Source organism: Oncorhynchus gorbuscha, linkage group LG03, assembly GCF_021184085.1.
Source record: "Oncorhynchus gorbuscha isolate QuinsamMale2020 ecotype Even-year linkage group LG03, OgorEven_v1.0, whole genome shotgun sequence".
Lineage (NCBI taxonomy): Eukaryota > Metazoa > Chordata > Actinopteri > Salmoniformes > Salmonidae > Oncorhynchus > Oncorhynchus gorbuscha.
Genome location: NC_060175.1, coordinates 58651770 through 58723353, shown reverse-complemented (window position 1 = coordinate 58723353; position 71584 = coordinate 58651770). Strand labels below are relative to the sequence as shown.

Below are 71584 nucleotides of genomic sequence, written 5' to 3'. Positions count from 1 at the left end.
CTAAGGATCAGCAGGGTAGATGCTCATTAAATTTCATACCTATTATTGATTTGTCCTTGAAAGGTTGGGTATTGCTTTCTAAAGCTGAAGGTATCTCCAGACTTATGCAGCCCAGTCAATCTTGACAACAAAATAGGTAAAGTGGTTGACCAGATATTTTTCAACTTCATTTGGAGAAATCGTACACATTATATTAGGAAATCTGTCATTATGAACACATGAATATGGTTGTCTCAATTTTGGGGATTTTCCTACTTTGAATAATACTTTAAAGATACATTGGCCTGAACATTTCTCAAAGAATCGCGCTTCAATTTGGAATTTTATCCCTCATTATGTCTTCTCTTTTTTTGGTGGCTTCAATTTTACGTTACTTTGTAACTATAACATTGATAAGATTCCTACAAAATGATCTGCTTTTCAAAGACAAGTATTCTTTGCGTGGTTGTTAATACTGTATATAAACATAATTTTTTCCCCGTATAGGTATTTCATTTGGAACAATAAGGATATTTTGTAATAATCATATCCTGCTGGTGAGCCAACCTGTTAATGCAGTAGGATTGTTACTCAATTATGAGGAATTTTTATCTCATTACAATATCCCTGTTACACCTAGAGAGTTCGCCATAGTCTTTGATGCTATTTCATCTGGAACTCTCATGTTGTTTAGAGGTATAACCAGACCTCACCTTCTTGGCCTACCCTCCTTAATCCAGTTGACTCTCCAATAGGAAAACATTGTTTATCCTTGCTCCCTCAGAACAACAGATCTATACATGCTTTATTTCAAAGGGATATTGTATCCATTCCTTATGTCACAACTTACTGGAATACATTTGTCAGTAATGTCTGTTGGGAAAAAAAGTCTGGTTATTACCACACAAATACCTGCTTGTTAACAACATTTACATTACATTTAAGTCATTTAGCAGACGCTCTTATCCAGAGCGACTTACAAATTGGTGCATTCACCTTATGACATCCAGTGGAACAACCACTTTACAATAGTGCATCTAAATATTTTAAGGGGGGAAGGGGGGTGAGAAGGATTACTTTATCCTATCCTAGGTATTCCTTAAAGAGGTGGGGTTTCAGGTGTCTCCGGAAGGTGGTGATTGACTCCGCTGTCCTGGCGTCAAAGAAACAAGAAACAAACAAGGTCAAAGAGGTCTCCTTCAGAATGATCCACAAGTATTACCCTGAGAATCATTACCTGAAGAAACTCAAAAAAGACATTAACATTAACTGTACTTTTTGTGTTGACCATCCCGAAACAGTTGAGCATTTATTTTGGCATTGTTTACATGTAAAGAAATTATGGAAAGTTATTCATAGTTTTATAATTGTTAATATTCTTGATGACATTTGTTTTTTTTAAATGGGAGAATGTGCTGCTCGGTTTCCTTAACTATAATAAGGAAAAAAAATTACCTCATAAATCTAATTGTGCTAATGGGAATATGTCATATTCATAAATGTAAATTCACTAATAAAAAAACACTCATCGGTGTTTCCTATAAGGAATTCGAGCAGCACATTAAGACCATTCTACATTCTTCTAATAAGAAAGCTGTTAAAACAATCAATGTGTGTTTCTTTTAAGGTCTTTGTATAATCAGTCATTTGTTGTACCCCTGTCACGCCCTAGGGTAAGTATTTTGTGTTTTTCTTCATGTATTGGGTCAGGCCAGGGTGTGGCATGGAGTTTTTGTATTGTGGTGTGTTTTGTCTTGTGGTTTTGGTGTGTATATGTATTTGGATTGTAGCTAGTGGGGTTATCTAGCAAAGTCTATGGCTGTCTGGAGTGGTTCTCAATCAGAGGCAGGTGCTTATCGTTGTCTCTGATTGGTAACCATATTTAGGCAGCCATATTCTTTGGTTGTATTGTGGGTGATTGTCCTGAGTGTCTTGACGTCCTTAGTCTGTGTTAGTTTGCATCAGTTTAGGCTGTTTCGGTTTTCATTACGTTTATTGTTTTGTTGAGTTCGGAGTCAATCACCACCTTCCGGAGACACCTGAAACCCCACCTCTTTAAGGAATACCTAGGATAGGATAAAGTAATCCTTCTCACCCCCCCCCCCCCCTTAAAATATGTAGATGCACTATTGTAAAGTGGCTGTTCCACTGGATGTCATAAGGTGAATGCACCAATTTGTAAGTCGCTCTGGATAAGAGCGTCTGCTAAATGACTTAAATGTAATGTAAATGTTTTATTAAACATGGATCACAATATACACGCTGCAGTTTGGTCCGACTCTCCTTCACCTTATGAAAACCGTGACAGAATCACCCACCGTAAACGGACCAAGCAGTGTGTCAACAGGCAGGAGCAGCCCAAAGAGGAGCTGCGTATTAAGGATTTCTGGACATGGGAGGAAATCCTTGACGGGAGAGGACCCTGGGCTAAAACAGGGGAGTGTAGCCGCCCAAAGGTGCAGCAGGAGAAGAGGAAACAGGAGCAGCCCAAAGAGGAGTATAGTATGGACTATACTTCTTGGGAGGAGATAGACAGGTGGGCGGTTGACCCAGGGAGAGTGCCGGAGCCCGCCTGGTATTCGATGGAGCAGTGCGCGGAAGGTTACAGGAGAATGAGGTTGGCGAAGCAAGCACGACGGCGCGGACGGAAGACCGGGAATCAGCCCCAAAAATGTATTGGGGGGTGCTTACAGGGAGTATGGCAACGCCAGGTAGGAGACCTGCGCAAACTCCCTGTGCTTACCGGGGAGCTAGAGAGACCGGGCAGGCACCGTGTTATGCAGTGGTGTGCACGGTGTCCCCAGTGCGGGTGCATAGCCCGGTGCAGTATATTCCAGCTCCGCGTATCGGCCGGGCTGGATTGAGCGTCGAGCCAAATGCCATGAAGCCGGCTCTACGCATCTGGTCCCCAGTGCGTCTCCTTGGGCCGGCTTACATGGCACCAGCCTTGCGCTCGGTGTCTCCGGTTCACCTACATAGCCCAGTACGGGCTATTCCACCTCGCCGCACTGGCAGGGCGACCGAGAGTATTCAACCAAGTAAGGTTGGGCAGGCTCGGTGCTCAAGAGCTCCAGTGCGCCTGCACGGTCCAGTCTATCCAGTACCACCTCCACACCCCAGCCCTCCGGTAGCAGCTCCCCGCACCAGGCTTCCTGTGCGTGTCCTCAGCCCAGTACCACCAGTGCCTGCACCACGCATCAGGCCTACAGTGCGCCTCGCCTCTCCTGCGCTGTCGGAGCCTTTCTCCTCTCCTGCGCTGCCGGAGTCTCCCGCCTGTCCGGCGCCGCTGTCGGAGCCCTTGTCCTCTCCTGCGCTGCCGGAGTCTCCCGCCTGTCCGGCGCCGCTGCCGGAGTCTCTCGCCTGTCCGGCGCCAGAGCCCCTCTGCCCAGCGCCGCCAGTCTGCCCAGCGTCGCCAGTCTGCCCAGCGTCGCCAGTCTGTCAGGATCAGTTAGATCCACCAGTCAGCCAGGATCCACCAGTCTGCCAGGATCCGCCAGAAGTGCCCGTCGGCCAGGATCTGCCAGTCGGCCAGGATCTGCCAGTCGGCCAGGATCTGCCAGTCGGCCAGGATCTACCAGTTAGCCAGGATCCGCCAGTCGGCCAGGATCTGCCAGATCTGCTAGTCAGCCAGGATCCGCCAGTCAGCCAGGATCTGCCGGAACCACCAGCAAGCCAGGATCTGGTAGATCCATCAACCTGCCTGAGCTTTCTCTCACTCCCGAGCTTTCTCTCACTCCCGAGCTTTCGAGCTTTCTCTCACTCCCGAGCTTCCCCTCAGTCCCGAGCTGCCTCAGTCCCGAGCTGTCCTTCAGTCCCGATCTGCTCCTCAGTCCAGTGGGGTTCTGGGTGAGGACTACTAGGCCATGGTCGGCGGTCGATGGTGGTCTATCCAGGGACGCGAGGAGAGGGGACTAAGACATTGACTGAGTGGGTTCCACGTCCCGCGCCGGAGCCGCCACCATGGACAGACGCCCACCCGGACCCTCCCTATTGTTTTGAGATGCGTTCGGGAGTCCGCACCTTAGGGGGGGGGGGGTTCTGTCACGCCCTGGTCTAAGTATTTTGTGTTTTTCTTCATGTATTGGGTCAGGCCAGGGTGTGGCATGGAGTTTTTGTATTGTGGTGTGTTTTGTCTTGGTTTTGGAGTGTATGAATTTGGGATTGTAGCTAGTGGGGTTATCTAGCAAAGTCTATGGCTGTCTGGAGTGGTTCTCATTCAGAGGCAGGTGCTTATCGTTGTCTCTGATTGGGAACCATGTTTAGGCAGCCATATTCTTTGGTTGTATTGTGGGTGATTGTCCTGAGTGTCTTGACGTCCTTATTCTGTGTTAGTTTGCATCAGTTTAGGCTGTTTCGGTTTTCATTACGTTTATTGTTTTGTTAAGTTTTTGTATTGATTCGTGTTACGTTTGTTTTATTAAACATGGATCACAATATACACGCTGCAGTTTGGTCCGACTCTCCTTCACCTTATGAAAACCGTGACAACCCCCTAGCATATGTTATCATTGTCTGTTTGTATACTTCTTGTATGTATACTGTTTTTTCTGCAATAAATAAAAACAAATATATAACCATTATACGTTGATACAAAATGGTAAAAGGGAAGAATAAAACATAATTATAAAAAATATACACCCTTTCTATTAAACCTACTCTGATTAAAAACCCACTACCCCATTCCACTACTTTGACCCTATCTACTCCTGCACAAAGCCAATGGCCTGGAAGGACAGCACACCACCACTCAACACAACCTGAAGTCAAATCTTGTATACCCAAATACACTGCTCAAAAAAATAAAGGGAACACTGAAAGAACACAATGTAACTCCAAGTCAATCACACTTCTGCAACACTGATTGACAAATTCCACATGCTGTTGTGCAAATGGAATAGACAACAGTTGGAAATTATAGGCAATTAGCAAGACACCCCCAATAAAGGACGGGTTCTGCAGGTGACAACCACAGACCACTTCTCAGTTCCTATGCTTCCTAGCTGATGTTTTGGTCACTTTTGAATGCTGGCGGTGCTTTCACTCTAGTGGTAGCATGAGACAGAGTCTACAACCCACACAAGTGGCCCAGGTAGTGCAGCACATCCAGGATGGCACAATGCGAGCTGTGGCAAGAAGGTTTGCTGTGTCTGTCAGCGTAGTGTCCAGAGCATGGAGGCGCTACCAGGAGACAGGCCAGTACATCAGGAGACGTGGAGGAGGAGGCCGTAGGAGGGCAAAAACCCAGCAGCAGGACCGCTACCTCCGTGTGCATGTGTCTGCTCAAACGGTCAGAAACAGACTCCATGAGGGTGGTATGAGGGCCCGAGGTGGGGGTTGTGCTTACAGCCCAACACCGTGCAGGACGTTTGGCATTTGGCAGAGAACACCAAGATTGGCAAATTCACCACTGGCGCCCTGTGCTCTTCACAGATGAAAGCAGGTTCACACTGAGCACATGTGACAGAGTCTGGAGACGCCGTGGAGAACGTTCTGCTGCCTGCAACATCCTCCAGCATGACCGGTTTGGCAGTGGGTCAGTCATGGTGTGGGGTGGCATTTCTTTGGGGGGCCGCACAGCCCTTCATGTGCTCACCAGAGGTATCCTGACTGCCATTAGGTACCGAGATGAGATCCTCAGACCCCTTGTGAGACCATATGCTGGTGCGGTTGGCCCTGGGTTCCTCCTAATGCAAGACAATGCTAGACACGCAGTCGTGTTCACCCACGACTGCGTGGCCACGCACGCCTCCAACTCAATCATCAAGTTTGCGGACGACACAACAGTGGTAGGCTTGATTACCAACAACGACGAGACGGCCTACAGGGAGGAGGTGAGGGCCCTCGGAGTGTGGTGTCAGGAAAATAACCTCACACTCAACGTCAACAAAACTAAGGAGATGATTGTGGACTTCAGGAAACAGCAGAGGGAACACCCCCCTATCCACATCGATGGAACAGTAGTGGAGAGGGTAGCTAGTTTTAAGTTCCTCGGCATACACATCACAGACAAACTGAATTGGTCCACTCACACTGACAGCGTCGTGAAGAAGGCGCAGCAGCGCCTATTCAACCTCAGGAGGCTGAAGAAATTCGGCTTGTCACCAAAAGCACTCACAAACTTCTACAGATGCACAATCGAGAGCATCCTGGCGGGCTGTATCACCGCCTGGTACGGCAACTGCTCCGCCCTCAACCGTAAGGCTCTCCAGAGGGTAGTGAGGACTGCACAACGCATCACCGGGGGCAAACTACCTGCCCTCCAGGACACCTACACCACCCGTTGTTACAGGAAGGCCATAAAGATCATCAAGGCCATCAACCACCCGAACCACTGCCTGTTCACCCCGCTATCATCCAGAAGGCGAGGTCAGTACAGGTGCATCAAAGCTGGGACCGAGAGACTGAAAAACAGCTTCTATCTCAAGGCCATCAGACTGTTAAACAGCCACCACTAACATTGAGTGGCTGCTGCCAACACACTGTCATTGACACTGACCCAACTCCAGCCATTTTAATAATGGGAATTGATGGGTAATGATGTAAATATATCACTAGCCACTTTAAACAATGCTACCTTATATAATGTTACTTACCCTACATTATTCATCTCATATGCATATGTATATACTGTACTCTACATCATCGACTGCATCCTTATGTAACACATGTATCACTAGCCACTTTAACTATGCCACTTTGTTTACTTTGTCTACACACTCATCTCATATGTATATACTGTACTCGATACCATCTACTGTATGCTGCTCTGTACCATCACTCATTCATATATCCTTATGTACATGTTCCTTATCCCCTTACATTGTGTATAAGACAGTAGTTTTGGAATTGTTAGTTAGATTACTTGTTGGTTATCACTGCATTGTCGGAACTAGAAGCACAAGCATTTCGCTACACTCGCATTAACATCTGCTAACCATGTGTATGTGACAAATAAAATTTGATTTGATTTGATTTGACCTCATGTGGCTGGAGTGTGTCAGCAGTTCCTGCAAGAGGAAGGCATTGATGCTGTGGACTGGCCCGCCCGTTCCCCGGACCTGAATCCAATTGAGCACATCTGGGACATCATGTCTCGCTCCATCCACCACATGGCACCAGACTGTCCAGGAGTTGGCGGATGCTTTAGTCCAGGTCTGGGAGGAGATCCCTCAGGAGACCATCCACCACCTCATCAGCATGCCCAGGCGTTGTAGGGAGGTCATACAGGCACGTGGAGGCCACACACAATACTGAGCCTCATTTTGACTTGTTTTAAGGACATTACATCAAAGTTGGATCAGACTGTAGTGTGATTTTCCACTTTAATTCTGAGTGTGACTCCAAATCCAGACCTCCATGGGTTGATAAATTTGATTTCCATTGATCATTTTTGTGTTATTTTGTTGTCAGCACATTCAACTATGTAAAGAAAAAAGTATTTAATAAGAATATGTCATTCATTCAGATCTAGGATGTGTTATTTTAGTGTTCCCTTTATTGTTTTGAGCAGTGTACTTCTCTGCAGCTGCCACCACAACATCTATTTTTTTTTCAATTTTTGCAGTACAGTTGATAACCTTACTGAAGCATTTCCTTTGGAAAGTATTAATACCCTTTGACTTTTTCCACATTTCCTTACATTTCAGCCTTATTCTAAAATTTATGAAAAAATACAATTCCTTATCAATCTAGACAAAATACCCCAAAATGACAAAGCAAAGACAAGTTTAGAATTGTTTTGCTAACTTATAAAAAATATCACATTTACATAAGTATTCAGACCCTTTACTCAGTACTTTGTTGAAGCACCTTTGGCAACGATTACAGCCTCAAGTTTTCTTGGGTATAACGCTACAAGCTTGGCACACCTGTATATGGGGAGTTTCTTCCACTCTTCTATGCAGATCCTCTCAAGCTCTGTCAAGTTGGATGGGGACGTCTCTGCACAGCTATTTTCAGGTCTCTCCAGAGATATTAGATCGGGTTCAAGTCCGGGCTCTGGCTGGGCCACTCAAGGACATTCATAGACTTGTCCCGAAGCCACTCCTGCATTGTCTTGGCTGTGCTTAGCATCGTTGTCCTGTTGGAAGGTGAACCTTCGCCCAAGTCTGTGGTCCTGAGCACTCTGGAGCAGGTTTTCATCAAGGATTTCTCTGTAATTTGTTCCCTTCATCTTTCCCCTCGATCCGGACTTGTCTCCTAGTCCCTGCCGCTGAAAAACATCCCCACAGCATGATGCTGCCACCATGCTTCACCGTAGGGATGGTGCAAGGTTTCCTCAGGATGTGATGCTTGGCATTCAGGCCAAAGAGTTCAATCTTGGTTTCATCAGACCAGATAATCTTGTTTCTCATGGTCTGAGAGTCCTTTAGGTGCCTTTTGGCAAACTCCAAGTATGCTGTCATGTGTCTTTTACTGAGGAGAGGCTTTCGTCTGGCCACTCTACCATAAAGGCCTGATTGGTGGAGTGCTGCAGAGATGGTTGTCCTTCTGGAAGGGTCTCCCATCTCCACAGAGGAACTCTGGAGCTCTGTCAGAGTGACTTTCGGGTTCTTGGTCAACCCCCTGACCAAGGCCCTTCTCCCCTGATTGCTCAGTTTGGCCGGGTGGCCAGCTCTAGGAAGAGTCTTGGTGGTTCTAAACTTCTTCCATTTTGAGAATGATGGATGCCGCTGTGTTCTTTGGGAGCTTCAATGCTGCAGACATTTTTTTGGTACACTTCCCCAGATCTGTGCCTTGACACAATCATGTCTGGGAGCTCTACGGACAATACCTTTGACCTCATGGCTTGGTTTTTGCTCTGATATGCCCTGTCAACTGTGGGACCTTATATAGACAGGTGTGTGCCTTTCCAAATCATGTCCAAACAATATAATTTACCACAGGTGGACTCCAATCAAGTTGTAGAAACATCAAGGATTATCATTGGAAACAGGATAAACCTAAGCTCGATTTCGAGTCTCATAGCAAAGGGTCTGAATACTTATGTAAATAAGGCATTTTTTTTTTTTTTTTACAAATAATTAAACCTGTTTTCGCTTTTTCATTATGGTGTATTGTGTGTAGATTGATGATGAAAAAAATATAGAACTGTAACAGAACAAAATGTGGAAAAAGGGAAGGGGTCTGAATTCTATCTGAATGCAATGTATGATTGTCTCTCCCTTCTCATGTAAAGCTGAACTTTATGAGATACCCCTCCTCCAGCTCTTGTGTACAAGCCCCTCCAGTGTTATGAATTCACAAAATATTTGGGCATGTATCAAGTGTATGCAGATGGGAAGACTATCGTATACCAGCTGAGGTTATATGCTCCAACACTCAACACTCAACACCACAGTTTAAGGACTGTCCAACATGTCTCCTATTTGGAGGTGGTGAGAAGAGTGGAAGGAGCGAGTGGCTTTGAAGACACAATGGTATTTGGGACTGCACAAGTGAATGTTTCTCGGTAATCAAGGGATTCTGATATGTTACAGGTGAAAAAGGTGGACTTTGTAGCATTTATTTTAATGGTCACAAACTGCACAGCACAAACAAGAAATCAAAGAACATTTGAATTACTGGTCAGCAGTACGCTTTTTGGGACTCAGTGAGTTTACAGCCGGGGCATTGCAAGAAATCCTGTCAAAGGACGTTCTGCACTCACAATCCCCTGAGTCTGTGTAGGGATGTGATTTGAATGGCAATGTGACTGAAGGAGTGTCTATTTTTATATTTCGTATGATGTCGGTTTTTCCTACAATGGTTCTCAACTGTACCGCAGAACTGGAGCGTAAAAATCAGAAAAAAATGATTTGTTGTGGTGTCAGCTGTAGATAAGTACTTGGGTGTACGGGATTTTACTGCAGGATAGTTACAGGGTGTGCTGAACGATCGTGTCCTGTCCTCCCAGGCCGCCGGACTGGTGTAGGATCAGATAGGACCAGTGGAATAGTGGTGACATTTTTAATGGTTATTTTGTCTTCCCTTTTCTCCATCCCTTCCCTTTTTATGTTACAAAGTGTAATGAATTCACATTCCAGAACAGTAGGCAGAAACACAGGGCTAGATAACAGAAATAGATTAATACGATGGCCAACCGTTTTGACATATATATATATATATTTTTTTTTACAGTAATGATTGACGAGTGTCGAGGAGAAAGAGAGAAGGGAGAGGTCGTGCCTCTGCTCATGTTCTCAAAATGTCGGCGCCTGGAGAAGACATGTTTCCAAGGTGAGCAGGACGATTATGAGATGAAAGCAAAGTCGGGAGAAGATGAATATTGGGACAGGGATACAGAAAGGTGGGTTTCTGAGGATCTAAAATCCTCACACCCTCACTCCGACTATAAACAAAATCTTTCCATCACCACTTTGCTACTTTTGATTCCTTTCTTTTTTCACGACTGTAGCCCAATCATTCTCAATCTAATCTTCACCCGACCCAGTATCAGTTTCGAACAGAACAGCCGTTACCGCCACCTTCCCAAATCCTTCTTTAACCTTTAACGTTTTGGATTGAAATATTCATACTTAACTACGATCTTCAATATGCTCCACCCGTTTGCAAACAGTTTTACAGTTTTTGCATTGTAGTGTTTAGTGGACAAATGCTCTTGCTATAAGTACTTTACATAAGCTAGCTTTACATGCATAGGGATGCGCTCTAGGAATGTGCTCTTAATCAAAAAACAAAAAGAACTGACAGACTTTCTTCCTTTTTTCTATTCACTATTCAGTTTAGGCGAAGGCCACCAACCACACCTTGGATTCTCTTGAAGTATTCAATCTCAACATCCATCGACACCCCGACGATGACTGCTTTAACAGGTGCTCTATTCTGCAGTTCAAAGCATGACACTTTGGAATTTGCAATTATTGTGCTTCCCAATGCTTTCTTCTGCTCTTCAGAAACACAATTAACTAGAACAAGCCCACTCCTGGTCACTCTTTTCCCAACGCATGCTTCACCTTCTTTTATACCTCAAATGCGTTTAAGGATTGGGCCCTTTTTCTCCAATTTGCGCCTAAAATGACATACCCAAATCTAACTGCCTGTAGTTCAGGCCCTGAAGCAAGGATAAACATTTCCTTGGTACCATTTGAAAGGAAACATTTTGAAGTTTGTGGAAATGTGAAAGGAATGTAGGAGAATATAACATTAGATCTGGTAAAAGATAATACAAAGACAAAAACAACAGTTTTTTTGTATTGTTTTTGTACCATCATCTTTGAAATGCAAGAGGAAGGCCGAAATATATTATTTTGGGAAATGTTCTTGTTTCTTACAACCTAATCGTATTAGCTCACATTAGCTCAACCGTCCCGCAGGGGACCCACCAATCCTGAAGAAGTTTTTAAAGTAATGATGGACTGTCATTTCGCTTTTCTTATTTGAGCTGTTCTTGCCATAATATGGATTTGGTCTTTTACCAAATAGGGCTATCTTCTGTATACCACCCTTACCTTGTCACAACACAACTGATTGGCTGAAACGCATTAAGAAGGAAAGAAATTCAACAAATTAACTTTTAACAAGGTACACCTGTTAATTGAAATGCATTCCAGGCGGCTACCTCATGAAGCAGGTTAAGAGAATGCCAAGAGTGTGCAAAGAGGAGGAAACCGGCACAAAAGTATCTATATCCACAGTAAAACGAATCCTATATTGACATAACCTTAAAGGCCACTCAGCAAGGAAGAAGCCACTTCACAAAATAGATGGCATCATGAGGGAGGACAATTATGTGGATATATTGAAGCAACATCTTAAGACATCAGTCAGGAAGTTAAAGCTTGGTCGCAAATGCGTCTTCCAAATGGACAATGACCCAAAGCATACTCCAAAGTTGTGGCAAATGGCTTAAGGACAACAATAACAAGGTATTGGAGTGGCCATCACAAAGCCCTGACCTCAATCCCTTAGACAATGGGCAGAACTGAAATTGCGTGTGCGAGTAAGGAGGCCAACAAACCCGACTCAGTTACACCAGCTCTGTTAGAAGGAATGGGCCAAAATTCACCCAACTTATTGTGGGAAGCTTGTGGAAAGCTACCCGAAATGATTGCCCAAGTTAAACAATTTAAATGCAATGCTACCAAATACTAATTGAGTGTATGTACACTTCTGACCCACTGGGAATGTGATGAAAGAAATTAAAGCTGAAATAAAATCACTCTCTACTATTATTCTGACATTTCACATTCTTACCATAAAGTGGTGATCCTAATTGACCTAAGACAGGGAATTTCTTTGCTAGGATTAAATGTCAGGAATTGTGAAAAACTGAGTTTAAATGTACAGTATTTGTCTAAAGTGTATGTAAACTTCCAACTTCAACTGTATATATTGTTTTTGACCAAGCGTGCATGCACCAAATCCACCTCTTCGGCACCATAGAATTAAAAATGTTAATACTATAATGGACATGAACATGATAGGGTAATGGTCAGCCATTTTGGTCAGGGAGTTGGTCAACCATAGTTTGCCAGTGCTGTGATAAGATATTGTGTAAAATAATGAATTTTAAAAATTCATCTGCACTGTATGTTTTTTAGCAACCAATCAGACAGTTTTATATTCCATATTATTTTTTATTAACTGCCAATACATCAACATTCCATTCAAACAATGCAGTCAATCCACAGCCATACACTGGTTGAAATCAGTTCATGATTGTTCATGATAGGATAAGTAAATGCAACAAGCAGGGTAACGTGGGGTAACTAACCCCCCCCCCCTAAAAACAATGTCCAATTACTGACACAAGATGAAGGAACAAGGAAACCACACACTGCTCTTGATAGTATCACTGATCTTTAATAAGCTTACGTATCACCCTCACGGCCTTCGTCAGAGCTTTTGTGAGTTTTTTTCAAATTAACACCTTTATGTAGACCTAGCCCCACCCACATCCGCAGGGGGTTAGACCTAGCCCCACTCACATCCGCAGGGGGTTAGACCTCGCCCCACCCACATCCGTTCCATGCATCGAAGGGGGTTGGAGGCAAAGTAAAAATAAGTGCTACCAAATAGAACAATATGCATTTAATAAATATTAAAATAAAGTGTGTAAATAAGACGTTTTAAACACGTCTGTAAAACCACAACGAGGACATAGACCTACCGAGCATGTTTTTAGAAAATCATTGGGTACATCGTATGAAAAGCATCAACGTAATCTTAAATATGGGCATAATTCATATTCAAATTCACAACATAACATACATCGGCATTTCATCATTAAGACCTTGAGGAAATAATGTCTGGAGGGTGAAAATCCCAAAACATTATCTTTTACTCAGAGTATTATTAATGTCACCTCCCCTGTCTGATATCTTAACTTTCTCTATTCCACAAAATCTAAAAAAGTAGAAATGTCATGCTTTATGTCATTAAAATGTACTGCGACTGGATAATCCCTGTCGTTTCTCTTGATTGAACTTTTATGTTCACTGATTCTCTGTTTGAGAGAGCGGGTGGTTTTACCAACATAGCACAGCCCACATGGACATTTAATAATGTAAATAACATGGGTGGTGGAACCCATAATAATGTCATTTATTTGGAACCATTTTCAAATATGTGGGTGTCAGAAATATTCACACTTCATCATATTGTTACACTGTGCGCATCCTCTGCATCTATAGCTACCATTTGGAAAAGGGCGTAAAAGAGCCTGGCTGATTTTCTTTTGTGACTGGCAGTTGGCATGAACCAATTTATCGCGTAAATTGCGACCTCTCCTTTACACAAATATGGGGTGGATTTTTAAATTCAGCCGGCAAAGCTGGGTCCGATGATAAAATATGCCAGTGTTTCTTCACCACATCTCCCACTTCTCGCGAGTTCAAAGTAAGTATATGTGGTTGTGAACATTACAGAATGTTTAGGTTCATTTCCCAGACCGCCCTCCATACACACACACACACACAGGCTGTGCTGGCTCACAGAAAGAGTGGGTCATTGTCATTTTGGTCAAGGCTCTCTAGAGCAGGTTCAGCAACTGAGGGAGCTGACTTAAATGAGTACGCAGCTGAATTGCCAAAAAGCTGCAAAACATTATCAGGCAGCTGGTGCTCATAGCAAGCCTCACGAGACAGCTTCAGTCCATATTGAATGTACAGGATGGAGTTATGGGTCTTGCAAGGACATTTGGCTTGTCACCTAAAACCCTCACATACTTTTACAGATGCACAATTGAGAGCATCCTTTCAGGCTGTATCACTGCCTGGTACCGTTACGGCACCGCCCACAACTGCAGCGCTCTCCAGAGGGTAGTGAGGTCTTCACAACGCATCACTGGGGGCAAACTGCCTGTCCTCCAGGACACCTACATCACCCAATGTCACAGGAAGGCCAAAAAGAACATCAAGGACAACAACCACCCGAGCCACTGCCTGTTCACCCCGCTACCATCCAGAAGGCGAGGTCAGTACAGGTGCATCAAAGCAGGGACCGAGACTGAAAAACAGCTTCTATCTCAAGGCCATCAGACTGTTAAACAGCCACCACTAACATTGAGTAGCTGCTGCCAACATACTGACTCAACTCCAGCCACTTTAATAATGGAAATTACTATAAAAATGTAACACTAGCACTTTAAACAATGCCACTTAATATAATATGTTTACATACCCTACATTACTCATCTCATATGTATATGTATATACTGTACTCTATATCATCTACTGCATCTTTATGTAATGCATGCATCACTAGCCACTTTAAACTATGCCACCTTGTTTACATACCCTACATTACTCATCTCTTATGTATATACTGTACTCTATACCATCCACTGCATCTTGCCTATGCCGTTCTGTACCATCACTCATTCATATATCTTTATGTACATATTCTTTATCCCCTTAAACTTGTGTGTATAAGGTAGTAGTTGTGGAATTGTTAGGTTAGATTACTCGTTGGTTATTACTGCATTGTCGGAACTAGAAGCACAAGCATTTCGCTACACTCGCATTAACATCTGCTAACCATGTGTATGTGACAAATAAAATTGGATTTGATTTAACAAATATCCTTTTGTGACAGTGACATAATATCTCTCCCCTCGCTTCTAATAGACGACACACAGAACAGAGGACAGGACAGCGTAACAAGCGTTCGAGGAGGCAATGATACAAAGACGGAGTGAAAAAGAAACAGATGGGTAGAAAAAAAAGAGATGAAATAAGTTGAAAGGGGCAGGATAAGCAAATACAAAACTCCCCAGCCCTCTACCCCCTCTCTCTTTCTGCGTGATTGAATTAGAGTGAAAATATGGACATCAAACGGTTGTATCGCCATTCTCATAAGGGACACACCATTCTAAGAAAAATCCACCTGATTGGGCATTGAACCTGCCAGTCATTCCTAAACAGTTCCTGTCACTAGGGGCAGTGTTCTAATCAGTGAGAGAAGGGTGGGTAGGGCTATGTGCTCGATTATAATAGCGACTTCTCGGCAGTATTACTGTGTGCATAGTACCATTTATTTACAAGAGTGAAGCCTTATTTACATATGTAAAACACTGGCAGGCATAACAACAGAGTACAGTTTGACTGTGGAGACAGAACTTTTGTCAGAGAAGGGCAGAGGTGATTTACACTGTTGGGATTCCTACTGAATTTGATCCAAAAGGAGGTAAAATAACATCTGGCTGTACACTACCAACCTAAAATCATAAATAAATGTTTGAAGGTACCAGTGGTTTGTTAAATTAAATAATGTGGTTGATTGTTTTTGCCATATTGAACTGAGCACCATTTCCAGGAATTTATTAAATAAGATACTTTTTAGCAAATCATGTGAAAATCTGAAGCTAACTTAACAGATATTCTAAACACACAAACAGTAGATACAATATTACAAAGTAATTTCCCCAGTTCGGCCCAGAGACCAAAACATAGACAATGTAATATAATACAGCAAGCGGGAGGGTGGGGTCGGTCACCTTTAACCCTTGATCTCTAAACCGAGAATGACCCCAGAAATGAACGACGACAGACACTTGAATGTCGTGGTTTCCCATTTGTTTGTTTGTTAAATAGTCCGGAGAGTTGATAGTCCTCACACAAGGTTGTGTACTCTGGGAGGAAGTTGCCTCTAAATTCTGATCTAAGATAAGCTCAACCTACTCCCAGATCCTAACCTAAACCATTAGGGGAGGAAACGCATAACTGGTCCGAGTTCAATGTCTACATGCCACTTCCTCTTCAACACAATTCCATAAGAGAAGGAGAAGGCAGAAGCAAGATTATCAATGACTTCACCCTAGTTCCCTCAGGACTCCATCTCGTCTCCGTCGAATGGCAGGGGTTCGAAGCTGCAAACCTCCTCATAGGTCAACCCTGAGAGAAAGAGAGAGATCAGAAGTGGCCGGAGTAGACATCTACCTCGTTTAGTGTGAGAACCATGTTATGTTAAACCTAAATGGTTTTATCATCCTCCCTCCACACACGGAGCCATTTCCCTCTCTCCCCCATCACATACTTTTCCACTCCTCTATCTCCAGCTCACGGCTCTCAAAGCTCTGGTCGTATGGCTCAGACTCTGGTTCATCGTCTGGGTCGTGGTACTGGGAGAAGTAGGGGTGGGCCAGGGCCTCTGACGCTGTGATCCGCTGATCAGTGTCCAGAACCAACATCTTCTCTAACAGATCCACCGCTGGAATGGGGAGAGAGAGAGAGAGATTGTAAACGGAGTGTCTGTTAAGACAGTGTGAATGTGTGTGTGTTTGTGAGACACTAGACAGACTACCCCATTATTACCTAGTAGACTAGCCATTATTACCTAGTGGGTTAGCGCCAATGAACACATCAGCAAAGTTCCTCTTGGGCATCTGGGGAAGGGAGTTAATGTAGTTTCTGGCCTGTTCGAGAGATACACAGAACGGTTCAACACACATTGGACAGGGAACACACAGGTGACTACAACACTTGAACTGCTTCTGAAATCAAGCGATACCCCATTTCGGCAGTGAAGACAGATTATTTCTGTACACTTAGGGCTCGAATCCTAACTTGAGATCAGAATGTGTAAATCCTGCATTGATGCCAATAGGAGACTCAGTTACGTGCTCTGTGGACTTATGTATCAAGCGGCTCAGTGTAGGAGTGCCAATTTATGATCAGTTTAGCCTTTTACATCACATTGAATAGGATTACATGGTCAGGGGGAACCTGATCCTAGATCAGCACGCCTACTCTGAGACGCTTGAGAAATGGCCCTAATCTCAAGATAGGAATCCCATAGAGCACATCTAAAGGGTTATGAAGAATGCAGCAGTCTGTAGTTTGGAAGAGAACCACTGTACACAACGACCAAACACATCATATACCATGAGAACACTCCAGATCAGAGGGGCAAGGCCATAAAAAGCAGTCAGGAATTAGGGATTGCAAGGCACTCTGGGAAGTGGTTAGATTACATCAGAGATGCATGTCAGACAAAAAGCAAATCGGGTGCAGAGAGTAGGGGAGGGTTGGAAGAGCTCTGTAGGGCCTAACAAAAGACTGGGGGCATCATAGAGATCCTATTAAATTACTAGAGGGGCTATGTCATAAACCCTCAAAATTCCAGGATGGGGTAGCCATAATGGTCAGGGAGAAATCCAAACCAATCTAATCGGAAAGGATGGCAGTAGAGGCATAATCCTGATTTTACTTATGCAGGAAAATAAAGTAAGACATGTGATATCAGAAACTGTGTAATAGAATTTGAACTAAAATATTGTCATACAATCATAAATACAGTTCATACGGTTTTATATGCATTTTCTGTATAAATAGTATCTAAAATATGAGTCAATGACCATAAATGTATACATTTGTTTTCTTGGAAAACTGTGAGTGCTATTATATAATACAATATCAGTACTTGTTGCATTTATAATTTGGGCGACCCTGGGAAGGACATTTCATAGTGTCTCACCTCGTGGCTGGGCATCCGGCTAATGACAGAGGCCGGGGGTGTACCTGTAAGCCTCATGATCTGCTGCAGCTGGTTAATATCTACAGCAGCCCGGGGTCAAGGGTCATAGGTCATACTGTCACACGTGAGAGGGTCACAGGGATGTCAAAGTGTCCCTAAACTAAATACTGAATAATTTTGTTTCGTGGGGAGAAGATAAGGTGGATGAGAGGAAAGGGTAAAAGTTGACATGCTGTATGAGGTATTATTGAATAGACACACAACAACATGCTTTTAGAACAAAGCCAGCAGAGGAACGAGTGACAGGAGAACAGAGCAACTCAAGACGAGAGGGCTCAAGGGGGCAGCTCTACTCAATGACAACTAGGTCAAGGTTCTCTTGGCTTCTGAAACAGCAGCCCATGTAGCTGTAAGTACACAGGAAGTGGTGTTGAGTTACAGTGGCTATATAAATGGCAGGACAGGAAGAGAGTATAGTAGTAGTAGCGTCTCACTAAGGAGGTTGTTATAGAAACGCAGAAGCACAACCCAAACGCAGGCAGGCAGACGGGCGAGGGCAGATTGGAACAGAACATGGTGGAACACGACGGAACACTCACAGATTCAGGAGAGTTTTCATCAAGAGCTCAGGTTCCGGGGTTCCCATGAGGAGCATTATAAGCTTCAACTGACCAATGTCTATACCATACCATACCAACATCAAGGGAAAACTAAGGGATGGGATGGAAGGAGGGTGAGAAAGAAGGGATGGGAGGGTAGGGAAAAGTAGGAGGGAAAGATAGAGGGAGAAGTAGGAGGAGGGATACTTCTATGAGAACCTCAGACATATACTACCTGGTTTGCCCATGCATGTAGTTAGTTACATTTACATTTACATTTAAGTCATTTAGCAGACTCTCTTATCTAGAGCGACTTACAAATTGGTGCATTCACCTTATGACATCCAGTGGAACAACCACTTTACAATAGTGCATCTAAATATTTTAAGGGGGGTGAGAAGGATTACTTTATCCTATCCTAGGTATTCCTTAAAGAGGTGGGGTTTCAGGTGTCTCCGGAAGGTGGTGATTGACTCCGCTGTCCTGGCGTCGTGAGGGAGTTTGTTCCACCATTGGGGAGCCAGAGCAGCGAACAGTTTTGACTGAGCTGAGCGGGAACTGTACTTCCTCAGTGGTAGGGAGGCGAGCAGGCCAGAGGTGGATGAACGCAGTGCCCTTATTTGGGTGTAGGGCCTGATCAGAGCCTGGAGGTACTGAGGTGCCGTTCCCCTCACAGCTCCGTAGGCAAGCACCATGGTCTTGTAGCGGATGCGAGCTTCAACTGGAAGCCAGTGGAGAGAGCGGAGGAGCGGGGTGACGTGAGAGAACTTGGGAAGGTTGAACAGTAGACGGGCTGCGGCGTTCTGGATGAGTTGTAGGGGTTTAATGGCACAGGCAGGGAGCCCAGCCAACAGCGAGTTGCAGTAATCCAGACGGGAGATGACAAGTGCCTGGATTAGGACCTGCGCCGCTTCCTGTGTGAGGCAGGGTCGTACTCTGCGGATGTTGTAGAGCATGAACCTACAGGAACGGGCCACCGCCTTGATGTTAGTTGAGAACGTTATTTAGCTAAGTGCACACTTCAACTGGGTGTAGGGGATAGGGGTGAATATGGAATTGGGCCATGACAACAAGTGCTACACTTTTCTATGTCACCGTGATAACAGTGAAAGGATACGATCGGTGCCGGGGAATAACGTCCTTCCGGTTAGCAGCTCCGCCATTATGCAGCCCACCGACCAGATGTCAACTACAACAACAAAAACAACACTGTTAGTGTTCAACTACATTACATTACATTTAAGTAATTTAGCAGACGCTCTTATCCAGAGCAACTTACAAATTGGTAGAAACACATATCCGTAAAATAATTTGGTATAACCATTTACACCTGCAAAATTATTTTTGGGGGTGTAAAAAAATACAATTAAACCTGGCCTATAGGATATACCGTATATTACTTATAGGTCATACCTGTCATATTGCAGAGATAGTGTAATATACAGTGGATTCGGAAAGTATTCAGACCGCTTCACTTTTTCAACATTTTGTTACATTACAGCCTTATTCTAAAATGGAGTTTAAAAAGTTCTCATTTCTAAAACACTACCCCATAATGACAAAGCAATAACAGTTTTTTAGAAATGTTGGCAAATTTATTAAAAACTGAGATATCACATTTACATAAGTTTTCAGACACTTTACTCTACTTAGTTGAAGCACTTTTGGCAGCGAGTACAGCCTTGAGTCTTCTTGGGTATGACGCTACAAGCTTGGCACACCTGTATTTGAGGAGTTTCTCCCATTCTTCGCTGCAGATCCTCTCAAAATCCACTTCTGCATGGTCTTGGTTGTGTGCTTAGGGTTGTTGTCCTTGTGGAAGGTGATCCTTCGCCCCAGTCAAAGATCCAGAGCACTCTGGAGCAGGTTTTAATCAAGGATCTCTCTGTACTTTGCTCTGTTCATCTTTCCCCTGATCCTCACTAGTCTCCCAGTCCCTACCGTTGAAAAACATCCCCAAAGCATGATGCTGCCACCACCATGCTTCACCGTAGGGAAGGTGCTAGGTTTCCTCTAGACGTGACGCTTGGCATTAGGGCCAAATAGTTCAATCAATCGCCATTGATAAAAAACAGTACTGTGTGGCAGTCTTCATCGACCTGGCCAAGGCTTTCGACTCTGTCAATCACTGTATTCTTATCGGCAGACTCAATAGCCTTGGTTTCTCAAATGACTGCCTCGCCTGGTTCACCAACTACTTCTCAGACAGAGTTCAGTGTGTCAAATCGGAGAGCCTGTTGTCTGGACCTCTGGCCGTCTCTATGGGGGGTACCACAGGGTTCAATTCTTGGGACTTTTCTCTGTATATATTAACAACGTCACTCTTGATGCGGGTGATTCCTTGATCCACCTCTATGCAGGCGACACCATTCTGTTGTATACACCTGGCCCTTCTTTGGACACCGTGTTAACAAACCTCCAATCGAGCTTCAATGCCATACAACACTCCTTCTGTGGCCTCCAACTGCTCTTAAACGCTAGTAAAACTAAATGCAGGCTCTTCAACCGATCGCTGCCCGCACCCGCATCACTACTCTGGACGGTTCTGGCTTAGAACATGTGGACAACTACAAATACCTAGGTGTCTGGCTAGACTGTAAACTCTCCTTCCAGACTCATATTGAACATCATATTGAACATCTTCAATCCAAAATTAAATCTAGAATAGGCTTCCTACTTTGCAACCAAGACTCCTTCACTCACCCTGCCAAACATACCCTCATAAAACCTACTACCCTACCCATCCTCGACTTTGGCATGTCATTTACAAAATAGCCTCCAACACTCTACTCAGGCAAATTGGATGCAGTCGATCACAGTGCCACCCGTTTTGTCACCAAAGCCCCATATACCACCCACAACTGCGACCTGTATGCTCTAGTTGGCTGGCGCTCGCAGCATATTCGCCAGACCCCCTGGCTCCAGGTCATCTATAAGACTTTTCTAGGTAAAGCTCCGCCTCATCTCAGCTCACTGGTCACCATAACAACACTCAACCGTAGCACACGCTCCAGCAGGTATATCTCACTGGTCATCCCCAAAGCCAACACCTCCTTTGGACGCCTTTCCTTCCAGTTCTCTGCTGCCAATGACTGGAACAAATTGCAAGAATCGCAGTAGGTGGAGACATATCTCCCTCACTGACTTTAAGCATCAGCTATCTGAGCAGCGAACCGATCGCTGCTGCTGTACACAGCCCATCTGTAAATAGCCCATCCAACTACCTCATCCCCATATTGTACTTTTTTTGCTCTTTTGCACACCAGTATTTCTACTTTCACATCATCATCTGCACATCTATCACTCCAGTGATAATTTGCTAAGTTGTAATTACTTCGCTACTATGGTCTATTTATTGCCTTATCTCCTTACGCAATTTGCACACACTGTATATAGACTTTCTATTGTGTTATTGACTGTACATTTGTTTATTCCCTGTTGTTTGTGTCAAACTGCTTTGTTTTATCTTGGTCAGGTCACAGTTGTAAATGAGAACTTGTTCTCAACTTGCCTACCTGGTTAAATAAAAGGTGAAATAAAATAAAAACTTCCATAAGGACAACAGTCTCCACAGGGGAACTCTGGAGCTCTGGTCAGAGTGACCATTGGGTTCTTGGTCACCTCCCTGACCTTGGCCCTTCTCGCCCAATTTCTCAGTTTGGCCGGATGGCCAGCTCTAGAAAGATTCTTGGTGGTTCCAAACTTAAGAATGATGGAGGTGACGGTGTTCTTGGAAACCTTTTGGTACCCTTACCAAATCAAATCAACTTTTATTGGTCACATACAAATGGTTAGCAGATGTTAATGCGAGTATAGTGAAATGCTTGTGCTTTTAGTTCCGACAGTGCAGTAATATCTAACAAGTAAGCTAACAATTCCCCAACAACTACCTAATATACACAAATCTAAAAAGGAGTGAATGAGAATATGTACAGATAAATTACTAGATGAGCTATGCCGAGCGGCATAGGCAAGTTGCAATAGATGGTATAAAATACAGTATATACCTATGATATGAGTGATGTAAGATATGTAAACATTATTAAAGTGGTATTATTTAAAGTGGCATTGTTTAAAGTGACTAGTGAACCATTTATTAAAGTGGCGAGTGACTGGGTCTCAATGTAGGCTACAGCCTCTCTGAGTAAGTGATGGCTGTTTAGCAGTCTGATGGTCTTGAGATTGAAAAACAGCTTCTTTCTCTCAATCCCAGCTTCGGTGCACCCGTCCTGACCTCACCTTCTGGATGGTAGCGGTGTGAACAGGTAGTGGCTCGGGTGGTTGATGTCCTTGATGATCTTTTTGGCCTTCCTGTGACATTGGGTGCTGTAGGAGTCATGGAGGGCAGGTAGTTTTCCCCCGGTGATGCGTTGTGCAGACCGCACCACCCTCTGGAAAGCCTTGCGGTTGAGGGCGGCGCAGTTGCCGTACCAGGCTGTGATACAGTCAGACAGGATGCTCTCGATTGTGCATCTGTAAGTGTTTGTAAGGGTTTTGGGTAACAAGCCAAATTTCTTCAGCCTCCTGAGGTTGGCGCTGTTACACCTTCTTCGCCACACTGTCTGTATGGGTGGACCATTTCAGTTTGTCTGTGATGTGTACGCCGAAAAACTTAACTTTCCACCTTCTCAACTGCTGACCCTTCGATGTGGATAGGGGGGTGCTCACTCTGCGGTTTCCTGAAGTCCACAATCATCTCCTTTTCACTGTCATTATGGGGTATTGTGTGTAGATTGATGAGGATTTTTGTTTTGTTTTATCTATTTTAGAATAAGGCTGTAATGTAACAAAATGTAGGGAAAAATGAAGGGGTCTGAATACATTCTGAATGCACTCTATTACAGTATAATATTACCTGTCATGTTGTAGTGCATCCAGTTAAGCATGATCTCTGGGGCGCGGTACCACCTGGTTGCTACGTAACCCGTCATCTCATCATCAGTGTGTCTCGCCAAACCAAAGTCCAGGATCTGACGAGTAGAAAGAGAGAGAGGGCAAAAGTGAGTGTGTGTGTATGCATGTGATGTGTGTGCAAGAGAGAGAAAGAGAGATGGTTGTGTGTATCAAAAGGTGTGGACTCAAGTCACAGACTTTTTGTAATTCAGAATTTGTAACTCAAGTCAGACTCGAGTGACCTGGACCTGGAATTTGAGTTACAAATTTCATAACTTCAAGACTTAACTTGATAGAAAATAAAAATGACTTGACTTGAACTTGGAGCCTAAATACTCGGGACTCGACTTGAATTGGCAACAGACAAACAGAGAACACAGGTATAAATACACAGGGAACAACACATTGCATGTATAGATAACTTTTATTACTTGACTTGAAAAAAAAACGTATGACTCAACTTGCTCTTAGAATGCATGGTTTGGCCTTGACTTGAGACTCAACCAGTTCTACTTGGGACTCGGACCTTGCTTGTGACTCGAATAATAGTGACTTCGTCCCACCTCTGGTATTTACAGTGCCTTTAGAAAAAGTGTTCATAACAGTTGGCTTATTCCACATTTTGTTGTGTTAGAGTCTGAATCTTCACACAATACCCCATAATGACATAGTGAAAACATGTATTTATTGTTGTTGTTTGTTTTGTATTCACACCCCTGAGTCAATACTTTGTAGAAGCACCTTTGGTAGAGATTATAGCTGTGAGTCTTTCTGGGTAAGTCTCATGAGCTTTCCACACCTGGATTATGCAACATTTGCTTCAAGCTCTGTCAAATTGGTTGGTGATAATGGCTAGACAACCATTTTCAGGTCTTGACATAGATTTTCAAGCTGATTTAAGTCAAAACTGTAACAGCCACTCAGGAATATTCAATGTCTTATTGGTAAGAAACTACAGTGTAGATTTGGCCTTGGGTTTTAGGTTACTGCTGAAAGGTGAATTCATCTCCCAGTGTCTGGTCGAATGCAGACAACCAGGTGTCCTCTGGATTTCGCATGTGCTTAGCTCCATTGTGTTTCTTTCCTATCCTGAAAACGCCCCTGTCCTTAATGATTACAAGCATCACATGATGCAGCCATGTGCCCCTAACAGTTTGCATTCAGGACAAAATTGTAATTTCTTTACCATATTTCTTTTGGTATTACTTCAGTACCTTGTTGCAAAACAGGATGCATGTTGTTTAATATTTGTATTCTGTACAGGGTTCCTTTTCACTCGGCCAATTAGGTTAATATTGTGGAGTAACTGTATTCTCCTATCATAGCCATTAAACTCTTAACTGTTTTAAAGTCACCATTGGCCTCATGGTGAAATCCCTGAGCGGTTTCCTTCCTCTCTGGCAACTGAGTTAGGAAGGGCTACTGTACTTTGTGGTGGCTGGGTATATTGATACACCACCCAAAGTGTAATTAATGACTTCACCATGCTCAAAAGGGTACTCAATGTTTGCATTTATTTTTATCCATCAACCAATAGGTGCTCTTCTTTGAAAACCTCCCTGGTCTTTGTGGTTGAATCTGTGTTGGAAATTCACTGCTCGACATAGGGACGTTACAGATAATGGTATGTGTGGTATAGAGTAGAGGTCGACCGATTAATCGGCATGGCAATCGGCATTTTTGAACGCTGATTAAGGCCGATTACAATGCATTCCACGAGGAAACTGCATGGCAGGCTGACCACCTGTTACGTGAGCGCAGAAAGGAGTCAAGGTAAGTTGCTAGCTAGCATATAAAAAAAAACAATCAAACTACACATGGCTGATGATATTACTAGGTTAACTAGCTTGTCCCGCGTTGCATATAATCAATTTAATTTATCATCGAATCACAGCCTACATCGCCCGGGGATGATTAACAAAAGCGCATTTGTGAAAAAAGCACAATCGTTGCACGAATGTACTTAACTATAAACATCAATGCCTTTCTTAAAATCAATACACAGAAGTATATATTTTTAAACCTGTATATTTAGTAAAAATAAATTGTTAGCAGGCAATAATAATTAGGGAAATTTTGTCACTTCTCTTGCGTTCATTGCACGCAGTCAGGGTATATGCAACAGTTTGGGTCTTCTGGCTCGTTGCGAACTCATTTGCCAGAATTTTACATAATTATGACATAACATTGAAGGTTGTGCAATGTAACAGCAATGTTTAGACTGACGGTTATCACCCGTTAGATAAAATACGGAACGCTTCCGTATTTCACGGAAAGAATAAACTTTTGTTTTCGAAATGATAGTTTCTGGATTTGACCATATTAATGACCAACGGCTCGTATTTCTGTTTATTATATTAAGTCTATGATTTGATAGAGCAGTCTGACTGAGCTGTGGTAGGCAGCTGCAGGCTCGTAAGCATTCATTCAAACTTTACTGCGTTTGCCAACAGCTCTTAGCAATGCTTACTTCACAGCACTGTTTATGACTTCAAGCCAACTCCCGAGATTAGGCTGGCAATACTAAAGTGCCTATTAGAACATCCAATAGTAAAAGGTATATGAAATAAAATGGTAGAGAGAAATAGTCCTATAATTCCTATAATAACTACAACCTAAAACCTCTTAACTGGGAATATTGACGAACCGGTAATATTGAACCACCAGCTTTCATATGTTCTCATGTTCTGAGCAAGGAACTTAAACGTTAGCTTTTATACATGGCACAAAAATTGCACTTTTACTTTCTTCTCCAACACTGCGTTTTTGCATTATTTAAACCAAATTGAGCATGTTTCATTATTTATTTGAGACAAAATATATGTTATTTATGTATTATATTAAGTTAAAACATAAGTTTCATTGTTCATTCAGTATAGTTGTAATTGTCATTATTACAAATATATGTATAAATAAAAATGGCTGATTAATCAGTATCAGCTTTTTCTGGTCAAGTGGGACACAATCATGAAGTGGAATGACATTTATTGGATATTTGAAACTTTTTTAACAAATCAAAAACTGAAAAATTGGGCGTGCAAAATCATTCAGCCCCTTTACTTTCAGTGCAGCAAACTCTCTCCAGAAGTTCAGTGAGGATCTCTGAATGATCCAATGTTGATCTAAATGACTAATGATGATAAATACAATCCACCTGTGTGTAATCAAGTCTCCGTATAAATGCACCTGCACTGTGATAGTCTCAGAGGTCCATTAAAAGCGCAGAGAGCATCATGAAGAACAAGGAACACACCAGGCAGGTCCGAGATACTGTTGTGAAGAAGTTTAAAGCCGGATTTTGATACAAAAAGATTTCCCAAGGGGCTGAATAATTTTGCACGCCCAATTTTTCAGTTTTTGATTTGTTAAAAAAGTTTGAAATATCCAATAAATGTCGTTCCACTTCATGATTGTGTCCCACTTGTTGTTGATTCTTCACAAAAACATACAGTTTTATATCTTTATGTTTGAAGCCTGAAATGTGGCAAAAGTTCGCAAAGTTCAAGGGGGCCGAATACTTTTGCAAGGCACTGTATATAAAAATAACCAGTCAAAAGTTGACACACCTACTCATTCAAGGGTTTTTCTTATTTTTTTTACTATTTTCTACATAGTAGAGTAATAGTGAAGATATCAAAACTATGGAACACAAAAAGTGTTAAACGAATCAAAATATATTTATATTTGAGAATCTTCAAAGTAGTCACCCTTTGCCTTGATGACAGCTTTGCACACTCTTGGCATTCTCTAAACCAGCTTCACCTTGAATGCTTTGACAACAGTCTTGAAGGAGTTCCCACATTCCTTAACTCTGCAGTCCGACTCATCCCAAACCATCTCAATTTGGTTGTGGTCGGGGGATTGCGGAGACCAGGTCATCTGATGCAGCACTCCATCACTCTCTTTCTTGGTCAAAAAGCCCTTACACAGCCTGCAGGTGTGTTGAGTCATTGCGCCCAAGTTTAATTCTCCTGGTATAGCTAACTAGGTTTTTGGCTAAAATGTACACTGATACTTGGTAAAGTTCATGATGCAATTGTCCTTAACAAGGGCCCCAGGACCAGTGGGCACAAAATAACCCCATAACAGCAAAGATCCACCACCATATTTTACAGTACGGATGAGTATTTTCTGCATATGCATTGTTCCTTCGAAGGCCAAACCCACCACCGGTGTACGTGGCCAAATACGTATATTTTCATGTCATATGACCATAACACTGGATCCAATCCATGTGCCAATGCCGTTTAGCAAACTCCAAGCGGTGCTATGCTTAGATAACATGTAAATAAAGCCCTTTGGCCACGCACACAAATGGTTGGTTTGGCCTTCGAAAGAACAATGCAAATGCAGAAAATAACTCAATTGCAGTGGGCAGACTGTAGCATTCTGCACGTTGAAACTTCATGAACAGCCCACCACTTCAGACGTGCATTTTTCACCAGTCTGAATGAAATATCTAACAGCTGTAAATGACTGAGCTTTACTGTATGTTTCATGTTGGTGACCGTCTGGTTGAAAATACTGTATAAAATCAAAACTCTTACTAGCTGGAGAGGAGAAGCAGTTCAGGGTAGTTGAACTATGCCTTTTAGTTAGGCAGACTGGTTTAATAAATCGAAAAACTTTCTCACCTTGAGCTCACAGTCCTCATTCACTGCCAAGTTACTGGGCTTCAGATCCTGCAGAGGGGAAGGAGAGAAGGGAGAATAAGGCAGGTATTGAGTATACATTAACACTGTCAGGTATTACAATTTCCACCCTCCACCAAATGCAAGCATCTTGACGTAAAGAATGATGTAAAGTACCAGTCAAAAGTTTGGACACACCTACTCATTCAAGGGTTTTAAAAAATATATATATTTTTTCTATATTTTTTAAATATATATATTTTCTACAATGTAGAATAATAGTGAAAGACATCAAAACTATGACATAACACAGATGGAATCATGTAGTAACCAACAAAGTGTTAAACAAATCAAAATATATTTGAGATTTGAGATTCTTCAAAGTAGCCACCCTTTGCCTTGATGACATCTTTGCACACTATTGGCATTATTATTCTACAATGTAGAAAATAGTAAATAAAAAAATAAAAAAACTTGAATGAGTAGGTGTGTCCAAACTTTTGACTGGTACTGTAAGTTTGATGTAACTTACTCTGTGGATGATGTCTGCTGAATGGATATACTGCAAAACAAAAACAGACAACTATTTACAACTGCAGAGCTATGGAAACCTATAGCTGCACCTATGAAAACACACACACACACACACACACACACACACACACACACACACACACACACACACACACACACACACACACACACACACACACACACACACACACACACACACACACACACACACACACACACACACCTTGAGACCCCGGAGGATCTGGTATATGAGGAACTGAACGTGGTCGTCCGTCAGTTTCTGACACTTGACGATATTGTTGAGGTCCGCCCCCATCAGGTGGGTCACCAGGTACCTGCCAATCACAACCCAAAAAAGGTCATGGGAAAATTTGTATCATTGCAGGAAATGTGCTTTAAAACAGTGGTGCAGTCAGAGACCCACAAACCCACACCGCTGCTGATAAAAATCCTAGGGGAAACACAATAGGTGTAGAGAGAGAGGTCTCAAATTAAACTTCAAATTACAAGCAGTAAACAACGCTAAGTGCTTTACAGCTCATTTAGGGTGAACCAGGGATAGAGAAGGCAAGTCTAAAGAAGGTTGGTTCTTTAAATCAGAATAACAGTTTTCAGCTGCCTTTTAAAATGATAAACTTGGAATAGCTAACAACATGGCATTGGAACACAATAGTGATGGTTGCTGATAATGGGCCTCTGTAGATATTCCATTAAAAATCTGACATTTCCAGCTACAATAGTCATTTACAACATTAACAATGTCTACACTGTATTTTTTATCAATTATTATCTTTTATAAACAAGGGCATTTTTTTAAGTGACCCCAAACTTTTCGATGGTAGGTAGTGAGTGAGAGTGTGAGAGAGAGAGAGTGTGTGAGAGTGTGAGAGAGATCCTATCCTAGCCCAATGAGAAATGAAGGTTAGTACTTCAGTATTCTACACACATTTATACTGGAAGCCACAGAGACAGTGGAATGCTTGTTACCATGGAAATAAGGAATAATGTGCAGCATGTGTGCATTGGTAAACCTGCATGTGTCTCAGTGAGATAAATCACACGACCAAAACACATTAAATAGAGACCAGCAGAAACAGGTGTGTTTAAATATAATATTTACATTTACATTTAAGTCATTTAGCAGACGCTCTTATCCAGAGCGACTTACAAATATGGCTGGGATTTGCCAGGGACCTCACAATACGATATTATCACGATACTTATGCATAGATATGATATTGCGTTTCTATATTATCACGAATCTATATGTATTGTGAGTCGATACGGCATTTGATTGTGATTTGATGTTCCAAACATATTGGAACATCCTATAGAACAAGGTATAGGATGAAAAATAACAGAGTGTTGGAGCAGGTACAGCAGACTCGCGCTAGCTAACAAAGAAAAGTAGAAAATACAATGTTTTACAAATCGACACTTAAGAGTCACAGGGCTCTATAAATAGGTGCAAGTGTTGAATGCACCTTAGTTTGCAAATTTGTGACGTAAAATCTGGCGCACTGGCATTTTCACCCCTTACACTAGGTTCTGCAATTTACCTGTCCAATATCAGCTCACTTGCACAGAGGTGGGAGGGGTGGCAAGATTTGATGTGTGTCCTTAAAAAAAAAAGTGCAAAAGTGGCAATTTCATTCAGCGCAAAATGAAAGTTTGAAGACCATCAAAAGCAGGTAACGTATTTGGTAATGGCATGGATTTTAAGAGCGGAAGTGCAACCTATCCAGCCGTGACATACAGTGCCCATGGAATCTCGTATTTAAAAACATGTTAAAAAACGATTGCTGCCCCCCCCCCCCATTTTGTTTAATTTGATTAAAACCATGCATATGATTAAAACCAAGCATATCCTCCTTTGATCAAGGCAGGTTTAGCAGCTTTGCATGGGTGCGTCATTTTATCCTGGCCATGCATTAGTAGCCTACGAGTTAACAGGGTTTTCAAAAATGGCTTAGTGAGAGTGCCCTGAAATATTTGAGGTTTCATGATTCACAATTCACATACCTGCATACTTTATTTCGCTTGTTCAAGTAAGCAATCCCATCCCCATTTTCAAAGAGCGCCCCTCGTCCGATTACCAAAGATGCACTCCTCCAAACTATTCAGTCTCCCTATAATGCCATATCAATAGCCAATGTTTTTTGAGAATGTGCCTCGGAATGACACAAATTACGACTCTCCTGTCAATTGTATAGACGTGCAAATGTTGTACGTAAAGACATTTAGGACTGTGCGCACACAGTGCCATGGAACAAGAGAGGTTATTTAAGATATCATGCTTCTGACTCCATCCGATTTTGGAATATTGTCATTTTATCAAATGAAACGAAAAACAAGAAATCATGGCCTCCCCTCAATGAAGGCTGTTTTTTGGTCATGCTCAATAAAGGGTTTGGCTCGTGAGAGTGCTGTGAAATAACGATCAATCACCAAAGCTTTAGTGAAAGATCAAGTTTGGGAGCAGCAAAACAGTGAGTGGATCTCCCCTTTTTATCATTATTTTAGTCAGCTCCAATTATTATTGATTTTTGATGTGCGTAAAAGCCTCAATAGTCTTCATTTTTATATGCCCACAGGGAGCAATTATTGTGCCTGTAAACTGTATTTAAACATAGACCATTTAAAAGAAGTTGTTTTATTTTGATTAGGATTTCATTCAAATTATTAACTCTCATTTTAAGCCTCATCAATTGTGCATTTAATCTGGCTTATTCACAACGTTTGGCATATCCATGGCTCAGATATGAAAGACACAATGCACAACAACCCATAATGACAAAAGCGAAAACAGGTTAAGACTTTCTCGCAAATGTATTCAAAATAAAAAAACATACCTTATTTACATTAGTATTCAGACCTTTTGCTATGAAACTTGAGCTCAGGTAGATCCTGTTCCAGTTGATCATCCTTGAGATGTTTCTACAACTTGATTGGAGTCCACCTAAATTTAATTGATTGGACATGATCTATATAAAAGGTCCCACAGTTGACAGTGCATGTCAGAGCAAAAACCATGAGGTGGAAGGAAGTTTTTCGGAGCTCTACGGACATGATTGTGTCGAGGCATAGATCTGGTGAAGGACATCAAAATAGCATTGAAGGTTCCCAAGAAACTCCATCATTCTTAAACAGAAGACGTTTGGAACCACAATGACTCTTCCTGTAGCTAGCCGCCCAGCCAAAACTGAGCAATCGGGGGAGAAGGGCCTTGGCGTCGGGGAGCTGACCAAGATCCCAATGGTCTCTCTCAAAGAGCTCCAGTGTTCCTCCGTGGAGATGGGAGAACATTCCAGAAGGACAACCATCTCTGCAGAACTCCACAAATCAGGCCTTTATGGTAGAGTGGCCAGACAGAAGACACTCCTCAGTAAAAGGCACATGACAGCCAGCTTGGACTTTCGCCAAAAGTCCCCTAAAGACTCCCAGACCATGAGAAACAAGATTGTCTGGTCTGATGAAACAAATATTGAACTCTCTGGCCTGAATGCCAAGCGTCACACCTGGAGGAAACCTGGCACCATCCCTATGGTGCTGTGGGGATGTTTTTCAGCGGCAGGGATTGGGAGACTAGTCAGGATTGAGAGAAATGGATGGACCAAAGATCCTTGACGAAAACCTGCTCCATAGTGCTCAGACTGGGGAAGGTTTACCTTCCAAGAGGACAAGGACCCTAAACACACAGCCAAGACCATGCAGGAATGGCTTTGGGACAAGTCTCTGAATGTCCTTGAGTGGCCCAGCCAGAGCCTGGAATTTAATCCAATCAAACATTTCTGGAGTGACCTGAAAATACCTGTACAGTGACGCTCCACATCCAACCTGACAGAGATTGAGAGAATCTGCAGAGAAGAATGGGAGAAACTCCCCAAATACAGGTGTGCCAAGCTTGTAGAGTCATAATCAAGAAGACTATGCTGTATTTGCTGCCAAAGATGCTCCAACAAAGTACTGAGTAAAGGGTCTAAATACTTATGTAAATGTGCCATTTCAGCTTTTTATTTTAAATAACTTGCAAAATTTCCAAAAAACTGTTTTTGCTTTGTCATTATGGGGTATTGTGTGTAGATTGCTGAGGATTGTTTATTTAATCAATTTTAGAACAAGGCTGTAACAAAATGTGGAAAAAGTCAAGGGGTCTGAATACTTTCCGAATGCACTGTACAGTAGGCCTAGCCTCTAGATCACAGCGAATGCTATGTTTAACAATATATTTCCATATTGAAGTCATGCAATTAGACATCTTACAATGTGGATTTAGCAAAGATGGGATAGGCTTACAAACATGTTGTTATTTTTGTTTCTGTAGGTTATTTAACAAATTAGGCTACAATGGACTAACATTCAAATTGGAGTTGACAACGCAATTCATAAAATACTGTAAATACACAACTTGAAGCAACCAAATATTTAGCCACGGAGCACGTTCTGATTGGCCAGTGAGGGGGTCAAGCCTCGACACATCTACAACTTTATATTCATCAAAAACCCAGCACTTGCACACCGCCAGCACACCGCCAGCATCTGTTCCCATAATTCCAGTTGTAAAAATAGCAAAAGTATTTGACACCCCCCCCCGAACCTATGGCACTACCACCCGCGCATACATGTACCATTGCGTTAAGTTTGTTAAAAGGCAATACTCTGTTAGCTTGGGTGGTATACTGTATAAACCGTATACAGGGGTATTTGGGAAAAGCCACGGAATGGTTTTTCAATTACAGTCCAAAGTTTTCCAATATATTTGAATATTTGTAGCTACTTAAGTTATTACCTTGCAGTCAACTTGTGCAATACCTTAAGGAGATAAAAAACAGATTGCGTACTTCATTTCACCAGTCACATTATTTTAAATGATTAAGCTTACTGTGGATCCCCAAAACAGTTGAGCCAGTCACTGTGTTTGTTTGTAAATAGCACAACGGGAGAAAGCGAGCTACTGAGTCCATAGCGTTCTATATATATATATATATATATTGGAGAGTCTCTCTGTGTGGCGCACACGAGGTGATAAAGTTACACTTGTACTGAATTCACAACTAAATGTTTGCCATCAGATATCTTATAACGGCTTCCTGCCAGAAGACAAAGAGTTCTGGATGAGTTATTTTTCCCCTGTGTGTTTCCTACTAGCGTTTCCCCCCCCCGCCTCAGTTCTTCTCCATGTACACATGCTGCACTTCCTTCAGAAAAAGCGTGCGTCACAACTTTGTTCATTTGCACAATTTATCTCGTTCACTTTCGCGTGTAGCTATGCTTGTATAACTTTATGGAGCTGGATTTGCGCGTCTTTGCAATTTGTTTGTTAATTTTCGCTCGTTAGCATTTAGCTAACAGCGTCTATGTGATTTCGTTATTAGTTTGTGCCAAGTTTGTTAGCAATCTGGTAACGGAGGCCCAATGGGCTTTTACTGTGTTTTTAGTGCCCACTTGTGTGCTATTCTAGTAATACCACAAATTCCGGTATGAGAGAAGGACAGTACAACAATATTAAAATCTGGAACCGCCCAAGCCTACAGTATCGATCCCACCCCACATCCCTATAACATATACATTTGCATGTGTTCTGCTAAGCAACTTAAACTCCTATACAACAGCTATTTGAAATGCCAGAGTGAGGGGTTTAGAAATGGCGAGCAAGAGAGAGAACAAGAAAGATGTTACTCACACATCGTTGAACTCCTCTAGGCTGGTAGCGGGCGTAAACACATCCAACAGGCCGATCACCTGACAGAAAGAGGAAGTCAAAGGTTAGACAACATTCTAAATACAACAGACAACTCACATTGCAAACATAACTCATACTACAGAAAAAGCTCACACTACAGACAAAACAATAACAAACACCACAACATGTGGTCTTCTTCCAACTGCTAAAATCCCTCAGGGGGATTGAGGCAATGTGCAGAGTGCACAAACAGAGGAGAATGGTTTATGCATTTGTCTTTGTGCAAAGAAAAGTAGAGCCTTCTTAGTGTGAGACTGTGCTACCGCCCGTCGTCCTTGACATGGTCTTTCACTGTTTTAATAACCATCAGATAAAGGTCGCTTTGACAACAAACATCACGTTTCATCAAACAAAGTTTAGGGATTTTTGGATGCAGTCATGGCAGGTCGTTCTACAGCTTTGGAACAGAGCCTAAACCACTGTTCTGCTCTCAACACAGGACAGACAGTACACAGTGACAGTCAGGGCTCTGTGACACAGGCTAATGCACGCATAGTGTGTGTGTGTGTGTGTGTGTGTGTGTGTGTGTGTGTGTGTGTGTGTGTGTGTGTGTGTGTGTGTGTGTGTGTGTGTGTGTGTGTGTGTGTGTGTGTGTGTGTGTGTGTGTGTGTGTGTGTGTGTGTGTGTGTGTGTGTGTGTGTGTGTGTGTGTGTTGCAGGAGAAAGTGATGGCTGAACTCCTTACAGGAAATCATGCAGAATACAATAAACAGAAAGAGAGAGCCAGAGGGAGAGAGAACAAGGGAATGAGAGGGAAAAGGAGAGAGAAAGAAGAGCTAGCATGCAGGCACTGTGTGGGTGGCTAGAGAGGAGTTGAGGAGAGCGGACCGAGGGAGGAAGCGGACATCGGTGCCAGACCCAGTGTGCCCCCCTCTAGAGAAACTGACTGATGTGGGTGGGTGTCATAACAACACGAATCGACACCGTCCACGCAGGGCAGAGCCCTCTGCGATTGGTGGACTCGAGCCAAAACAAAAAGTGATTGGCTGACTCAGGCTTTCCAAAAAAACATAGCCTGCAGTGTAACCAGGCAACAGCGGGGAAATTCACTCAGAGAATAAGTGGGTCAAGACTCAAGAGCTGTGATCAAACTGACACGTGTATCTACTCTACTGTTCCCTTACCTGCTGCTAAGCGCTAATTGTTACCTGAACTCAAAAGAGAAGTTTAAACTCAAACCCACACACTCCCTGTGGCAGGTGGATCCTGCTGTTGCCTGAGCGTTACCTAAAGTCACAGAGGGATAACATTTCGTTTTCGAAAAAAGACCTTGTGCACAATCACCACAGTCAGCCTTGTCCGATAAATATGAATTTATTGCCATTTGCCACACACAACCACAGTTTTGGTGGTATTTGCTTATGGTGCAGCAGCATGGTGACTCTTAAGTTGGACTCTGGGTCAAACCCCCTATCAGCTTCAACTTGACGATGAAACACAGCAGTTGACCTAGTGTGTTCAGCTTCACCACCACTGAAACATTCAGTGAAACCCCACACCCCTGAAGGAAGAAATTTGCTCCAGTGTTGTTTACACCACTGGTTTATGCAGAGTTAACCTCCCTTCACACCACAAGCATAACAGGCATAATATTGGATGTAAGCAGGAGTTGTAAAGGTGAAGTGTTGGAGTTTGCAGCACCATACCACCGTGAGAGTGAAATCAGTGAGCAGGACTGATGTTTGAATAAGCGCTGAGGGGCCTCTTCACGTCCTACAACTTAGCTCTCCTATGGTGACTCAATGTTAGAGAGGGGATGTGAATTAGAACGACTAGAATATTCTAACATTTCCACTTAAGTCAAGGTACTCCGTAGCACTCACTGCTGTCATCATGAAGCGCTTTGAGAGGCTAGTTAAAGATCATATCACCTCTACCTTACCCGACACCCACTTCAATTTGCTTTCCGCCCCAATAGATCCACAAACGATACAATAGCCATCGCACTGCACATTGCCCTATACCATCTGGACAAGAGGAATACCTACATCAGAATGCTGTTCATTGACTAAAGCTCAACATTCAACACCCTAGTACCCTACAAGCTTATCATTAAGCTCAGGGCCCTGGGTCTGAACCTCACCCTGTGCAACTGGGTCCTGGACTTCCTGACGGGCCTCCCCCAGGTGGTGAAGGTAGGAAACAACCCTTCCACTTCGCTGATCCTTAACACAGGGGCCCCACAAGGGTGCGTGCTCAGCCCCCTTCTGTTCACCCATGACTGGGTGGCCACGCATGCCTCCAACTCAATCATCAAGTTTGCAGACGACAACAGTAGTAGGCCTGATTACCAATAATGACGAGACAGCCTACAGGGGAGGAAGTGAGGGCCCTGGCAGAGTGGGGCCAGGAAAATAAACTCTCTCTCAACGTCAACAAAACTAAGGAGCTGATCATGGACTTCAGGAAACAGCAGAGGGAGAACGCTCCTGTCCACATCGACGGGTCCGCAGTAGAGAAGGTGGAAAGCTTCAAGTTCCTCGGCGTACACGTCACTGACAATCTGAAACTGTCCACCCACACAGACAATGTGGCGAAGGCAGCGCAAAAGTACCTCTTCAACCTCAGAAGGCTGCAGAAATTCAGCTTGGCCCCTATGACCCTCAGAAACTTACACCAATGCCAAATTGAGAGCATCCTGCCAGGCAATATCACCGCCTGTACGGCAACTGCACCGGCCGCAACCGCAGGGCTCTCCAGAGGGGGGTACGGTCTGCCCAATGCATCACCGGGGACACACTGCCTGCCCTTCAGGTCATCCAGCACCCGATGTCACAGGAAGGCCGATCAACAAGGTCCTAAACCACCGCCTGTTCACCCCGCTATCATCCAGAAGGCAAGGTCAGTACAGGTGCATCAAAGCAGGGACCGAGAGACTGAAAAACAGCTTCTATCTCAGGGACATAATGTTAAATAGCCATACTAGCCGGCTACCACCTGGCTACACAACCCTGCACCTTAGAGGCTGTTGCACTATATACATAAACTGGCCATTTTAAATAATGGAACACTAGGCACTTTAATACTTTTTACATACATATGAGATGAGTAAAGTAGTATCTACTATAATCTACTGTATTTAGTCAATGCCACACCGACATTGTTCGTCCTAGTATTTATATATTTCTTAATTCCATTCTTTTACTTTTAGATTTGTGTGTATTGTTGTGACTTGTTAGATACTACTGCACTGTTGGAGCTAGGAACACAAGCATTTCGCTACACCCGCAATAAAATCTGCTAAATACGTGTATGTGACCAATACAATTTGACTTGACATTGAATGTCATGGTCCAAAGGGCCAGAGTCCTTTTGCCTGTTCAAGTGAATGTCGTTCTATGGATGTGACACTGACCTGTTGATCCCTTCAGAGAGAAGCTCCAGTACACTTACCACAGAAGCCGGAGGATCATATGAAAACACATACTTCGTCCACTCGACTCCCTTCACACGCACTCGTGTGCACACACAAAAACAGACACGTCTACTCCATCTGCTCTTTAGATTAAGAGATGGCAATCAATAGCCTTTCATAGCACACAGATACAGTACCACAGTCCGTAACTCTCACTCTTGAGGTCAGGTCAGCTTTCCCCAGAGTGGAGGCAGATGGCGGAAACACACACATGCATGGGCGCGTGCACACACACACACACACACACACACAAGATTTTTCAGAAATCGGAGTTGGAGGATTATTGGACCTTGAATAAGCAGCGAGGGAATCCTCTAGGCTCAAACTGGGACTCATGAAAAATCCGGTAACTTCTGCAAAGTTGGACTGATCGATCAGTAAAAAGGTCAAGGAAAGGTTAACTCACATGCTCCGGGAGGTGTGTGTGGGGACGGGGTTAACTCACGTTCTCGTGTTTCATGTGTTTGAGGAGTCGTAGTTCTCTGTAGGTCCTCTTAGCGTGGATGACGGACTGGAACGGCCTCGACAGCTTCTTCACCGCTATCTTCAGCCCCGACTTCACGTCATACGACGAGCTGCTCAGTGTCAAAGAGCGCACACACACACACCTTGGTAATTATAACATTCATATCACATAATATTACTGATATAACATAACATTCCTGTTATCACAGTAATGACGTTACATCAATAATTCAACACTACATTCCTCTTATTTCGATTGCATGCTACTTTCAACCAGACATTTAAATAAACAATTATTAAATGTAATATTGTGTGAAGTGGTCCTTGGGACCGGGAGAGGCGCTGTACACAAAGGTGTTTTATTAAAACACCATGATTGTTGTAGCCTCGGTAATTTTGCAGTACTCCGTATCAATGCAGTAGCCCTCCCTTCCTGCCGCATGTAACACAGCATAGTTAGGGCAAATCTACAGCAAGGCAACAGTACACGTCGTCCCCCACGAATTATGCAGCGCATCATTTCACTTCGATACCAGTCTTAGTGTCACGATACTCGGTTACCACAGCAAAAAAAAGGCGTATTAGCCAAAGTCACAGTCAAAATGGCACTTGATCCAGACAGATCCTTTGAGATCAATATCATTCCATTTTAAATGTTTGATGTCAATTTTTCGGAGATACAACCAATTTGTTTTTGTTCTAACCAATCTACATAAAAACATAACGGTTATAATTTACTTTAAATGTTAAGTCTCTATTGATAAACTGGGTAAATCAAGGCCAATTCACAATAGAGGTGAATGCGTATTCAATAGGAATGTATGCATGCATCGAGGTATATGGAGCTTGTTTTGGCTGATTTCATGGTGCTACAGATGAAATACAAATCTGTTTCCCTTCCATTTGAGACTTATTTTATTGTACTGATCAGAAACATTTGAATAGAAGAAGCCATCTCTTTTAGAAAAGCGCACGCTGTCTCAGCCCTAATGATGCCATTCACACACACGGACAGAGAGATGTGACTGATGCGAGGGAGACTAAGTGAATTAATCAAGTTTTGGCAATGACTATTGTTTTTGGTGACACTCAGCTTTGAAATAAGGATATTTCGCATTATTGTTTGCATTTTATGACAAAGTACTAGGGTAGTGAATTGATGTTAGCTTCAGCTGTGAGCTAGCCAGGAAAGTTATCCTACAAAGCTGGAAGCTACCTGTATTTCTTGCATTGTAAAGTGGTCTAGCCTGTAATGGACATTGTTTTGAGAACAGTAATTAACAGTTGCAACATTTCTACATGATGTGTCGCATGTGTCGAAGTGAGTGCAGCGGTTCCTCAGGACAGGCTAGAGCTAGCATTGAGTAAGTGTAGCAGGCACGGTGCGCTCGCTCTATAAAGGGGACATCCGCTGCGCTGATAGACAGACTTGATCCTCTCAAATAAGTAGAAGATGTCAGACACATTTGATAGAATTACTGAAAGTAACAAATTCTGTTACCGAACCGTTTCAAGTTCTGGTATTGGAAAAAGTACAAAAGTTTCAGTATACTGTGCAACACTATTCATTTCTTATGGGAAACGTTTTACTCATGAGGGGCTGTATATATAGCCCTTTCAAAGTATTCACACCCCTTTACTTTTCACATTTTGTTGTGTTACAAAGTATTTTTTTTGTCAACGATCTACACAAAATACTTTAATGTTAAAGTGGAAGAACAACTGGTCATCCATGAAAGCAAACACCCCGTTTGGCTGCCTTTCCTTCCAGTTCTCTACTGCCAATGACAAGAACGATTTGGAAATATCCCTGAAGCCTTTAAACAGTGGGGCAAAAAAGTATATAGTCAGCCACCAATTGTGCAAGTTCTCCCACTTAAAAAGAGGAGGCCTGTAAATTTTCATCATAGGTAGTACACTTTAACTATGACAGACAAAATGAGAAGAAAAAAAAATCCAGACAATCACATTGTAGGATTTTTAATGAATTTATTTGCAAATTATGGTGGAAAATAAGTATTATAAAAACTTGTTTGCTTGCCATAACAAACAGGTTGAATACTTATTGACTCTTGACATTTCAGTTTTATATGTTTTATTCATTTGCAAACATTTCTAAAAACAATTTCCACTTTGACATTCCAGGGTATTGTATGTAGATCAGTGAGACAAAATCTCAATTCTCTCACACACACACAGAGACAGAGACAGAGACAGAGAGAGACAGAGAGAGACAGAGAGAGAGAGAGAGACAGAGCGAGAGAGAGAGAGGGAGAGAAGAGACAGAGAGCGAGACAGAGACAGAGAAGAGACAGACAGAAGGAGAGAGAGAGACAGACAGAAGGAGAGAGAGAGACAGAGACAGAAGGATAGGAGAGGAGACAAAATACAGAAAAGTCAAGGGGTCTGAAAGCAATGACTGTAGGGACAGGAGATATGCATGTTCAAAGTTTTCGAATTTCAGCTGATTACTACAGCGACCCCTTGGGACAACCAGTCATTTTGTAAATGTCGGATTTCCATGGCAAGACGCATTTTCAAACCCAAGTTTCATTGTACATACGGAGACAGATCCGCAGTCCCACGGGGACAATAAAAGTGATTATGAAAATCAAATTTAAGTGTGTCACACATATGAAAACCAACATTATTGTCAACTGTATCTGTATGGAATTACACTGCTTATAGGTAGTCACCCTTTCAAAATGTTCACCTTTTGTGAATGAACGGAGCTTATAGATCCTTATGGGAAACTTGTAAAAATATTGAAAAACATCATTTCACTCTGACATTATGTAGGCCAATGACAAAACAATCTTTAATCCATTTTAAATTCAAGCTGTAACAACAAAATGTGGAAAAGGTTGAGGGGTGTGAATACTTTCTGACGGCACTGTGTGTGTGTACTTTTTCCCTTTGCTACGTTACAACCGTATTCTAAAATGGGTTACATAAAAATTCCCGGAAATCTACACACAATACCCCATAATGACGAAGCAAAAACAGGTTTAGAAATTTTTGGAAGCAGAAACAAAGGAAACAGAAATACATACATAAGTATTCAGACTAGAGGTCGACCAAATAATCGGAATGACCGATTAATTAGGGCCGATTTCAAGTTTTCATAACAATCGGAAATTGGTATTTTTTTTAACACTTATTTAACTAGGCAAGTCAGTTAAGGACACATTCTTATTTTCAATGACAGCCTAGGAACGAGGCAGAACGACAGATTTTTACCTTGTCAGCTCAGGGGATCCAATCTTGCAACCTTACAGTTAACTAGTCCGACGCTCTAACCACCTGCCTCACAAGGAGCCTGCCTGTTACGCGAATGCAGTAGGCCAAGGTAAGTTGCTAGCTAGCATTAATCTTATAAAAAACAATCAACGACTGTCGTTGCTCCAATGTGTACTTTACCATAAACATCAATGCCTTTCTTAAAATCAATATACAAGTATATATTTTTAAACCTGTATATTTAGCTAAAAGAAATCCAGGTTAGCAGGCAATATTAACCAGGTGAAATTGTGTAATTTCTCGTGTTCATTGCACGTTGAGTCAGGGTATATGCAACAGTTTGGGCTGCCTGGCTCATTGCGAACTAATTTGCCAGATTTTACCTAATTATGACATAACATTGAAGGTTGTGTAATGTAACAGGAATATTTAGATTCATGGATGCCACCCGTTAGATGAAATACGGAACGGAATAAACGTTTTGTTTGAGGTGATAGTTTCTGGATTTGACCTAAGGCTCGTATTTCTGTGTGTTTATTAAAGTTAAATATATGATTTGATAGAGCAGTCTGACAGAGGGGTGGTAGGCAGCAGCAGGCTCGTAATAGTCAAAGGTATGTGGTTTAGAGAGAAATAGTCAACGCGTTATAATTCCTGTAATAACTTGCGGCTGAACTTGAAAGGGGTTCCTTCGTTATTTTACTGTTCATGTCTTCCATAGAGGATGTCTTGATCTACTTCAAATAAGGTCTGTTTCGTGCAGGCTTAAACCGCCTCGGCGTTTTGATACCCGTGTAAATCTCACTAGGATAACGTAACGTTTGTCAACATATTTTCATAAATCCACTCTACAAAAAAAAAAAATGATATTCACTTGTATTTAGCCAATATTGATCAGAGTTACCTTGTCCTATGGATATCTACACAGTTATAAAATTGGCAAGGTGATGTAAGCCTACACAAAACACAGACCTTATTTTAAGTAAATCTAAAAAATATCCTATGGAATAAATGAATGAAGAAACCGCTTTTCAGATTTTGCTAGAAGGTGTCATGGGAATTATGACTCGCACTTTGGTAGTCAATTCTTACCATGTCCATTATTAAAATAGGATTTCCTGCATATAGAAAGTACAGTTTTTGTTTTCAACATTCATCACAGAGAACTTAAAAACAGATAACTTGAGAGTATTTGTCTCCAAAGCAGACTCTTCAGTATCAGTATCATTGTCACTTCAGAGCTGTGTGTGTGTTTTACAGATGGCAGAGAAAAGCAGAGCACCAGTGTGGGACTATTACATGGAATTGGCACCAGGGAAAGCAAGGTGTCTTATTTGTGATAAAGATGTAAGCATGGGGTCAGCAACAGCTAAATCATAAAATACCACCAACCTGTGGAATCACCTTAAGAACACCCATCCAAAAGCCCATAATGTATTATATTAAGTTAATACTGAATTAACACTTATTTTGTTGCAATTGTCATTATTACAAAAGTGTATATATAAAAATGTTAAATAAAAAAAAATTGTCAGATTAAGTCGGTATCTGCTTGTTTTGTCCTCAAATAATCGTTATCGGCATTGAAAAATCATAATCGGTCGATCTCTAATTCAGACCCTTTGCTTTGAGACTGTTTCCATTGATCATCCTTGAGATGTTTCTACAACTTGATTGGAGTCCACCTGTGGTAAATTCTATTGATTGGACATGATTTGGAAAGGCACACACCGGTCTATATAAGGTCCCACAGTTGACAGGTCATGTCAGAGCAAAAAACAAGCTATGAGGGCAAAGGAATTGTCCGTAGAGCTCTGAGACAGGATTGTGTTAAGGCAAAGATCTTGGGAAGGGTAACAAAATATTTTTGCAGCATTGAAGGTCCCTAAGACCACAGTGGCCCTGATCATTCTTAAATGGAAGAAGTTTGGAACCACCTAGACCCTTCCTCAAGCTGGCTGCCCGGCCAAAATTGAGCAATCGGGGGAGAAGGGCCTTGGGAGCTGACCAAGAACCTGATGGTCTCTCTGATAAAGCGCCAGTGTTCCTCTGTGGAGATGGGAGGACATTCCAGAAGGACAACCATCTCTGCAGCACTCCACCAATCAGGCCTTTATTGTAGAGTGGCCAGACGGAAGCCGCTCATCAGTAAAAGACTGCTTGGAGTTTGCCAAAAGGCACCTGAAGACTCTCAGATTCTCTGGTCTGATGAAACCAAGATTGAACTCTTTGGCCTGAATGTGAAGCGTCACGTCTGGAGGAGACCTGGCACCATCCCTACGGTGAAGCACGATGGTGGCAGCATCACGCTGTGGGGATGTTTTTCAGCGGCATGGACTGGGAGACTAGTCAGGATTGAGGGAAAGATGAACAGAGCAAAGTACAGGGAGATCCTTGATGAAAACCTGCTCCAGAGCGCTCAGAACCTCAGACTGGGGCGAAGGTTCATCTTCCAACAGGACAACAACCCATAGCACACAGCCAAGACAATGCAGGAGTGGCTTCGGGACAAGTCTCTGAGTGGCCCAACCCAACTTGAACCCAATCAAACATTTCTGGAGAGACCTGAAAATAGCTGTGCAGCGATGCTCCCCATCCAACCTGACAGAGCTTGAGAGGATCTGCAGAGAAGAATGTGAGAAACTCCCCAAATACAGGTGTGCCAAGCTTTTAGTGTCATAACTCTTTTTGGGTGAGGCAGTATATCGCTGCCAAATGTGCTTCAACAAAGTACTGAGTAAAGGGTCTGCATACTTATGCATTTGTGAAATCAGTTTTTGATTTTTTTTTTATACATTTGCACACATTTCTAAAACCTGGTTTTGCTTTGGCATTTTGGGGAATTGTGTGTAGATTGATGAGGGGGGAAAAAAACTATGGAATCCATTTGAGAATACTGTGGTAACGTAACACAATAAGGAAAAAGTCAAGGGGGCTGAATACTTAACAAATGCTATGCATGTAGCACGGAGTTCCAATATGATGAAAAACATCTACAGGCGGGTTATATAGACCGCGGATTTTTTTTGTATTAGTCATCACAGGGATCCTACTTGAAAACGCAACAGAGAAGCAAAGTTTCGCAAATCACTAAACAGTCAAGACATGAAATCATAAAATTACTCAAACTGTGGTAGGACACTAAATACTTCATAATAACAACCCAAATGTTATAAGTGGTGGAGTTGTCCTTCAAGTCATATAATTAGTCTCCCATTGACAGCAATGCATGACTTAGGTCTCACCTCATGTTACTGTCTGTCTGTATGTAGCTAAAGGGGATGATGTGTATGATAGTGAGTCAGCTTCATCAAGTGGTAGTTCTTGAGCTGCTGTGTCCACGTGTATAACAGTAAAATGGCTTGGCTGTGACACATCCACACGCACGCGGTGACACATCCATGCTACAGTGATTCCTCAGCAGCACATGCCATGTCCACACCCTGATACAGAACAAAGAACATGAAGAGCAGTGGGTGTTGAACATTCCCTGCCCTTCTCTGCCTAGCCCTATCTGAGTCACACACACACACACACACACACACACACACACACACACACACACACACACACACACACACACACACACACACACACACACACACACACACACAAGTTTATAAATGACATAGCCTATTGCTGCAGTGACTGCTATGGCATTTCCCGACAAACATTTTCCTATACATTACATATACCATGTAGCTTAAAGTAGGACTGAGCAATGTGACCAAAATATCACATCACAATATTTCTCAAATTTTTTTATCCTCTCATTTAGCTAGCTTTGATGTAGCTAAAATATTAATGCTCACCTATTGTTCTCTGATTTAGAATATACCATTGCACAAACAACATGCTGATCTAGGCCTAGACCAGAACTGGTGTCAGGCTGTATTAGCAAGCTAAACTCAGCAAAAAAAAGAAATGTCCTCTTACTGACAGTTGCGTTATCTTCAGCAAACTTAACATGTGTAAATATTTGTATGAACATAAGATTCAACAACTGAGAAATAAACTGAACAAGTTCCACAGACATGTGACTAACAGAAATTGAATAATGTGTCCCTGAACAAAAGGGGGGATCAAAATCAAAAGTAACAGTCAGTATCTGGTGTTGTCACCAGCTGCATTAAGTACTGCAGTGCGTCTCCTCCTCATGGACTGCACCAGATTTGCCAGTTCTTGCTGTGAGATGTTACCCCACTCTTCCACCAAGGCACCTGCAAGTTTCCGGACATTTCTGGGGGGGAATGGCCCTAGCCCTCGCCATCCGATTCAACAGGTCCCAGACGTGCTCAATGGGATTGAGATCCGGGTTCTTCACTGGCCATGGCAGAACACCGACATCCCTGTCTTGCAGGAAATCACATACAGAATGAGCAGTATGGCTGGTGGCATTGTCATGCTGGAGGGTCATGTCAGGATGAGCCTGCAGGAAGGGTACCACATGGAGGACGATGTCTTCCCTGTAATGCACAGCGTTGAGATTGCCTGCACTGACAGCAAGCTCAGTCTGATGATGCTGTGACACACCGCCCCAGACCATGACGGACCCTCCACCTCCAAATCGATCCCGCTCCAGAGTACAGGCCTCGGTGTAGCGCTAATTTCTTCGACGATAAACGCAAAGCTGACGATCACCCCTGGTGAGACAAAACCGTGACTCGTCAATAAAGAGCACTTTTTGCCAGTCCTGTCTGGTCCAGCGACGGTGGGTTTGTGCCCATAGGCAACATTGTTGCCGGTGATGTCTGGTGAAGGCCTGCCTTACAACAGGCCTACAAACCCTCAGTCCAGCCTCTCTTAGCTTAGTGCGGACAGTCTGCACTGATGGAGGGATTGTCTTAGCCTAGTGCGGACAGTCTGAGCACTGATGGAGGGATTGTTCGTTCCTGGTGTAACTCGGGCAGTTGTTGTTGTTGCCATCCTGTACCTGTCCCGCAGGTGTGCTGTTCGGATGTACTGATCCTGTGCAGGTGTTGTTACACATGGCTTGCCACTGCGAGGACGATCAGCTGTCCGTCCTCTCTCCCTGTAGCGCTGTCTTAGGCGTCTCGGTACAGACATTGCAATTTATTGCCCTGGCCACATCTGCAGTGCCTCCTTGCAGCATGCCTAAGGCACGTTCACGCAGATGCGCAGTGACCCTGGGCATCTTTCTTTTGGTGTTTTTCAGAGTCAGTAGAAAGGCCTCTTTAGTGTCCTTAGTTTTCATAACAGTGTCCTTAATTGCTTACAGTCTGCAAGCTGTTAGTGTCTTAACGACCGTTCCACAGGTGCATGTTCATTAGTTGTTTATGGCTCATTGAACAAGCATGGGAAACAGTGTTTAAACCCTTTACAATGAGGATCTGTGAAGTTATTTGGATTTTTACAAATTATCTTTGAAAGACAAGGTCCTGAAAAAGGGATGCTGCTTTTTTTTTTTAAGTACATTTAGCTAGCTAACTAGCAGTTAGTATTAATGGATAACATAATTTATTTTAGCCACAACTTACTGAGAAAAGACAAACTAGCTGTTTGCAGGCAGTAAGATACAAAAACTAATAGTGTAATTATAGACCTCTTGTGGATTTATATTAAGAAGCAAAATGGAAAGCAGCATCCGTGTTACCAACACCTTGTTGCATCTTCAGAATTGACCATGCAGATTGCAAGTGGTTGTGACTCCTGGTCGAGCAGAAAAACTGCTCACCTTGTGTGTGGAAGAAGAGAGACGAGTCAAGTAGCATAAAAACTGACATTTACATGCGGCGGAGTGATTTAACATATTTAACAAATCAAACATTGAAATACTGTTATACAAGGTCAAGTAAAAACCCAAACCAGTCCGTGCATAAATACAGGTATTTAGTACAATACGGTACTAAAATACCAGTATTAATAAACAGCACTAGCCTAAAACAGACCTACTAAACATATTATAATTCACACAGGTACTACTGATTTGATGGCAATGAGAGGGTGTGTAGCTCCTGCAATGCAGCAAGTGGAAGCCAGAGAGCAGCAGGGAGATTCCCTAACACCAAAATCACTATGTCCACCCTGTTGCCATGTGGAGATGTGGCCCTCCCACATTATTCAGACCAACAATGCAGCAGTTTAAGTATTTGTAAAAGTATTCTTGACAAAAATGTTGACAAACATGCAGCTGCTAAAAAAAAAAATCACTGAGAACTGTTAGAGCCCCCTGGATCGATGATGAATTAAAAAATTGCATGGTTCAAAGGATGAAGGAAAAAAAGAGCAAAGTGGCAAAAAAAATTGGTTGACATTTTGTCAATTGAAAAATTGTGACCAAAAAAAAATCTATAAAAATAATAATAACCAAAACGAAATATAAATGGGGAAACTTGAGCACCTTATACTATGGGCAGAAAAACATTTAATCTCCATCGTTCATTGCAGTTGATGGGTCTTTTATAACAAAACCTATTGATATAGCCAATCATTTGAATTAATATTTCACTGGTTAAGTGGACAAACAGAAGTGAAATGACAACATTGACCAATGAACCATTATATTTGATTATTTAAGATCTAATAATGAAAGAGAAGGATTGCCGTATTGAATTTGAGTGGAAGAGGTGGAAAAACAGTTGTTATCCATCAATAATGATAAGCCACCTGGTATAGACAACCTAGTTGGGAAGTTATTCTGAACGGTAGCGGACTGTATTGCCACCCCGCCATATATTTAACCAAAGCCTAAAGGATTGTGTGTGTCCACAGGAGCGGAAGGAAGCGAAAGTAATTCCACTACCTAAAAATAGTAAAGCACCCTTTGCTGGCTCTAACAGCAGCTCAATCAGTAAAGCTGACTGTTCTTAGTAAACTGATGGAGAGAATTGTGTTTGAACAAATACAAGGGCATTTTCTAAAGAACAAGTTAGTTACTGACTTTGCGCATGCATATAGGGAAGGGCACTCAACTTGTACTGCACAGATGACTGATGATTGGCTAAAATAAATGAATAATCAGATGATAGTTGGAGCTGTATTGTTAGATTTCAGTGCAGCTTGAGACTATTGATCATCACCTATTATTGAAAAAAATACTTGTTATGGCTTTACGTCACCCGTCATCACATGGTTGGAGAGTTATTTATCCAATTGAACTCAGAGAGTATTCTTTAATGGAAGCTTCTCTAACATCAGAAATGTACAGTACGGTATTCCCCAGGGCAATTGCCATGGGCCATTACTCTTCTCTATATTTACAAATTATTTGCCACTTGTCTAACAAGCTAAAATGACTATATATGCTGATAATTGCACACTACACATCAGCACTTAGAGCCAGTGAGCTCACTGAAACTCTTAGCAAGGAGTTACAGTCAGTGTTAGAATGAGCAATGAACAATAAACTGGCCTTAAATACATCTAAAACTAAAAGCATTACATTTGGCTCAAAGCATAACTCTTAGACCTAAACCTCAACTGGAGTTGTGTATAAAAGGTGTGACCATGGAACAAGTTGAAGAATCTGAACACCTAGAAGTAACACTGGCTGTTCCGTTAATATGGTCAAGTCATATTGACAAAGTTGTTGTGAAGATGGGGAGAGGCATGCCTGTTATAAAATGATGTTATGCATTGTTGTTTTTTAACACACCTGTACTAGTTGTTCAGGCTTTGATCACAACGTGATTAATGTCCGGTAATATGATCAGGTGCAGCAAAGTAAGACCAAAGAAAGCGGGCTCATAACAAAGCAACACACCTTGCCCTTAACCGCACACACAGAACTAACATCAACAACATGCATGATAGTCTTTCATGGTTGAGGAGAAATTGACTGCTTCCCTTCTAGTCTTTTTAAGGAACATTTGTGTGTTGAAAATGCCTAACCAGTTGTATAGTCTATTTGCATACACTTCAGTCATACATACCCCACTAGACCCGCCACGATCGGTTTCTTCACAGTATCCAAACCAAAAACAGATTTAATGCGTCACATTATATATAGTCATGTCATCGTGGAATGCTCTGACACCAGTGGTTACTCAGGAAAACAGCTAGTTTAGCTTAAAAAACAAAAATATATTGTATCACAGTGCCTCTCCTCTTTCTAAAGACCTAATTTAACTGTACTGTATATAAGAATATGTACAGTACCAGTCAAATGTTTAGACACACCTACTCATTCAAGGGTTTTTCTTTATTTTCTACATTGTAGAATAATAGTGAATATATCAAACTATGAAATAACACATATGGAATCATGTAGTAACCAAAAAGTGTTAAACAAATCAAAACCCTTGAATGAGTAGGTGTGTCCAAACTTGACTGGTACTGTATAAATGAAATGTGTAAATATTATTTTTGTTGTCTTCCCTATATATACACACTTTTTAAAAATGGTATAATTATTTCATGTATTATTATCTTACGTTGTTCTTGTCTATTACTGTTCTGTAATGTATTTGTACATTTTATGTGGACCATAAGAGTAGCTGCTGCATGTGCAGTAGCTAAATGGGCTCCTGATAAACTAAACTACTACGTGTAGAGTTTGCCCTCTAAACACCAAGGAATAAGGAAACAAGTTCCTACGAAGTCAGATAAGTATAGAAGCTGGTTTCCCCTCAGAGTAAACTTGTTACCACAACTACATATGGTCTTATCAAAGAATGCAAACTTTTCAGTGGTCATCTTAGTACCATTGTTTTGTTATGTATTATAAATGCATTTGTGTTTGTGTAAGCTTGGCTTAGTGGCTGGCTCTGAGGGCACTAGATACCATTAGCACTCCCGACTGTACCAACACCAGCAATCTACTCTAATGAGGCCATATCTGTTTACACATTTGTTTTTATAAACTTCATATTTAACCAATTATTAACTGTCTATGAACTACCTTCAATAAAACATTTACAACCCACCTCTTAAAATGTCTTACAGTAAAGTCTTACCAATATATATTATTAATAACTCTGAACACTCTTTGCATAAACACTCTTAGCATGGAACTCCTGGATGGCTTCCATTCTAAGAACCAATTCTAGGAACAGAGCAGGAATAGAGTGAGGTCTGTGATGGGAGTGGTTTTCTCAAAAAGGCTTGGAATGACAGATGGGGTAGAATCTAGAATCCCAAACATGGTGCTTACAATCCTTTATTAGGCAGAGTTCACACTGAGGACTGGGAGGGAGGGACCGCCTGGTGGCAGGAACAAATACATACATTAACTCGAAACCGACTGGCTGAAAGGTTGGCATCCCAGCTCGTCTTTCTTTGCAGTCCTGCTGGGCATATGATAAGATCCATTCGCCGTATCAGGAACCACTTTAACATGATATGCTAGACATTTCTCCAGGCGATGTGAGATCTGATCATCTGAGTAGCGGGACTTCAAAAAATAAAACCAAGAAACGCAGCCACTGATTGACTGACTTCCCTGAACAACGGTCTGATTGGCCTGACTGGCCCGGGCAACCAACTGACTGGCTGCATACAGGACTACAGGAACTGACTCATGGAAACCAGTGAGACGCAGCAGCTCATCAATATTTGGCTATAATACAGAGACAGAAGTTCAGAGCTTTCAACCGCTGACACTAGCTTAACATTAACCCTTACCACTAACCCTAAAGGCAAATTAAAGTACAAATAGCTCATATATTTTCTGCTCACTTTCTGATGATCGGTGGTATAAAGTACTTGAGTAATATTTTAAATTATTTTTTACTTAAGCAGTTTTTCGGGTAACCTTTACTTTACTACATTACTAAACAAAATAAGGTACTTTTTACACAATTTCCCCTGAAACCCAAAAGTACTCATTACATTTTGTATGGCTAGCAGGAAAGGAAAATGATCAAATTCATGCACTTATCAAGAGAACAACCCTGGTCATCCCTATTTCCTCTGATCTGGCAGACTCACTAAACACAAATTCTTCAATTGTAAATCATGTCTGAGTGTTGGAGTTTGCCCCTTGCTATCCTTAAAAAAACTAAAAAACAACGATGCTGTCTGGTTTGCTTAATATAAGGAATTTGAAATTATTTATACTTGTAGACATTTACTCAAGTAGTATTTTACTGGGTGACTTCCACTTTTACTTGAGTAATTTTCTATTAAAAGGGTATCTTTACTTTTACTCAAGTAGGACAATTGGGTAATTTCCCCACCACTGCTGATGATATTGCCATTGTCGCCTTTGTCCTTTCTAGCATGGCCATCTAATGACAAAAGGATCAATTCATCACTTTCCAACTGAAAGCAAAATGATGCATCAACAGCTGCTACTGTACAAAACAACTTAACAGTGAGACACACACTTAGCATGTCCAGAAGAATAACTATTCTCACAGGACAGGAGCGGCTGTGTTATAATTACATTATAATGAAGTCTTCTTGTCAAAGGGAACCTTGAGGAGACTACAGCAGGATGACTCAATCGAAACAGAGCTGAAGAGACTAGGCTACCTAATCTCGCAGTTATGACTCATCAGTGTACACACACACAATGGGAAAAGATGACATCATTCCAGGCTCATCACTGGCAGGGCAGCAGATGCCTATAGAATAGAACGCTCATTACTCTGACTGGGGAGGTGGGGCTGCTTTCTGCCCAGCAACCACGTGACTTTCTATCCGTCACACTGCCTGCTGGCCTGGGTTAGAGTGCGCTACTAGAACATGCAGGGATGTGAAGGGAGCAAGGGGCTATTGGGCACACGGTGATGTAACTAGAAACTTCCGTACAGTTTTAGTCACTTTCTGATTACATTCAGATGTAAGCATAATGATTCAGCCAAGTTCAAGCAACATCATGTGGGACCATTGGAATACCCACCCCGTATGCCTAGCCTACATTGTTATCATCATGCATAAAATGTTTTTCATTCAGTAGCCTAATCATGACCATGCATGCCAAAGACGTCACATTTTGATTTGGGATTGGCACAAGAACCATACACAGTCGGGTTTCTACAACTGACAAATGATGCATTAACGTTGTTGTATATGTGCCGTTTAGTTGAGAGGCAGTAGTGAATAGGCGACTGAAGTCTTTCGTCTAGACTGTTAAATTCTCGTAAATGAAAAAGCTATCTAATCTATTTTTGTATACAGGTAAACCATCCAGGGAGGCACATTTTCTTTTCTATCTGCACAAAAACAAAGATAATCTGACGTTTGAAAGACAGTCAGACCCAAATCACTCAGAAGAGTACGTAGCACAGCAATCTGGTTACAGTAACCTCATTTTTACACTGACTGACACTTCATAGGCAACTATCGTAAAATGCTGAGAAGCAAATTATCCCCTGGCCTGATTTTGTGATTTGAAACATTGCAGATTCCTACACTCTGCAATAGTTCATAGAAAAAAATTGAATATAATTTTATTTGTCACATAACATCTGCTAAACATGTGTATCGCGGGTGTAGCGACATACTTGTGTTTCTAGCTCCAACAAGAGTGTGCAAAGCTGTCATCAAGGAAAATGGTGGCTACTTTGAAGAATCTCAAGTTTAAAATATATTTTTTGACTTGATTAACCTTTTTTGGTTACTTCATGATTCCATGTGTTATTTAATAGTTGATGTCTTCACTATCATTCTACAATGCAGAAAATAGTAAATAAAAAAATAAAATCACTTGAATGCATGTAAACTCAGCAAAAAATAAACGTCCTCTCCATGTCAAATGAGTTTATTTTTCACCAAACTGAACATGTGTAAATATTTGTATTTACATAACAAGATTCAACAACAGGCATAAACTGAACAAGTTCCACAGACATGTGACTAACAGAAATTGAATAATGTGTCCCTGAACAAAGGGGGGCGCAAATCAAAAGTAACAGTCAGTGTCTGGTGTGGCCACCAGCTGCATTAGATAGTGCAGTGCATCTCCTCCTCATGGACGACAACAGATTTGCCAGGTCTTCCTTTGCCGCTCTTCCACCAAGGCACCTGCAAGTTCCCGGACATTTCTGGGGGGGGGGGGGGGGGGGGAATGGCCCAAGACCTCACCCTCCGATCCAACAGGTCCCAGAGGTGCTCAATGGGATTGAGATCTGGGCTCTTCGCTGACCATGGCAAAACAATGTCTTGCAGGAAATCACGGGCAGAACGAGCAGTATGGCTGGTGGCGTTGTCATGCTGGAGGGTCATGTCTGGATGAGCCTGCAGGAAGGGTACCACATGAGGGAGGAGGATGTCTTTCCTGTAACGCATAGCGTTGAGATTGCCTGCAATGACAACAAGTTCAGTCCGATGATGCTGTGACACACCACCCCAGACCATGACGGACCCTCCACATACAAATCGATCCCACTCCAGAGTACAGGCCTTGGTGTAACGCTCATTTCTTCGACGATAAACGCAAATCCGACCATCACCTCTGGTGAAACAAAACCGTGACATGTCAGTAAAAAGCACTTTTTGCCAGTCCTGTCTGGTTCAGCGAAGGTGGGTTTGTGCCCATAGGCAACGTTGTTGCCAGTGATGTCTGGTGAAGACCTGCCTTACAACAGGCCTACAAGCCCTCAGTCCAGCCTCTCTCAGCCTGTTGCGGACCGTCTGAGCACTGATGGAAGGATTGTGCATTCCTGGTATAACTCGGGCAGTTGTTGTTGCCATCCTGTACCTGTCCCGCCCGCAGGTGTGCTGTTTGGATGTACCGATCCTGTGCATGTGGTGTTACATGTGGTCTGCCACTGCGAGGACGATCAGCTGTCCGTCCTGTCTCCCTGTAGCGCTGTCTTAGGCGTCTCACAATAAGGACATTGCAATTTATTTCCCTGGCCACATCTGCAGTCCTCATGCCTCCTTCAGCATGCCTAAGGCACTTTCACGCAGATGAGCAGTGACCGTGGGCATCTTTCTTTTGGTGTTTTTCCAGAATCTGTAGAAAGGCCTCTTTAGTGTCCTAAGTTTTCATAACTGTGACCTTAATTTCCTACCGTCTGTAAGCTTTTAGTGTCTTAATGACCGTTGTTTATGGTTCATTGGACAAGTATGGGGAACAGTGTTTAGACCCTTTACACTTTTTACGAATTATCTTTGAAAGACAGGGTCCTGAAAAAGGGGTGTTTCTTTTTTTCCTGAGTTTATGTATGTATGCATGTACACACACTACTGTTCAACAGTTTTGGGTCACTTAGATATGTCCTTATTTTTGAAAGAAAAGCCATTTTTTTTGTCCATTAAAAAAACATCAAATAGATGTCCTTCTGTAGCTCAGTTGGTAGAGCATGGCGCTTGTAACGCCAGGGTAGTGGGTTCAATCCCCGGGACCACCCATACGTAGAATGTATGCACACATGACTGTAAGTTGCTTTGGATAAAAGCGTCTGCTAAATGGCATATATTATTATTATTATCAGAAAGACAGTGTAGATATTGCTAAATGTTGTAAATTACTATTGTAGCTGGAATATCTATTTAGGCATACAGAAGCCCATTATCAGCAAATATCACTCCTGTGTTCCAATCACACGTTGTGTTAGCTAATCCAAGTTTATAATTTCAAAAGGCTAATTGATCATTAGAAAACCCTTTTGCAATTATGTTAGCGCATCTGAAAACTGTTGTTCTGATTAAAGATGCAATAAAACTGGTCTTCTTTAGACTAGTTGAGTATCTGGAACATCAGCATTTGTGGATTCGATTACAGGCTCAAAATGGCCAGAAACAAAGACCTTTCTTCTGAAACTTGTCAGTCTATTCTTGTTCTGAGAAATGAAGGATATTCCAAGTGAGAAATTGCCAAGAAACTGAAGATCTCGTACAACGCTGTGTTCATTTCACTTCACCAATTTGGACTCTTTTGTGTATGTCCATTACATGAAATCCAAATAAAATACATTTAAATTAGAGGTTGTAATGCAACAAATTAGGAAAAACGCCAAAAGGGATGAATACTTTTGCAAGGCACTGTAAGTCATGGCAAAATGTGTAGAATTGCAGGAAATTAACTTTAAAAATGCAATTTCTTTCTGCTGACAAGGCGGGGATCACTAAAAGTGTTTTGCTACAAGGTGGGAGCCCCCAACAAAAACTTACTTACGCCCCTAAAAGGCTCGAGTGCGTAGTAATTTAACCTTTTTTTAACTGATATGAAAATTATGTTCCTTATCTCTCCCAAACCGTACCGCAAGGGAAAGCAAAACTTCGTCAAAATATTTATACCGTCAATAGGGGCATAAGCATTTAGCGTCTATGAAAGGGTAACTCTATAGTATCTGTAGTTTATATACTTGTAATATGGATGGAATGTATTTCGTAGGACGGAGCAGAGTTCACTAAGCAGGCTCTAGTTCTCGTAGATATAGTTGATTTAGTGGAAAGGTACCTACCAGACGGACCCGTAGGCTCCCGAGCCGACCGGTGACAGGGTCTGGTACCGCTCCGGGACCTCCCATATCGTCTTGTTGAGATCCTGTCGGTAGAAAGTGGGTCTCTCCTTGGGAAACATTCCCTGCAGAATGCAGACAAACAAGCCCGTCGTAACTTCGGTTTCCTCGTTTGCGTGGTACTAGTGATGCTGGTGGTGCCTAAAACTCAATACAACGATAACTATTGTTGACCCAACCAATAGACGAATTTGGTCTCGCGCATTCCGGACCGTGCAAACTTTATCCAGTGCACTACATGAGAACAGCAGAGCCTGAACACATTGAGCTATGACTGAACAGCAGAGCCCGAAACACAATGAGCAATGATTGATTTCTCCTCTCTGCAGATTGCTATCCTGTTCATGGGTACGTTCAGAGGATCACTTTTGTCAAGTCGACTTTCAAAATGCATTGCATTATATTATGTGGTTAAAAAATTGTCCGATTTGCGCCTACATGTGGACAACATGAATTTCACAAAAATAATACGTTCAAAGGTCATGACGTTTGGACTGCATTCAACTGCAAGTTTTTGCAGTTGCTCTTCACCATAGATAATAATAGAGTCCTCTAGTGGCCAAAGGGACGCTTTGGCATTGTCAGCCCCATTTTTGTTTTATTTACAATGACGGCCTACATTGAGGGCTTCCACCATGCTTCTGCCATTTTAAAGTATATGTACAAAAAGTAAATATATACAAATATAAGTCCTCTATCTCTATGCTCTTCACCAACTTCATCCCGAAGCCACCCCTGCATTATTAATTAACCAACGTTGCTGCCATTCATGTCGAACAGTGGATATATACAAATAACGGTGATATTTGGGTTTCTCTCTCACTAATTGACTGTACAATGTAAAACACTTTTATAAACAATTGCAACACTGCCATGTTGAAAAACCACATTAGTGTCTGACTGCGGCTATCACCGCTGCACCTTCCCCAACTTTACTCCTCGACATTTGTCTACTGTCCTTTGCTTCAGCCACTCAAACGCGCCCCTTGACTGTGTTGAGAGGGACCGTGAACTGGGTGTAATCATTAGTCCAAACAGTTGAAAAAAAATACGTTTTTCTATTGAACAAACTCAGGTAGGGCCCTACCCGTTTTGTCCAGGTTGCTTCCGTTTAAGAAACGTTTTGCAATAGAATCAGTTTTAATAAGCCCCTGAAATGCTTCCCCCTCCCTATTCACACATCTCACGTGATTTGAGTTTGGCCAACAGGGAACTCCCACTGAAATATGTAGTAATTCCTAATATCCTTTGCCTTTCACTGTAGGCTACATGTTGAAATCTAAGACAGGTTTAGAAACTGTGTTGAAATGTTGAAAAAAAAAGTATGTATGCAATAGTGATTGACCCGTTGGGCTTATTTAACATATCACAGTGGTATGATGGCCTTACTATCTTGATGTTTCCCCAATATTTTGAATTGCCATCTGGACGAGCCTGCTGCACACATTTTTACTTGCAGTAATCATAGGCCTAGCTTGTTAGTTTAATTAGGTTGCAGCTAACGGATTAGCATGCGCATGCTATACACTTATATCAAAGACACTCATTACACCCTATTTGTTTAGCTTTATATACAGTATGTAGAAAATCAACACATTTCCTGACTGACATTTCCACCAATCACCCCCATTTCCAGGTTTCTACAGAGTATGTATGTCCTCCTAGCCTCATACAAACTATCCTGATCTCGCTAGCTCACATTCCATTTCGAATTAAAAACTTGAACGAATTCTACAAGCCTCTTGTTCGCCATAGGGGGCTTATTGGAGCTGTTATTTGTGAATGAGAATCATAAACGTGTGCTTCAAACAATGTACATTTCTGATCTCTAGGCATAGCCTACAAATAAGACTATTTATTGATACGTTTCAAACAAGGTCTATGGCCACAACCGGACTAGAATGTGAACGACTCTTGGCGGAATGCAATTGCTTGACTGCCACCAGGGAGATTAGCACAATATTGTTTGCAAACTGCAGCCCCCCAAACGATTCGTACTAGAGTTCGAGTTGAGCTGTGTATGCCATGTTTTGGTTCTACAAAGCTGTGTCCATCGATAATCAATTCATTGCATTAATTATTGCACCATGCGATCAATTATCAGTTCTAAATATGTATTTTTATTCTCTACATTGCCTGCAGCATGATTTATTTTTCTGTGCGCATAGTTGGTCGGATAGACAGTGGGTCAGAGCAAGTGCTGTATCCCGAGCCACTGAGCCGGAGGAGCGCATATTAATGCTGCTGTGGAATTCATTGCAGCTACAAGGTCAAACAAACTAACGACCAAAAATAACATGTCACTCGGAAAAACGCATCAAATCGTTTGCGAACTGCACATCACTACTTCCAATCAATCAGTCTGGCAACCTCATAGACTGGAAGCATGTAGTGTTTGAACATGTTGAATGTGTAATATAGTTCCTAGTCCTTAACTTCTGAAGTTCATCCCCTGTTTCACCTGGATGCATTCTTGCTTAAAAATAATCCATCCATCTTTATGGGTTCTACGAAGCTAAGATATGGAAAAACAGAGAGAAAAAATGGATCATAAGGAAGGTTTGGAATTGTCTGTCCTATATCTAGGAGATATAAGAAATATTAGGAAATATTAGTTTTAACAGATATTTAACCTCCATACTTCCATTCATTTTTAAAACCGGTACCAGGTTACCTTCATACCAGTCCTACTGGGCTTTGTGAGTCTCATCTTTCCATAGAGGGGTCATATTAGTTAGTAGGCCAAAACATCCACCACATATGTGGAAGGCCGACATAGGCTGATTAAGTGGATTGAGACGCAGTCCATGCAACAAAACAGATATCTCTAGCTTAAACTGACATATTTTTTATGAGTGCAACAATAGTTAGTCAAATGAGAACTGAGATCCTAGTGTTCTTACAGACACTCCACTGTGAAGCTCCATAACTCTCCAAGATTTTTCAATATACTGTATCTCTCCTTGATACACAATTGGCTGGGACAAAGATCACCTGACCAACTTTGATTTTGGTGTGAATTGTCCCTTTCATGTGGAGGAGAACGTAGATTAAAAATACAAACATTTAAACATTTAAGAAAAATACATTACTAACCCAGTTTGTCCACAGAGTTTCTAAACCATCTTTGGTTTGGCTTTGTTACTCACAATATCTGAGTTCCATTGCTCTGTCCTGATGAACCCGGATATGTCATTTGTTTTCCATCCATTAGTTGTCACTCGATTGGTCATGCTGGCTGCTGACTAACACAGGGAAGGAGGACAACATTTGACAACAACATGGACCTTTGAAAATAACTGAGACTTCAACACAGTCTTGGACAACAGCAAACTGCAAACATGACAAATGGTAAGTTTGATGTGACGTTTTATAGGTCATCTTACAGGAGATGCACTGTTTTCAAAGTAAAGAAGCAGACGTTAGCGATATACTGTAGCTTTAGTTAGCTAGCTCTCCCTTTGTGATTCGATTAATTAACATTGTGCCAGCTACATTGCTAGCTAGCTACCATATGGTTCTGTAGACGTGGCTACAGACCGTACTGTAGTTAGCCAACATCAATTTGCTAACATTTTGATTTATGAACTGAAAAGTGCATCGTTAATTTGGATTCTAATACGCCCATCTGGTAGCTAGCTATCTATGTTGTGACATGTTTGGTGGGACGTTTATAAATCACCTAGCTATTACTGGCATCAACCCTGCTTTTGTAATTGATGTTGACATAGCTAGGTATCTAGCACGCTAATCACACAGGTATCAAGTGTAGCCTAGCTGTCAAACTGGTTTCACTGGCAATGGTATTTTACCATTGCTGTAGACATCAAGAAGTGATTGTGTGCTAGCTTCAACAAGATACAATCTGTCAATCTATTGTTGTCAATAAAATATTAAAATATCCAAGGCAATGGTAGTTCATCATCGAAAATTGAACCACCATCCATATCTCCATATGTCATCTTCAGACCAAATTATGTGTTTTTTTCTCCTCTCCTCAGTGTACTCGTTGGATGGGATTGTGGTATTTGGGATTCTGTTCATCTGTACATGTGCATACCTCAAGAAGGTGCCTCGCCTCAACACCTGGCTACTCTCAGAAAAGAAAGGTGTGTGGGGGGTGTTCTATAAAGGTAAGCCATCAATCAATCAAGTAGTCATTTCCATCTATGTAATAGAATAATGGGATATAAATACTGGGTTTGTGTTTCTAACTACAGCCAAAAAGCTATGCTACAGTTTCATCGTAGTCTGAAGCAGAGAGGTACTGTTTTTTTTTTCCTCATTCCCCCATTATATTTCCTCCCCCTATCTGTCCATCCCTCCCCTCTCTGTATCTCTCTCCCCTCTGTATCCCTGCCCTCTCTGTATCCCTCCATCTCTCTCTGTCTTGCACCCCCATTCTCTGTCTCCCTTCTGTCTTCCTTGGTCTCTTTTGCTCTCTCTCTCCCTCCCTCTCTCTTTCATCTCTCAGCTGCAGTGATTGGGACTAGACTGCACCATGCTGTGGCGATAACCTGTCTGACGATGGCATTGTACCTGGTCTCCTTAAAGTGACAGTGTCAGGCTGTGATGGACCAGACTGGACTAGGATGGACTGGAGTGGACCGGACATGGCCAGGCTTGGCTGGGCTGGATTGGCCTGTGCTGGTTTGCCACCCATGGACACTGTTTGGACAATGTGTGCCCAACACTCCCAATTTATTCACCCAGGACCTGTAAAGGATAAGGATAAGCCAATAGTGCCCCACATTAGGTAAATAAGATCCCTGTAGCTCACTGCACTCTTCTAAACCTGACATCATCCATCCCTGCGTGACACAACTGTCATCCAGTTTACCCTGAGTTTCCTGTACAGATCTTATAGAACAGTGTTTCTATTATTGAGGTGCACATTCTTTGTTCTAGCTCAACACTAACACATCTGATTCTACTGTTCAATTGCTCAACCAGTCACCAAGCCATTGATTAGTTGAATCGGGTGTGTTAGCTCTGGGCTGAAACAAAAACGTGGTCCACCTGGAATGGATTAGGGATCACAGTGATAGAGATGTCAGCATGCTGATGTACTCAGCACGCTCATGTGTTGAGTAGTATCTTTATTTAATACTGTTGTTAGCAGAAATCGTTTTTTAATTATTTTTATTATCATCTAATTACCATTCTCAACGGTTTATTCTGGGGAAAGGACTGGTATAAAGGAATAGCCTAAAATAATGTGGAAAATATTAATTCCTGTTTAAAGTCAGACTTCGGTTGTATATATTTAGGGGGGAAAGTCAGTATAATAGATTTGAAAAAGCTGTTTTCTGTAGAGCACCATAGAGAAGAGCATCACATGCATTGTTGTTAAGTCTAAATATCTCTTTGTTTATTCAAAGGTATTTTTTAACGTTAAAGTGGTTGTACATGTCATGATTATTGTCACTATCATTTTTCAACAACCAGGAATAACCCTGGGCCATAGTTAAAAGCTATAAGGTCACATGTTCAGGTAAACTCTTGGTTCCTTGCCAAATTTTCACAAACAAAACTAATATAGGATAAATGTCTTGGTGTCCAGCTTAACCTCTTATTTTCTTTCAACCTCTGTTCTTCTTTTTTTTTGCTCTGTAATTTATGTATGATTTCCCTGTTTGGAAAAACCACTACAGATTTCTGCACCAGTGCTTTGTGACTGGCCCGCTGTATGTTGTGTGACAATAGCGCTCGTCATCTTTGGGGAAAATAAATTTTAAAAAATGACTTAAAACAACTTAACAGTGCTGTATGTTACATTTTAGTGAAAGATGCAATGAGAACCTCTGTCAATGAAAGTGTGCAACTCATGACCACAGCTCAATAACATGTACATTGTGGCGTTGTCTTAATCTACAGTAAGTAGTAGACATGTGTGTATATATATATATATATATATAATTTTAAAACCTTTATTTAACTAAGCAAGTCAGTTAAGAACAAATTCTTATTTACAATGACGGTCTACACCGGCCAAACCCGGACGACGCTGGGCCAATTGTGCGCCGCCCTATGGGACTCCCAATCACGGCTGTTTGTGATACAGCCTGGATTCAAACTAGGATGACGCCTCTAGTACTCAGATGCAGTGCCTTAGACTGCTGCGTCACTCGGGAGCCCATTGTTGGAGAGATAGCAACCCTTAAAGCACTCTTGTAGGATAATGGTGGGTTAAATTGTGGATGAGGGTAGAATAGACTGACAATATCCCTTTTCATTGCTTTCACCATTATGTTTTGTATACTTTATAAATTATTATGTTCGCTGGTGTTGATGATCCATTGACTGGGATTTTTTTTTTTTAAAGGTCCAATGAAAGATCTCCTTTGTTTCTTTCTGATTGTTTTACACAATTATGTTCACACTCCTCAAACGAAACAAACCTAGGGCTTGATTCAATCCGTATCGCCGAAATTGCGCGTTATTGTGCGTTTGCAATTTAAAGGTAATTCCCGATTGAGCTGACATATGCAGTGTTTACCGTGAATGCAGTCTCCGCAAACGCGGGAATATTACCTTATGTAGGCCAGGGTTTCTCCAAGAATCTCAATATCCATAGTTGGTTAACTCTCTTGAAATAGATGTTAACTGCTGTCTGCGTTCCCAGGTGGATAATTCCCCATCTGCTCTCACCCCCCCCCTCCCCCTGCTCTCTCTTGAGCTGAGCAGCTGTGACCCCAGTTTCCCCTGCCGGAGGGAGAGTGGGAGGAAGCGACAATTAGACAGGGAATCAGATTTGACCTGCATAGAGCTGTAAGATGCACCTGTTCAACATAACACCACATTCACTTACACCGCTGCTGATTCAACTCCGAGTGATGGGATAGCTTGACCTGGAAACAAGACCAATATTTTACTTTGGCGTGCATGTCTGTGTGTGTGCGAGAGCTTCTCCCTCAATCAAGATTCATCCCGAGAGAGCACAAGCTTCCCTCTTTCTTCAGAGCAGCAGTTCAGCTGTTATGTGACTATCCCTGCACACAGGTAAGGCAGGTTTTTTTTTTGTGAAGTGGGGGTTTATCATGATGCAGTGAGTGTGTTTCAAGGAGTTATAAAGTTGACTTCACTATAAGATAAATGTTTTGACATCACTGCGAGAGATATTGTGATTTCCCTACTGTTGTGTGAATTCCTATATATTGCTCATCTTCCACTCTCAACAGGTGTTTACAGGAAATAGATATCAGAAGCCACAGGAGAGGTGAGTTCTTTATTGTGCATTTTGTTGGCAATAACATTTAATCTTGCCAAATAGCATGAATAGTAATGGAAAACAATCATTTATTACATTAAAGATGACTCGTACAATACCTCAATGAAGTGTCCTATTACTTTCCCCAGCAATTACTACATAATAACCATTTACTTTGTAATCTTCAGTAAATACTAAGGCAATTATGGTTAACAAAAAAATAGGGCTGTCAGAGTTAAAAGGTTAACTCAAGTTGACTGGTTATGTAATTTTAGTGCAACATATTTTTTTGCCGTGAATAATCGTATTGTCTGAAAGCATTTTAAATACACTAAACATCCTTTAGAGCTAAAAACAGTTGACGTTGAGGTTAAATAAAGTGTGCTTTATCAATGTACCTGATTTTGGACCAAATCAAGACATTTACATTACATTTAAGTCATTTAGCAGACGCTCTTATCCAGAGCGACTTACAAATTGGTGCATTCACCTTATGACATCCAGTGGAACAGCCACTTTACAATAGTGCATCTACATATTTTAAGGGGGGGGGGGGTGAGAGGGAATACGTATCCTATCCTAGGTATTCCTTAAAGAGGTGGGGTTTCAGGTGTCTCCGGAAGGTGGTGATTGACTCTGCTGTCCTGGCGTCGTGAGGGAGTTTGTTCCACCATTGGGGAGCCAGAGCAGCGAACAGTTTTGACTGGGCTGAGCGGGAACTGTACTTCCTCAGTGGTAGGGAGGCGAGCAGGCCAGAGGTGGATGAACGCAGTGCCCTTATTTGGGTGTAGGGCCTGATCAGAGCCTGGAGGTACTGAGGTGCCGTTCCCCTCACAGCTCCGTAGGCAAGCACCATGGTCTTGTAGCGGATGCGAGCTTCAACTGGAAGCCAGTGGAGAGAGCGGAGGAGCGGGGTGACGTGAGAGAACTTGGGAAGGTTGAACAAGACAAATGATTGCAATGATTTTCAATCTTAAATTACAGCTTACTTTTAAGCAAATTCTGAATTTTCAATAAATCGGGATTAATAACAGCAAATCCTGCGATTAATCCGATTGCATTTATCGTTTGACAGCCCTATAAAAAATGTAACAATCTCCTCTTCCTCTGTCAGGGAGCTACGTCTGTCGAAAAGGCCCATTTAATAGTCTCTGTCTGTCAAGGGCCACGATGACATTATCCATGACCTCATCCATCCTGGAATCCGACCAATCCCGTCCTGGAATCTCCCATACACCGTGACCACCAGTGCGAGCTGATGCTCAGTCACAGATGGTGGAAACAGTTAACAGTCAACATGACCAGGTTATAATGGGAGACCAGATTTAACTGTCATATTAGGCCCGCTGAGACAATGTTGTTATATAGCATACAGTAGTAGAATAATACTATTTATTCCTAAATTACAGATATACAGTTCCAATAAGTATAGGTGTATACATATTGATATGAGTACCACCTCAGTTCCGGAATACTGTGCCAAAACTGCTCTAAGTCTGCTGGCGTTTGTCTTAGTAACAAAGGTAGATGGCATTTTATTCCAACAAATAACTGCTTAATAAAGATTTTATTACAAAAATACACTTTTCAAAAGCATTTTAACGAAATGCTCAATAGGTCAAAATGTTTTAAACAAACGATGAGGAGAGGATAGTCACAATTTCTTTCAACATCTTTAATGGAAGCAGTTATTTTTTCGTTTGTTGAAAAGTAACCAAATGCCAGCTGGAAAATTGCCAATACAGAAGCTCAGCTGAAAACACACACAGCTCTGTTGGGCATCACTGGGCTTTGCAAATACGTCTACCAAACACAGACAGCAGGTGGGTTAAATCTCCCAGCAGAACAGAATAGGCTCTCGATAATCAGGGGAGAGGAGTGAGGCCAACACTATACATTTTTAACATCAATACAACTCCAAACACCATCAAGCTCTGAATGTATAATTCTGGGCCATTGTTCCTCGTCAATAGGTAATAAGCACCATATTCATATCAAGATAATCACTTTCATCACATTCACCAATAGGTCCACTTTCACTCAAAGACAGATCCAGGAATTTGTAAATATAGACAAGAATGAGGTGGATGAAATTATACCTTGAAGACAGAACGAAGTGTGTCAGTCAGTTAGCAATGAGCTGTCGCCCACACTATGATGTGGGCGTGCCCCAAGGTTCGATATTGGGGCTCCTCCTATTCAGCCTGTACATTAATGATCTGCCTTCTGTCTGTACTTGGTCTGAAGTTCAAATGTATGCAGATGTTATAGTGATATGTGCATGCAAAGAGCAAACAACAAGCTGCACAAGAACTCACTACTGTAATGGTCCAGATTACAAAGTGGCTCAGTGACTCATGTTTGCATCTCAATGTGAAAAAAAAACAGTCTGCATGTTCTTCACAAAGAGGGCAACTGATGCTACTGAACCAGATGTCTATGTGTCAGGGGAGAAGCTCCAAGTGGTGTCTGATTTTAAGTGCATTGGCATCATACTTGATTCCAAACTCTTTTAAAAAGCAGGTGAAAAAGGTAACTCAACCTAGCTATTTTTCAATTTATATGAAATTGCGACTACTGAGGTAGCAAAACTGTACTATGATACTCCCCCACTTAACATACTGCTTGACTAGTTGGGCCCAAGCTTGCTGTACAACGTTAAAACCCATCGTCTATCTACAAACAGCCTCTCAAAGTGCTTCATAGGAAGCCCAATAGCCATCATCACTGTCACATCCTCAGAAAGCATGAGCTCCTGAGTTGGAAAAATATTGTGCAATACAACGACACGTCTTGTATTCAAGATCCTAAATGGCCTGGCTCCCCTTCCACTCAGGACTTTTGTTAATTCAGAAAACCTAAACCCATGGCAGCAGATCCACAAGGTCTGCCATGAGAGGTGACTACAGTTGAAGGAAAAACACCTTTCGTCAATCTGCTTTTTCTGTGAGAGCTTCCCATGTCTGGAATACACTGCCATCAGACACACACAACTGCACCTATCGCAACTTCACAAAAAACATGACATTGCTCAAGGCCAATCACACTTGTGAACATAATCACTAGCTGTGTATGGCTGCTTTCCATGTTATTTGTAGCTTTTGAGGTGTGAAAACACTTTGTTGCTATTATGTATTTTGTTGCTTTTTGTGCTATTGCTCTGTCTGCATGCTACGTGTTGCTTGTCCTTATGTTGCTCTGCGTGTACTGCTGAATGATTGTCTGTATTGTTATTGTTTTGAATAACCCACCCAGGGACTGCGGTGGAAAATGAGCTAAAAATGGCTAAAATCAGCACTTTCACTGAAACGTTGATTATGGATATGTAAAAAATAAACAATCTTGGGTCTCTTTATTGTCCTACCAGTAAGCTGAATACCAGTTCCTTTAAGTACACTCACTCCCAACATGCTGTTAATAATAAATACATAGACTCCTGTCCCATTCTGTGGTACCATTTTGCTTCAGTTTAGTCCGTGAGGGCTCCAGAATAAATAAACAAGTAAACATATAAAAAGGGAACAGTGTTTTCCTCAGGTATTTTCATAGGCGGGCTGCCATAACAGACACCTTCTATGGATGTCAACTGAAGGCAACAAATGTTTTAGTTGAGGAGGGGCAACAGAACAAGAGGGGAGGTGGAGGACGACGGCAGAGCAAGAACACCATACTGCCTGGGGAAAAATTGGAGAGGATGGTCAGGGGTTATCAGGGTACTCCATCCTTCCTCTGGCAGCACTGGGATGGCGGGACGCTCCAGTCGTATACATAACTCAGTCTGAGTTTAACCTCTTCTTTACACAACCTCCCATCTCTCTCCAGCGTCTGCTGTTTCTCTAACATATCCTCTAGGCTCTGCTTGTGGGTCACCAGGTACTTATTACTACAGCCCCTTGACTTGAACTCTGTGTCGAAGCGTGGATCGTGCGTCCGTTTGACGTCCACGGGGGCCAGCCAAGCCCCGAGCGACACGTCCTCGCTCTGCCACACCATTGAGGAAGGCAGCGTTGATGCGCACGTAGTGGATTAGGTCGCAGGAGAGCAGATAGCCTCCACCCAGGGCGTAGGGTAGGTAGTAGTCACACAGCTCCCAAGCCGACTCCCTCCACTTCTCTGCAGTTTTGACACGACCGCAGCCTGAGAAGAACCCCCAGTACAGCCGGCTGGGTTCTTTAGTCTTCAGCTCCTCCTTTAGATGAGAAGAGATGATGTTATTGTGTGTTTGCACAGAAATGTGTTTCTATCCATATCACACAATATAGAAACGTTTAAAAAAAGGCAAAACTGTAAAGAAAATCACATAACACCCCCAGGGCTGCGTACCAACACCAGGGACGCATCCCATATCAAAATACACACCTTCAGCAGGTCCAGGCGAGCGAAGGTGTCGTCATCTGCTTTTAAAACAAACTTAAAGTTTACATTGTGATCCAGCCAAGAGTACATGTGCAGCAGCTTCAGGGTCAGGTTCTCATACGAGTCCCGCAGCTCGGGGAGTAAGAGCAGGTCTTTGTGTCGGCCCTGCTCTGTGTTGAGGTTCTGCATATCCTCGGCCGGTAGACCCTCTGTTCCCACCACAAACATAGCTAGAACCTCCGGGTCCGTCTTAGTCAGCCATGTGCTGCGGATAATGCTCCGCCGCTCTGTGTACTTGGGTCCTGTGGTGATGAGGACCACAAGGAAGGCTGAGAGGTCTTTGGGGCGTGAGGGGGGCTTGGGATGCTCTGCTCTGGGCCGGGAGTGGGCAGCGTGGGGTGCTAGGCCTGGAGGGTCAACCTGGCCCTGTTTCAGGGTCTCGGAGGTACACTTGGCGAGGAAGAGGACGACAACAGCAAATAGGCAGACTCCTGCAATTGCCAGAGCCGTCTTGTGACGACACAGGAGGCGAACCAGTTTCATGGTGTGGAGACTGAGAAGGGGAGAGAGAGACAGGGGGAGAGAGATCTGTAAACAATATGTCTGTGAACAACAGCAGTCAATGAATGTCTCCCAGAGAAAGTAGCTAAAGAAGTAGACATTCTAGAGTTGATCAACTGTATTGAACAGCTAGCTATTAATCTGGGCTAACCAGACCACCAACAGCTTGCAACCTGGCTAACATTACCTGACCAATCTAATTCCAAGCGCCCGAGAGAAAGCATGCTTATTCAATCAAAATCAAAACAAGGAACAAAACAAAGGAGGGAATATGGGCTACAGTACCTGACAGTGTCACACAACGCTAGGTGTCGAATGCATTGATGACAGTTACCTGGGCATTGCTTCTGTCTGTAGCTAACACAAATGCGAAACGTTAGCAGACTGGCTAGCTCAACAGCTATCGAGGAACAATGATTTGCTGCTCACAATTCGCTTGCTAACAAACAACGCGAGCCATTTGGTTCAGTATAACTCCCTGAGCTCTTTGGTCGGTGGAAATGAATCAAATCGTTCACTGAAACAAACGAGCAAATCATTGTGTGTAGCCTTTACGTTCATTTCGCCCCTGTTCTCACGCAGTCAAATTATTATAAAAAACATTTTTAATATCAAATTACAATACAATAGCAAATAAACATAGGATATCACGACAAATATCCTTTCTTCTTATGAAACATAATAAAAATTTAAAATAAATATAAAAATCACGAGACATGAATTGCCAGCATGGCTAATTCTAACATCAGAAGCAAATATAGGGCCAAAGCCGGTAGGGGGGTCCGGGGGCATCCTCCCACGGGAAAAAAAGAGCAGAATTTCAACAGAAATGAACATTGAGAAATTAGAACATTTTCCAGTCAACATGGTGGGTTCGTGCCTATTCTATTTGAGAGTCGGGGAACTCGACATCGACTCATACACAGGGGGCTTCATACGCTTCCCGAGTCCGGCAGAATCATATTACTCTCTGGTTCCGGCTAATGGTACTCGAGTCAACTTCAGCATATCTGGCCCGATTAACTTTTTCAGAAGTAGGGACATCTGAGGTTTTTATTCGGAAGGTGATGGAAGAATAAAAAACAAATGAATGTAATAATTTCACCTCAAATTTTCAAGGTAATTTGCAAGCTAAAATTCAGTCCATTAGGCTATTAGATGGAGAAGGACACTAGATAATCTATGATATAAATTAATTAGATTTTACTCCAGATTTTTTGGGGGGGAAGCACAACAAAATTGTATCTGATCCAAATGGTTGTATAACCAGGGCTTTATTTCGGCATTAAATTCAAAAGGACATTTGAGCTCTTATCCAAATTAGTCTACATCACTGCAGTTTACCCAAGACAATAATTGTGTACTAACAATAATACATTCCTCATTGCACTGTGTTGTTGTAGCCTAGAAGGTAGAATAATTGTATTTTCTAAAACCATAGGCCTAATGATATCAATAGTGGAGCATGCCACAGAGTGGAGCATGCCATGGGACCACAGAGCACAGCCTGGAGGAACGCATAGGCCTATATTTTCCATTAGATAATCTGCTACCTAGGCTGAAGGAGTGATGCAGCCTACAACCATGCATGTTGAATTATTGCAATAGCCTATTAAACTGTTACATATTTAGTCTATAGCCTATTGGGCTCCTGAGTGGTGCAGTGGTCTAAGGCACTGCATCTCAGTCACATCACATCCGGCCGTGATTGGGAGTCCCATAGGGCGGTGCACAATTGGCCCACTGTCATCCAGGTTTGGCCGGGGTAGGCTGTCATTGTAAATAAGAATTTGTTCTTAACTGACTTTCCTAGTTAAATACAAAAATATATCAACTAAATAAGGACCATGATTGTGGGTTCAATCCCTGGGGCCACGAACAGAATATTAATGTCACATTTATTATTTTTGCACACCTCATTTATGAGATATCGAAAACATTTCTGCATGGAACTTTTGACAGTAGCAGGGCTGTCTGCACATTCTGATAAGATGAAAGGAAAATAAAACAGAGCATCTTAACTAGGTAAGTTATGAATTGTATCACCAACTGTGTAACTTTGTCATAGTGTTTGTCATAACCCAAGGTTGCATGCCACATTTTTGCTGAACCGGAACATAGACTAAGTTTAATTCAAGATTGAGACCTCATTGTTTTACAAATCTGTGATTGTAATTTTCAAAATTGTCTATTGCCAACATCAATGCTTGAAGTATCCTTAATAGGGAGCTAGCATTATCTATAAAGGAACCAAAAACACATGATCCAGCAGCGGTGGCCTGTGCTGCTCGAGCCGTCTGCCTTGTAGCTCAAGCCGGCCTCGTCGCTTGACTTTCCAACGGTCGTTGGTTAACAGTCGAGGCCAGCCGTAGAAGACACCAAAAAGTTTAAACTAGGTAATTGTAGCTATTGTATCTGTAGTGTATTTTGTAGCAGTCGTTAATTAGTTTGTGACATTGTAGCTACCTTCATTTTTGGACTGGTCATAGTTGTTTCTCCGTTACCGTCAGTTTCTCCGTTACCGTCAGCTAACTCTTAGGGTAGAGGTAGCTAGCTATGTCATATTTGGTAGCTAATTGAGCTAGCTAGTATTTTTGTTTGTAAAACATCAGTAGTCTACTGTAGCTAAGACTAGGCAAGAAAGCACCCGGTTAACATACAGTGGGGAGAACAAGTATTTGATACACTGCCGATTTTGCAGGTTTTCTTACTTACAAAGCATGTAGAGGTCTGTAATTTTTAATCATAGCTACACTTCAACTGTGAGAGACAGAATCTAAAACAAAAATCCAGAAAATCACATTGTATGATTGTTAAGTAATTAATTTGCATTTTATTGCATGACATAAGTAAAAGTACAAAGTAAAAGTAAATGCTATACATCAAATTCCTTATATTTAGCAAACCAGACGGCACAAATTCATTTTTTATTACTTTTTTTGACAGCGAGGGCTAACTCCAACACTCAGACATAGTTTACAAAGGAAGCATTTATGTTTAGTGAGTCCACCAGATCAGAGGCAGTAGGGATGACCGGGGACATTCTCTTGATAAGTGTGTGAATTGTAACTTTTTCCTGTAGTGAAAAGCATAATACATTTGGGTGACAGGGAAAATGGATGGAGTAAAAAGTACATACTTTTCTTTAGGAATGTAGTGAAGTAAAAATAGTCAAAAATATAAATAGTAAAGTACAGATACCCCTTAAAAACTACTTAAGTAGTACTTTGAAGTATTTTTACTTAAGTACTTTACACCATTTACATTACATTTAAGTCATTTAGCAGACGCTCTTATCCAGAGCGACTTACAAATTGGTGCATTCACCTTATGACATCCAGTGGAACAGTCACTTTACAATAGTGCATCTAAATCTTAAAGGGGGGGGGGTGAGAGGGATTACTTATCATATCCTAGGTATTCCTTAAAGAGGTGGGGTTTCAGGTGTCTCCGGAAGGTGGTGATTGACTCCGCTGTCCTGGCATCGTGAGGGAGTTTGTTCCACCATTGGGGGGCCAGAGCAGCGAACAGTTTTGACTGGGCTGAGCGGGAACTGTACTTCCTCAGTGGTAGGGAAGCGAGCAGGACAGAGGTGGATGAACGCAGTGCCCTTATTTGGGTGTAGGGCCTGATCAGAGCCTGGAGGTACTGAGGTGCCGTTCCCCTCACAG

The 71584-nt window shown here is 42.2% G+C and overlaps 3 protein-coding genes across 3 annotated transcripts; 1 reads left to right on the top strand and 2 right to left on the bottom strand.

The window, feature by feature from the left end:
* Nucleotides 1-14868: 14868 nt before the first annotated feature.
* LOC124031636 (mitogen-activated protein kinase 14A-like) lies at nucleotides 14869-56716 on the bottom strand. Its single transcript, XM_046343129.1, has 12 exons — nucleotides 55730-56716; nucleotides 38155-38284; nucleotides 34236-34294; nucleotides 28776-28887; nucleotides 28551-28580; nucleotides 28022-28069; nucleotides 23350-23464; nucleotides 19612-19683; nucleotides 17896-17975; nucleotides 16756-16834; nucleotides 16456-16629; nucleotides 14869-16313 (listed from the first exon to the last, which is right to left on the bottom strand). Exons 1-12 carry the CDS (start codon nucleotides 55846-55848, stop codon nucleotides 16246-16248), a joined length of 1086 nt encoding a protein of 361 aa, XP_046199085.1. The 5' UTR covers nucleotides 55849-56716; the 3' UTR covers nucleotides 14869-16245.
* A 2284-nt stretch (nucleotides 56717-59000) lies between these two features.
* Nucleotides 59001-61541, top strand: LOC124031637 (protein kish-B-like). Its single transcript, XM_046343130.1, has 3 exons — nucleotides 59001-59137; nucleotides 59788-59919; nucleotides 60261-61541. The coding sequence occupies exons 1-3, from the start codon at nucleotides 59128-59130 to the stop codon at nucleotides 60341-60343; spliced, it is 225 nt and encodes a 74-aa protein (XP_046199086.1). The 5' UTR covers nucleotides 59001-59127; the 3' UTR covers nucleotides 60344-61541.
* A 4790-nt stretch (nucleotides 61542-66331) lies between these two features.
* Nucleotides 66332-68596, bottom strand: LOC124021082 (beta-1,3-galactosyltransferase 6-like). Its single transcript, XM_046336413.1, is given in 4 exon segments — nucleotides 66332-66986; nucleotides 66988-67185; nucleotides 67356-67905; nucleotides 68248-68596. Coding segments are annotated over 4 exon segments (1038 nt in total). The 5' UTR covers nucleotides 68256-68596; the 3' UTR covers nucleotides 66332-66704.
* Nucleotides 68597-71584: the final 2988 nt, after the last annotated feature.

What these genes read in the sequence shown, in the direction of transcription:
- LOC124031637 (XM_046343130.1), top strand. An exon ending in GTGGGGGGTGTTCTATAAAG is followed by an intron (nt 59,920 to 60,260) that starts GTAAGCCATCAA and finishes TTCATCTCTCAG; the next exon opens with CTGCAGTGATTGGGACTAGA.
- LOC124031636 (XM_046343129.1), bottom strand. Translation starts at nt 55,848, where the DNA reads ATGTTTCCCAAGGAGAGACCCACTTTCTACCGACAGGATCTCAACAAG. An exon ending in GGAGCCTACGGGTCCGTCTG is followed by an intron (nt 38,285 to 55,729) that starts GTAGGTACCTTT and finishes GACACTGAGCAG; the next exon opens with CTCGTCGTATGACGTGAAGT. An exon ending in AACACATGAAACACGAGAAC is followed by an intron (nt 34,295 to 38,154) that starts GTGAGTTAACCC and finishes TCTTTCTGTCAG; the next exon opens with GTGATCGGCCTGTTGGATGT.